The sequence below is a fragment of the Glycine soja genome, chromosome 4 (genome assembly GCF_004193775.1).
Source record: "Glycine soja cultivar W05 chromosome 4, ASM419377v2, whole genome shotgun sequence".
Lineage (NCBI taxonomy): Eukaryota > Viridiplantae > Streptophyta > Magnoliopsida > Fabales > Fabaceae > Glycine > Glycine soja.
The window spans coordinates 23,402,008-23,474,096 of NC_041005.1; the positions used below are offsets into that span (position 1 = coordinate 23,402,008).

Sequence of the window (72,089 nt, forward strand, 5' to 3'; positions counted from 1 at the left end):
TGAAAAACAAGTTGATATACCCCAATGTAATGATTATGAGCATGTTACACATGATACAATGCATGAAAAACAAAGATAACAGAAATTTAAAAACTGGGTTGTCTCCCAGGAAGCGCTTCTTTAACGTCATTAGCTTGACGCTTTTATCTCAATGGGTGATCAAATGTTGGTTCTTACCTCCAGAACCTCCTTACCCACTTCCATTACCTGTAAGCAAACATTTTGTTCTGGAGCAGGCTTGTCTTCGACAAATAAATCAAAATCAATTTTCAGATCTTCAAAGCCCATTTCCAACTTCTTTCTCCCCATATCAACTATGCAGCTTGCAGTTAACATGAATGGCCTTCCCAATATTACAGGAATGTCAGTATCTTCACAGATATCCATTACCACAAAGTCTGTGGGGAAGATAAATTGTTTCACTCTGACCAGCACATCTTCAATTATTCCATATGGTCTGGTAATGGAGCGGTCAGCAAGTTGTAAAGTCATCTTAGTGGGCATGATCTCCAACTCTCCCAACCTTCTGCACATGGAGAGTGACATTAAGTTAATACTGGCTCCTAGATCAATAAGAGCCTTTCCCACAATGACTTCTCCAATTGAACCAGGAATGGTTACACTCCCAGGGTCTTTATGTTTGGGTGGAAAGATCTTTTGAATCACAACACTACAATTTCCTTCCATAACAATGTTTTCCTGGTGAATATACTTATGTTTCCTTGTCAACATATCCTTCAAAAACTTGGAGTAGAGTGGCATCTGCTGTAAAGCTTCTCCGAAGGGCATGGTTATTTCCAGTTTCTTGAAAATATCTAAAAATCTTGCCAACTGACGGTCCTTCTCCTTCTTGGAAGGTACCGCAACATATGATACTTCCACACCTTTGTTCACAGCTTTTTCTCTCTTCTTTTCTCTAACTTGTTCACTTCTACTCCTCTCTTCATTCTTATTTTTTTTCATTTTCTTTTTCTTTTTCTACTTCTTCTTCTTTTTCTTGGTCATTAAATTTTTTTTCTTGACCATTATTTGTTTTTCTTTTTCGTGATTGCTTTCACCTTTCACATCATCTTTCTTATCATCAGTACCTTTCTTTTCAGCAGCTTTCTTCTTGGACACGACACTATCCTCATCCTCAGCCTCTACAAACCTCTTACTCCTTGTCATCATTGCTTTGCATTCCTCCTTTGGATTCTATTCTGTATTCGCCATAAAACTGTTGGATGACTTGTCAACTATCTGCTTGGCCAATTGTCCCACCTGGACCTCAAGGTTTTTCAGTGCTGACTCAGTGCTTTTATGATTTGACATTGTTGCCTGCATAAACTGAGTCAAAGTCTCCTCCAACTTGGTAGTCCTCTGAAAGATGTTAGGCCCTTGTTGGATTGGCCTGTTCAGAGGTCCACCCTGGTCTTTGTTGAATTGATTGCCAAGGTGTGACCTCCACTGTCCTTGTTGGTTATAAGAACCCTTCTGGAAGCCTGAGAATCCTCTTTGAGTATATCCTTGTCTTTGTTGATTTCCCATATAGTGAACTTCTTGAGTGTTTTCTTCAATGGGAATACATTGGCTTGTTTCATGAGCCTCACCACAGATGGTACAACCTGTAACTTGCAAAACAGAAGAATGTGTAGGTTGACCAATAGACAGTTTAGTTGGCAACTTACCGAGTGTTTCTGTTAAAATCTCAAGTTTCTTAGAAAGCAACTTATTTTGTGCCAATAAAGCGTCATGTGATGATAGTTCTAACAAGCTTTTCTTTGTGGGTTGATGAACTCTGTCGCGCAGAATGGCATGATCGCTGGCTGACATATTCTCAATTAGCTCAGTTGCCTCTTCAGGGGTCTTCAATTTTATTTTTCCCCTTGCTAAAGCATCTAACAATTTCTTGGTTTGTGGTCTCAGCCCATCTATAAACATATTTAATTGAATTGGCTCAAAAAACCCATGGGTGGGAGTCTTTCTCAATACACCTCTAAACTTCTCCAGCGCTTCACTCAAGGACTCATCAAGGAACTGATGAAATGAAGAGATTGCAGCTTTCCCTTCCATAGTCTTTGACTCTGGGAAATATTTCTTTAGAAACTTTTCAACAACTTATTCCCAGGTTTTTAGACTGTTACCCTTAAATGCGTGGAGCCACCTTTTGGCTTCTCCTTTCAAGGAAAATGAAAATAGACTGAGTCTAATGGCTTCATCTGGCACACCTACAATCTTTACAGTGTTACAAATTTCAATGAATGTTGCCAAATGTGCATAGGGGTCCTCATTTGGTAATCCATGGAATAAGTTCCCCTGTATTAAATGAATCAAAGAATGAGGGTAGTTTATGTTGTGAGCTTGCACTTCAGGATGTGCAATGCTGGTAAAGAATTGCGGCACTAAACTGCTTGAATAATCCTCAAGGGTAACCCTTTGCTGGTGCTCATCAGCCATGGAAACAGCTTCTGGTAAATAAACCACAGATTCCCTTGATAATGGTGAATCAGATGATGAAGAATCAGAAAAGTGAGTTTCTTCCTCATGAATAGCCGCTACTGTCCTGTCTTGCAGTAATTTTCATCTCCTCTCGGCTCTGTTCCTTCTCAACGTAGCTTCAATCTCCAAGTCCAGAGGAACTAAATTTCCTGTGGGAGATCATGCATATAAAACACTAACAACAACAGCGGTTATCCAGTTCAAGAGGAAGACAAAAATATAATCGAAAGTAAATATTCACAGTTTATCAAACAATAATGAATAAACACCTAGGACTGAACTATCTATCCAAATAGAAAGAAGTTCCCTGGAAACGGCACTGATCGAGGCCGTACCTGAATCAAATAAGCATTAAAATGCAGTATCTGTTGGACAAGTGGCCTCAGATATCTTAAGAAGGGGGGGTTAAATTAAGATATCACAAACTTTTCCTAACTAAAAAATTCTATTTTGATTTTAACCCGTAACCCTAGATTCCTTAACAATAAACTCTTAAGAAAATATGCAAGATAAACTTACTGAAAAGAAAGAATAAATAATAAGCAATTAAAGGAGTTTAAGGGAAGAGAGATTGCAAACTCAGATTTATACTGGTTCAGTCACACCCTTGTGCCTATGTCCAGTCCCTAAGCAACCTGCTTGAGAGTTCCAATATCTTGTAAAATACCTTCCTTTGTGTTCAGATTTCTTTACAACAAGAGACCCTCGGTCTCTTAATCCTTTTTCAGAATAAAGAAGAAGAGAAGAAGAAATCTCTCTTGAAAGAGATAGATTGAACAATTTGAGCACTCAAATAATTCCTTATTGAATCACAAGTGTTTTGGCCAAGGAACTTTGTAAGAGTATTAAACGATTTTGCTTTTTAAGAAGATAAAACCTTTTTGTTCTAAAAACTCTTAGCAAATTCGTGTCTCAAGTCACATATATATAGGCCTTTGATGGCCATTCAAGAACCAAATGAAAAGATGTGACTGTTGAGAATATTTTCTGAAAATCTCCTCTGGTAATCGATTACAGTATGTGTGTAATCGATTACAAGCTTTAAAATTTGAATTAAAATGTTCAATAACTGCTGGTAATCGATTACCATATATGTGTAATCAATTACACAGTGCAAATTTTGAATTCAAATTTTAATAGCTATTGTAAATCATTTTTTGCCACTGATAATCGATTACATCCTCTGGTATCGATTACCAGAGAATAAATCTCTTGAAAAAGACTTTTTAATTTAAATTTCTTGGCCAAACCTTTTGCTACTTCAATTAGGAATTCCCTTCCTATTTAATATACCCTTCTTAAGACTATAGAGACTGTCTTGATCATCCATCTTGAATATCTTTAATTTCTTTGTCTTGAATAAAGCTTTGAGAAGCATGTGATCCTTTGGCATCATCAAAACATTCAGCTTGATCCTTTGTCTACAATCTCCCCCTTTTTGATGATGACAATCCCTGAAATCAAGACAAGCTATATACAAGATGATAGCACGTTCACACAACCCTTACTCCCCCTATCTTTTGGCATGTATGCCTAACTTTAAGGATTGATTTTGAATGATAGATTTCTAATTGATTTTAATTGATTTCTAACCCAAGTTCTCTCCCCCTTTGGAAACATCAAAAAGAACTAAGCAAAACAATCAATATCTAAACAGAGCCAAACATTAAACCAAAATAAGTCCATACATTGTCATAACCAACCAAAGCAAAGTCGAGAAATATAATAGAAGTGCAAGATTACAATAACTAGAGCAACAAAAAGCCAAATACACGGCGATAAAACAAAGTACTAATAATACTTAATCATAATAAAAATATAAGCTAAGATGATGATGGAGGCGGTGGTGGTGGATCAAAGCAAGTACGGATGAAGGAGACATCTTCTTCAACCTTGGTGATCCTTGAATCCATGGCATCGAACTGCATGTCGACTTGCAATTCCATGGCATCAAATTGGTTACCAACAAAAGAAGAGAGGAATTATCTTCAACTGGTAGGTTGCCTTCATCTTCAGCGGGTTGAGCACCCTTTTTGACCCAAGAGCCATCATGCTCTTTGCGGTAACCAAAAGAGGCAATCACAGCAGCACCAATTAAAAAGGATCTCTTGATTGGAACATAAGGTTCAGAATGAAGAGGAATTTGAAAATGGCAAAGAAAAAGAGTGACAAGGTGCGGATATGGCAATGGAGCATTTAATCGCAATGCCTTATGCATGCGATATCTGACTAAGTGTGCCCAGTCAAGTTGACGCCCGGTATGAAAGGCCCACATGATAACAGGATCTTCCTCAGAAACCTGGGCAAGGTTGGAAGATCGTGGAAGCAAAATACGCACAATGAGATAATGAAGGATGCGGCTTTCAAAAGCCAATGAACCGGCAAGAAGGCATCTAGTCATATCCGCATGGTTGGTGTAAACCAACTGGCGGGCATCATATGCAGAGAAATCAAATTTCCAATCGTCATTCAGTGTACCTTCAAATGGTACACCGTCACTGGACAGTTGGGTTAAGTTATAGAAAAGGGTTTGGTCAATGACCATTTTTATCCCAAAAACCTCAGAAATCAAAGTGCTTTCCTGAATTTCAAGGTTACAATAAAAAGCTTTAACCAATTCAGAATAAACAGGCAATTGTAATGACATGAAAGGTATGAGACCTAAGTTCTAAAATGCTTGAATGCAATCAAAACTTTCAGCAGAAAAGAAATCCATATCTATGAACTTAGGGTCGATAATGGAACGAGATGAGAAAAGGTTTGAGTATCGTATCTGCTGTTCTTCGGAAGAAAACAGTGTGGAAGAGGATAAGGGGGGTGGAATTGGTGCTGTGGATGCGCTGGTGGCTCCGGAACGATGAGCTCTTGAAGCCGAAGCGAAGGTGGATGAACCCTTACGTTTCTTTGATGATTCTGCCATATGATGGAGTTTTTGCAGATTGCAATCGGTGAAATCAAAAGAAAAATGAAAAAAAAAGAAGAAGATTGCAAGTTACGGGAGTCGATTTGATGAAGAAATGAGTAAGGTAGGAAGGTTTGAAGGTTTGGGAATGGAGGGACGTCGCAAGGAGGAAGAGGCTGCGCAGGGGTTTTTGAAAAAATGTGGTATTTATAGACCAGGACGCATTGTAATCAATTACAAGTACTGGTAATCGATTACAGGTGGAGGCAGCCTACTGGTAATCGATTACATTAAGACTGTAATCGATTACAGGCCAACTGTTCTAGTGTAATCGATTACAGTATTCATGTAATCGATTACCAGAACAAAACAATAGCCTTTTCCCAAAAGAAAACTTATTTCTAAGTCTAAAAACTTATACTATCTTAAGAGTTAATTATACCAACAAGAAAAGTAAAATAAATTAAACAGAAACAAGCGTCATACTTAATCAAAACACAATCAATCAATCATAAACTTTACCTATCCAAATCACTAAGGTCTAAAAGGCCTAATTCTCTTCTTATTGAAAAGAATATATCCTTTGGGAGAGGTTTTGTAAAGATATCAGCAAGTTGATTCTTTGTATCAACAAACTCTAGCAAACAATCTCCCTTTAGAACATGGTCTCTTAGAAAATGGTGCCTAATTTCTATATGTTTCATTCTAGAATGTTGTACAGGGTTTTTGGATAGATTTATGGCACTAGTATTATCACACCTAATAGGTATGCGATCAAGAAGGATACCATAGTCAGATAATTGTTGCTTCATCCATAAAATTTGTGCACAACAACTGCCGGCAGAGATATATTCCGCTTCAGCAGTGGATAAAGCAACATTGTTTTGTTTCCTACTATGCCATGAGACAAGAGCAGATCCAATGAATTGATAAGTTCCACTTATGCTTTTTCTATCAGTTTTGGATCCAGCAAAGTCAGAATCAGAATATCCTATTAAGTTACATGTTGAGTTCTTAGGATACCATAATCCTAAATTGATTGTACCTAATAGATATCTCATGATTCTCTTTACTGCACTCAAATGTGATTGTTTGGGGTTGGATTGAAACCTAGCACACATGCATACACTAAACATAATATCAGGTCTACTAGCAGATAAATAGAGAAGAGATCCGATCATACCTCGATACTATTTCATGTCTATAGACTGACCAGATTCATCTTTATCTAAGTAACAGCTAGTGCTCATTGGTGTAGCCATGTGTTTTGCACTTTCCATCCCAAATCTTTTGATCAATTCCTTACAGTACTTGGCTTGGTTGATGAATATACCTCCTTGAGTTTGCTTGATTTGTAATCCCAGGAAGTAATTTAGTTCTCCCATCATTGACATTTCAAATTCACTTTGCATATCAAGGGGAAACTCCTTGCACAATGAATCATTAGTGGATCCAAAAATTATATCATCAACATATATTTGAACCAACAAAATATCATTATGCTTTCTCTTTATGAACAATGTGGTATCCACTTTTCCTCTAGAAAATTCTTTTTCTAGGAGAAAATTGCTTAAACGTTCATACCACGCCCTAGGGGCTTGTTTCAAACCATAAAGAGCCTTTTGCAATTTATAAACATGATTTGGTTTATCCGGGATTTCAAAACCTGGGGGTTGTTCAACATATACTTATTCTTGAATTAAGCCATTTAGAAAAGCACTTTTAACATCCATTTGATAGAGCTTAAAATCCATTATTGATGCATATGCTAAGAGCATTCTAATGGCTTCTAATCTTGCAACTGGAGCATATGTTTCTTCATAGTCTATTCCCTCTTCTTGATTATACCCTTTTGCTACTAACCTAGCCTTATTTCTAATAATTATGCCATGTTCATCTAATTTATTTCTAAAAACCCTGTGAATGTATGTTTACATGATTTTGATGATGTCAAAAGAAGAATCAAACAAGGCTCATTTTGCTTCAAGATTAATACAAGATTGTTTCAACAAACAAAGCCTTGATTCAAGATTTCTTCAAGATCAAGCCTTGCCTCACAATGAAAGGTTTCAAGTCATTCAAGGCACATGTAATCGATTACCAATACATGTAATCGATTACCAATGGTTTGAAAGTGTGTAATCGATTACACATCATATGTAATCGATTACCAAAAACTCTGAACGTTGGGAATTCAAATTTTAAATGAAGGTTCACAACTGTTCAAGAAAAACAACTGTGTAATCGATTACACTAATTCTGTAATCGATTACCAGAGAGGATTTTCAAGGAATATCGCCAACAGTCACATCTTCTCATTAGATTTGTGAATGGCCATCAAAGGCCTATAAATAGGTGACTTGGGCACGAATTTTATGCAGAGAGTTTTGCTTGGCAAAAATGTCTTATCCTCTCAAAAGACAATGAGAGAGATTCCAAAAGAACTTCATTGTCAAATGCTCTCTCAAAAGAAATCCTTGGCCAAACACTTGCAAAATCTATAAGGATTCCTACATGATCTTTATTGTAATATTCTTCTCTTGAAGAGAGAATTCTTCATCCATTCTTCTTATTCAATGAGATTGGTTAAGAGACTGTGAGTCTCTTGTTGTAAAGTATTCCTGAACACAAGGGATGGGTTGTCCCTGTGTGGTTCAGACTTTGTAATGGATTTTACAAAGATAGTGGAAATCTCAAGTGGGTTGCTTGAGTACTGGATGTAGGCACGGGTTGTGGCCGAACCAGTATAAAATTGTGTTTGCATTCTCTCTTCCCTTATCTCATTTATGTTATTGCAATCAATTTTGCCTTGCATATTTATAGAACATTATTAAATTGATTGTTGTTGCTTCTTCTGCATTCTAAGCCTATCCCTCTTAAGATTATTGAGGCCACAAGGTCCAACAAACCCATTTTGTTCCTATGACAAGATAATTTTCAGGTTTTTCTACTAGTTTCCACACATTGTTTCTTTCAAACTGATTTAGTTCTTCTTGCATAGCAATTATCCAATTATCATTTATTATGGCTTCATTTAAATTTTTAGGTTCAATTATAGACATAAAAGCCATGTTATTACAAAAATCTTTAAGAGAATGTCTAGTTGTTACCCCTTTTGAGATATCACCAATAATGTTGTCGAGGGGATGATCTCTTGAGACTTTCCATTCTCTTGGAAGTTCATTATTTGCTCTAACTCCATTATCTTGAGAATCCTCATTGCTTCCTTCATCTTTTTCTTTAGAGTCATTTCCATGAATATGTGTATCTTCTAAGGAATCTGAAATATCATCTAAAAAATCCTTCCTTGGAAGAATGGCATTAGACTCATCAATGGAAACATGTATAGACTCTTCAATTGTCATTGTTCTTTTATTATATATTCTATAAGTTTTACTATGCAGAGAATATCCAAGAAAAATACCTTCATCTGACTTAGCATCAAATTTTCCTAAGTTATCTTTTCCATTATTCAATACAAAACATTTACAACCAAAGATATGAAGATGTGAGATGTTTGGTTTTTTGCCATTGAACAATTCATATGGAGTTTTCTTTAAAATTGGTCTTATTAAAGCCCTATTTAAAATGTAGCATGCAGAGTTAACGGCTTCAGCCCAAAAGAATTTTGGAAGAGGAGTATCATTCAATAAAGTTCTAGCAATCTCTTCCAGAGATCTATTTTTCCTTTCAACAACACCATTTTGTTGAGGGGTTCTTGGTGCAAAAAAGTTATGCTCAATCCCATGCTTATCACAAAATAATTCAAATTCTTTATTTTCAAACTCACCCCCATGATCACTCCTAATAGATATAATCTTGAGATTTTTCTTATTTTGAATGATTTTTGCAAGTTTTCTAAATGCTTGAAATGCATCATTCTTATGAGTGATAAAAAGAGTTCATGTGTATCTAGAATAATCATCAACTATAACAAAAGCATAGTAACTTCCTCCAAAACTCATGATTCTGGAAGGACCAAACAAATCCATATGTAGATGAAACAATGTTTTTAGATTTGAAAGAAACTCTAGTTTGTTTTCCCTTTTGACATGCATCACATAGCCTATCTTTTTCAAATCTTAGTTTTGGCAAACCAACAACTAAATCTTTTGATATTAATCTATTTAAGTGTTCCATGTTTATATGTGCAATCCGTTTATGCCACAACCATGGATCATCATCTTTACTAAGAAAACATTGATTATTATCTAGTTTTTGACTTAAGTCTATCATGTAAACATTGTTGACTCTAAACCCTATATGCTTTATATTTGTATCATGTTCATGTTCAATGACACACTTTTTGAGAATCAAATGATACCAGATAGCCTTTGTCACATAATTGACTTACACTAAGCAGACTATGTTTAAGACCTTCAACAAGTAGAATATTTTCAATGGAGGTTGAAGAATTTGTACCTATTTTTCCAACTCCAAGAATTCTACCTTTGTTGTTGTCACCATAAGTTACATGTCCGCTTTTCTTGGGAGAGATATGTGTGAATTTTGATGCGTCTCCCGTCATATGTTTTGAGCATCCGCTATCTATGTACCACTTTTTCCTCAAGGGTTCCTACAAAATCAAGGTTGTGACTTAGGTACCCAAACTTTATTGGGTCCTATAGTGTTAGTATGAATAAAGGATCCTTTTGGGACCCAAATAATTTTAATATTGTTACAATTCCTTCTAAGATAGCATGTAGATGTGCCATGCCCTTTTCTTCCACAATAAAAACAAGTAATGAAAGGGGAATTATAATTTTGTGAAGAAGAAAAGAAATTTTTGTAAAATTTTTGTTGTTTTTCTGGTTTGTATCTAAGTCCTGCTTTATCAAAAATACATCTTTGATTTCCTAATATGACATCCAAGTTATTTTTGCCAATAGAAAATTTAGCAAGTGAATTTTTTAAATCTTTAATTTCTTTTACATACTTGCTACAACATTTACATGAATCAGATATAACTTTTTCATCAAGAATAGTAGAGACATGAATTTTATCATTTGATTTGGAATTTGAAACTTCAGTTTTAAGATGATCTAATTCTTTATTTAATTTTGAAATTTCATTTTCCAAATTTGAAATTGTTTTCTTAGAGGATGAAACTAACTTTGCAAGTTTAATTGATTCTTTATGCAAATCAGCAAATGCATCTTGTAATTCATCAAAAGAAATGGATAAGTTGTTATTTGAAGATGTTACCTCTTCATCGCTTTCATAACTTTTTGCCATTAGACATAGATTTATCTCTTCATTCTCTGAATCCTCAGATGATTCCATATCATTGTCATCCCACGTGATGTAGGCCTTCTTCATCTTCTTTTCACTGAAATTTTTCTTTTCATATTTCTCCATTCAATTCTTGAAGATTGGGCAATCAACTCTCAGATGTCCAGGTTGATTACATTCAAAGCATTTTAGAGTAGAGGATGAATCTTCTATCCTTCTTTTAGGTTTAAAATTTGGTCTCTTTTGATTTCCTCTGACTCTCAGGAACTTGTTGAACCTTTTTACAAAAATACTAATATCTTCATCATTATTCAAGTCAATTGAATCTTCTTTATCACTGTCTTCTTGGATTGCAGATGAGGCTTTAAGAGCGATTCCCTTCTTCTTCTTATCAGTTTCTTCATGTTGATTTAATCTCAATAATTCCATTTCATGCTCCTGCAATTTTCCAAATAATGTAGCAAGAGACATACTAGACAAATCTTGAGACATCTTAAAACTTTATTTACTAGATCTTCATTTGGAAAAGTTTTTCCTAGAGATGCAAGATGATTAACTATGTGTGTGAACCTCTTTTGCATGTCTTGTATACTTTCATTTACATTCATCCTAAACAGTTCATATTCACGAGTTAATGTGTTTATCCTAGATCTTTTAACATCTGTTGTGCCTTCATGTGTTACTTGTAGGGTATCCCGCATATCCTTAGCACTTTTACAATTTGAAACCCTAAAGTATTCATCTATTCCTAGGGCAGATGTAATAATATTTTTGGCCTTTAAATTATATTGTACTAATCTTCTTTCTTCCTCAGTCCAATCTGCTCTAGGTTTTTCTATTGTTGCACTTCCGGCCACTATAGAGGGAACATAAGGTCCTTGTTCTATGGCTTCCCAAATATTTAAATCTATTGCCTCTATAAAGATTTGCATGCGGGTTTTCCAATAGTGGTAACCCACTCCATTAAAGATGGGAGGTCTATTTATAGAATTTCCCTCGGGAAACAAGTAGTTTGATGAGGCCATAATTCTTGAAGCTTCTAAACTTTATACAAGAATGAAGCTCAGATACCACTTGTTGGACAAGTGGCCTCAGATATCTTAAGAAGGGAGGGGTTGAATTAAGATATCACAAACTTTTCCTAATTAAAAAATTCTATTTTGATTTTAACTCGTAACCCTAGATTCCTTAACAGTAAACTCTTAAGAAAATATGCAAGATAAACTTACTGAAAAGAAATAATAAATAATAAGCAATTAAATGAGTTTAAGGGAAGAGAGATTGCAAACTCAGATTTATACTGGTTCGGTCACACCCTTGTGCCTACGTCCAGTCCCCAAGCAACCTGCTTGAGAGTTCCACTATCTTGTAAAAGCCTATTACAAGATCTGAACCACACAAGGACAACCCTTCCTTTGTGTTCAGATTTCTTTACAACAAGAAACCCTCGGTCTCTTAATCCTTTTTCAGAATAAAGAAGAAGAGAAGAAGAAATCTCTCTTGAAAGAGATAGATTGAACAATTTGACCACTCAAATAATTCCTTATTGAATCGCAAGTGTTTTGGCCAAGGAACTTTGTAAGAGGATAAAACGATTTTGCTTTTTAAGAAGATAAGACCTTTTTGTTCTAAAAACTCTTAGCAAATTCGTGTCTCAAGTCACATATATATAGGCCTTTGATGGCCATTCAAGAACCAAATGAAAAGATGTGACTGTTGAGAATATTTTCTGAAAATCTCCTCTGGTAATCGATTACAGTATGTGTGTAATCGATTACAAGCTTTAAAATTTGAATTAAAACGTTCAATAACTGCTGGTAATCGATTACCATATATGTGTAATCGATTACACAGTGCAAATTTTGAATTCAAATTTTAATAGATGTTGTAAATCATTTTTGGCCACTAGTAATCGATTACATCCTATGGTAATCGATTACCAGAGAGTAAATCTCTTGAAAAAGACTTTTTAATTTAAATTTCTTGGCCAAACCTTTTGCTACTTCAATTAGGAATTCCCTTCCTAAGACTCTAGAGACTGTCTTAATCATCCATCTTGAATATCTTTAATTTCTTTGTCTTGAATAAAGCTTTGAGAAGCATGTGATCCTTTGGCATCATCAAAACATTCAGCTTGATCCTTTGTCTACAGTATCTAGGAAGTGATCCTAGGTCATCTCTCAGTGAGCAATGATAAACCAAACGTTCATAACATATGTTAATCAAACAGTAACGAAGTGGGGGGGTTGTTTTTGTAAATTAAACAGCAAGCAACTGGAATAAGAAAATAACAGAATTAAAACATGTTGTTTCCCCTTGATTCACAAGCAAGTCTCTTATCCTCGGTTACGAAAATTTATCCCTAATCAGTTCAACCACTTAATCCAACCCGAAATTAATTTACTAAGCAAAAATTAACATAAGGCTATCATTATGTGATTAAGCAACACATACACCAATTAATCCCTCTCACATGTTCATTAAGCATGAACGAAACTGATCATTAAGCATGAATGTAAATTAAGAACAGAGATAATTAATCAAGCATTAAGCATGCATGGATTAATAGCAACAAATACAGAGCAATTGGTGAAGGGGAAAAACTGAACAAAATTCAATAGTAATAACAAAACCTCAAAGAGAGTTGTGCTTGATCCTCAAGAGAAAACAACACTGGAAACTCAGCCTTCCATTAATCAGCAGAAAACGAAAACGAATTCAAGTGCAGAAGCAGAAAACGAATTTTCAAATTGAATCAGAAAACAAGATTTATTGCTACGTGAACAGTGGACATGAACAGTAACATGCAAAACCCTAAAATTCCCCCTATGTCAACAGTCTGATCTACTAAAACCCTGGTGTTATTATATAGGTCCTCAGCACCAAAGCTTACAAATAAATCTATTTTAAGTCCAGACCCAAAAACGAAATAAAACTGGGCCAAATAAAATAAAATTGGACAAAATAAAATAAAATTGTCTGCTCTCTTCAAGTCCAAGTCGGTTCAGCCCAATTCTGGATCCAAGCCTAATTGTTTATAATTTTCTTGAAATTAAATTAAAAACACAAAATTAGTCAAGTAGGCCCAAATGATAAAACTGCATAATTAATTTGACAATTAAGGATAATCAGTAATTAAAATGGTGACAAAAAGGTTAAGAAATAGGAGAAAATAATGACACATCAAGCGCCAAAAACTTGTTCGGACGCGGCAAGTGCACCAAATCGCGCAAGTAGTATAAAATGGTAAGATCTGAGTATTGAACTCTCGGGGAACTTGTGTTACTTGGTAAAGCTACTTCAGTGAATAGGTGTCTGGTATGAAAAGAGAAGTGTGGACTATGCACAAGTTTATAAACTAGCTATAAAAAGGAAAATCACGTGAGTAATGATGCGTAAAGAAAAGTAGAAAACACGTTAGTCTTCCTAATAGGTGCCTGGTGTTAAAAGGATATTCTCTACTTAACAATGCTCATGTGTTCTATGGTGTCTCCTGAAATGCTAAACCCCGATTCCTCATGATAGTCTAGCCTAATCCCGATCAAGCATCGTCCGCAGATTCCTCTTGTTAGACTAAACTTGACCAGAACCGCATTAAGACAAACATACAACAACTAGGTTATTATACCCTGATCCCTCGTGATAGTACAATAAACTAGCCCCGTCCTATCAAGTTTTAAGAATCAGACCAGTTTCCACAGTTGAATGATCCTAACAACACATGCATCTACGTGATCAAGGCAAAAGCATGCTAGAATGAAGTTCTGATAGCACAGTGAATACAAAAAACATCATTAAATAGGTATATAGATATTTACATCAAGTACCTACAAGGAAGAACCAACAGAGGATTTAGCCTTCCATAACTAGGAAGCTTCCTTTACAACAAAGAGAAGAGAAAGATGAAGGATTGAAGAAATACAAGTAGTGAGGATGTCTCCTCCACCTCTAGAACCTCACAATCACTCACAAACTCATCTCAAGCTCTCAAGACGACTTCCTCTTCAAACTCCGGTCTCTGCAGGTCTGCAAACAACAAAATCTCTCAACTCAATGGATTCAGACCCTTTTCTCTCTAGAATCTCTCACATGCAGAAGCTCCTCGAGAAAATGGCCAAAAATTCCCTTTCCAAAATCTGATTTTAGGCTTAAATAGGTGGCTTTGTTCGTGCTTGCACGCTTAACGCAACTCTTCACTGCTTAGCGCGCATTAGTGAATTTCAGCTTAGCGCGTGCTTTTCTCGCTCAGCGGATGGACTGAAGCAGTGCGCTTAGCGGGATGACCCTTCGCTCAGCGAACATGCACAACTCATCCTTCTTCCAGATTCTTTATCGTGCTTAGCCGAGGAGTGTTGCACTCAGCGAATGGCTCGCTAAGCCAACAGATTGGCTTAGCGAAAGGATGAAAATCAGCCCCTCACAAACTTGCCTAATTAACCTGAAATTGAGAGAAAATGATTATTAAACACCCAAAATGGAAGTACTAAGTATTTATTACCTATCTTTAACAAATAGTAATTACAACACTACAAAATAACCATAAATTGGAGGAGTTTGTTACAATTTATACAAGTTTTATACACAAAAGTTAGTCGTATTCATCGACTAACAGTTGTGCGCTAGGCGAGCAATACGAATTTTAGCTTAAAAACAAAGGCTCATACAGTTTCTTTGTACCCAAAAGCTTTTACTCTCTTATGCTTGTGCCTACCCTTGTGCTTTTGTGCATTTGTCTATGTGTGCTTTGAGTCTCTTCTCCTGCATTCTTGCTCTCATCTTACATCTTTCACCTCAATCAAAGTAAGCTTTTTATGTTATTTTGTTTTTCCTTCAAAAGCAGCTTAAACCTTAGGGTAGACGATATATTGCTTTTTAGTTTGCATTTTTGTTTAGCTTTAGTGTTTTCAGTTTTAGGGTTTAGTTAGGTCTTAGAGCCCAATAGGGGCAATGCATGTAAGAGGGGTGAAGACCCCTCATTTCTATTGGAAATCGCGATGAATGTGCTAAGCGCGCCAGCTGCCCTTAGCCAGTTCATCGCAACTGGCAATTTTTTAGATTTCCAGATGATCGCGCTAAGCTCGACCATGTCATGCTAAGCGCGTTCATCCTTCTAATGAGTTTCAATGATGAGTGTCATACCCTAATTTCGTCCGGGGACCTTTGCTTGATGACATGCGACCTTTCTTTGGTCCTTGTGAGGTGCTTGGCACCCATCATTAGGCAATTTGTGAAATTCCAGGACATGCCGGAAAACCAAAAAATATTGATGCACAATCCGTAAGTTTCCGTGACACACCGAAAATCAAATGGAAGCATCGTTGCATAATTAAGTGAGATTCCGTAACATTCCATAAGTCAAAAAGGGGATGATTATGTAATCCGCAAGGTTCCGTAACATTACGGAAAGAAAACAAGTATCGTTACGAGATTCATAAGTTTCCGTAACTTTACGAGAAAAGAATCACCAAAAAAGGTAAGGGGGTGAACTTATCAAGATAGGGGTGTAAATAGCAATTCAAATCTAGGCCTTTCCAGAACATTTTGGAAGTTGGGTTGCTTAAGGAGGAAGCAACTGGGCGGCAAGCTCCTCCACGTTTTTGAAAAATGGTTTTCGGGGCTTCCGCGGCTTCCGTAATACTTCCGTAAAATTTCCGAAAACCTTGGGTAAGCATATTCCACTTAACATTGGTAAAAGGGAAAAGAAAAAAGATGAAAATCAAATTCGAAAACAGTTCCGTAACTTTTCCGTAAAATACGAAAAGGGGGGTGAACTTAGTAATTCGGGTGCGCTTAGAAATCTTCTTCATTAAGTCTTTGGGCGGCAAGCACCTCCCTTTTTTTCTATAAATAGGGGAGGGGGGAGCTGTTTCAAAATGTTCAAGACCCCTTTGGCTATGCATTTCGGCTATTTTGGGCAAAAAACACGTTTTCGTGAAGAAAAATCAAGTCGAAGTACTTCCGTAACGCTTCCGTAAGCGATTCTGTGGAAATTCTTCATCGTTCTTCGTCGTTCTTCACCGTTCTTCATCCGTTCTTCGTTCGTTCTTCGTTCTTCAACGGGTAAGTTTTCGAATCCGAGACTTTCAATTCATTTCTTGTTTTGTGTACTTTCACTTTAATTTCGTTTACTTTCAGTTTTCTTTTCTTCCGTTTTTAACGTGCTTTAACCATTTATTTAAGCCGTTTTCTCGTCTAATAAATGATAAAATGAATTTCAACCGATCATTTGTGTTGTAATCTCATTTAATCACTTTTAAAACGAAATCTAACCGATCGTTCACGCTATAACATCGGTTAAACCAAAAAAAGTAAAATAATAATAAAATAATCAAAATATCTTGAAAAATAATAATAAAATAATCAAAATATCTTTGAATAAAATAATCAAAAAAAATCAATCGGACGTTTTTCATTGGAAGTTTCCTTGAATGAATTGATTAATAATCAAAGTGAAACTAAGACTAAAATCAACTCACAAATCAAGTTTTGTCCGAAAAATCACTAAAAACCGTTTTAAGGTCCAACACCTTAAACGGTCCTCTTTGCTTTTATCGGTTAACATGGACCGTTCAAAAGCATAAAATCAACATGTGACTTTACCGCTTTTGCAAGAACTATGTAGGTCTGATTTCCTCATCGCAATTGAGGATACGTAGGAGCAAAAGCCCCGCTTTTGTCGACCACCCCGAGAGATCGTTAATGGTCCAACACCTTAACGTTTCTCTCCTTTCAAAATCAAAAGATCATTTAATGGTCCAACACCTCAAATGACCTTTTTGTTCAAATCAAAATATATCTTGCAAAAAGATAAAAAACAACTTAACCAAACACTTTGTTCCGAAAGAACTACGTAGGTCTGATTTTCTCATCCCAATTGAGGAATACGTAGGAGCAAAGGGAAACACCCTTGTCGACCACAAAAAGAGAAAAAAATATAAAAAGGGTATAAAGGATACAAGGACATAAAAGGGAACGTAAAAATCAAAGTCATGTTTGCACATTCGATTAAAGGCTACCGTCCCTTGTGACGGACGTGTGGGGTGCTAATACCTTCCCCGCGCGTAAATACAACTCCCGAGCCTTTCACTTAAAAGTTCGTAGATCGCGTCTTTTCCGGTTTTTCCGACGTTTTCCTCAAATAAACGTTGGTGGCGACTCCGCGCGTATTCCTTTCGTGGAACACGCATCCCGCGAGTCACGCGTCGCCCTCCCGCCGAAGGGTAGGTTGCGACAATGAGCTCGCTAAGCGAGACTAGTGTTTCGAACACTAAGGATTTTTCAAAATTTTTTTGTTCAGCGCTAAGCCTGGATGTCAGGCTAAGCGCAATTACGTCTCTATTTTTCAATTTTTGGAATAAGGCTAAGCACAGCCTACTGCGCTAAGCCCATGTAATGTCTTAGTGAGGTTGAGCTAAGCGCACCCTGCTACACTAAGCTCAATTCCCCCACTGTTTTCAAAAATTGTGCATTTAGGCTAAGCCCAGCTTGTTGCGCTAAGCCTAATTTGCAGAAAAATATTTTTTGAGTACTCACGCTAAGCGTGTGGCTATCGCGCTTAGCCCACGAACAAATTTTCATAAGGCGCACTAAGCCAATCCTTCTGCGCTAAGCGCCTAGTCCTATTTTCAGTTTTATTTTTCTATTTTTGTTGAGAATTATCTTGTTTTAACCCTGATGTTTGATCTAATTCTTTTCAGATGGCTTCCCGCAAAAGAAAGGCACCTACCTCAGCATCCCAGGCCCGCTATGACCGCTCTAGATTCACATCTCAGGAGGCCTAGGATCGCAACTCTGATATAGTGATTGGCAGGAAGATCCTGCCTGAGAGAAATGTCATGATATATCATACAGAATTTGATGAATACAAGACTGAGCTAGAGAGAAGGAATTGGCACAAGGAGCTGACCAAATTCATGGATGAGAGCATCAATGTTGCCATTGTTAAGGAGTTCTATGCGAATTTGTATGATTCTGAGGATAAATCACCCAAGCAGCTGAGGGTGAGAGGCCACTTAATTAAGTTTGATGAAGACGCCCTCAACACCTTCCTGAAGATGCCTGTGATCATTGAGGAGGGAGGGAGCCTACCTGCCTACTCTAGATTCTATCGTCTGAGGCCAGATCCACAGGAACCAGGAGCCCGATTAGGCATCCCTAGGAGGGGATTTGAGCTAAATGCATATGGGCTGCCCTTGAAAATCCTAAGGAAGAATCTGACCACTCTCACTCAAACATGGAGAAAAAACTTGTTCGACGGCCAGCAAGTGCACCGAACTCTCGGGGAACTTGTTTTACTTGGTAAAGTTGCGGTTCAGTAAATAAGTGCCTTTGGATGAAAGTTTGGTGCATGGTATGGACAGGTATGTAAACTAAACTATTCAACAGTAAATCACGTGAGTAGTGGTGTGTGAAGACAGATAAAGAACGTGTTGGTCTTCCTACTGGATGACTGATGTTATTAAAGATGTTCTCTACCTAACAATGTTTTTGTGTTCTATGATGTCTCCTGGACTACTAAACCCCGATGTCTCGTGCATGTTTAGCCTAATCCTAGCCAAGCGTCATCCTCAGATCCCTCTTGTTGGACTAAACTTGACCAGAACTGCATTAAGACATATATACCAACAACCAGGTTACCGTACCCCGATCCCTCGTGACAATATGATAAACTAGCCCGGTCCTATCAAGTTCTAAGGATCAAACCATTTCCCAATGTTGAGTGACCCTAACTGAGCATGCATCTACCTGATCAAGGCAAAAGCATACTAACATGAAATACTGATAGTACAAAGAACACATAAAACATCATCAGATAGATATAGAAGTATTTACATCAAGTACCCCATAGGAAGACCAACTGAGGATTTAGCTCTCCATAGAAGGAAGGCTTCTTTTACAACAAAGAGAAGAGAAAGTGAAGGATTGAAGAATTACAGGTAGTGGGGATGTCTCCTCCACCTCTAGAAACCTCACAATCACTCAAAATCTCATCCAATGCTCTGCAAGATAGCTTCCTCTTCAAGCTCAGTTCTCTCCAGTCTCTCCACAGCCAGAAACTCTCAAAAAACTCAACCACCCCCTCTCAATTTTGAGATTCAACTTTTAAATAGGCAATTATGTTGGGAGGTGTGCACTTAGCGGGAGATAGGCTCGCTTTGCGCCAGTAATGCTCGCTCAGCTTGGATGTTCAAGCAGTGCACATAGAAAATTGATTCCCACTGAGCGCATCATTGACAACTCATCTGCTTCTAGAATCTTCTACACGCTTAGCCATGAACTGCTGCGCTCAGCGGATGGCTCGCTAAGCCAAAGAATTGGCTTAGCGGGCGGATCAAAATCAGCACTTCCACCAAACTTGCCTAATTAGCCTAAAATTGCAAAGGAATGATCACTAAATACACAGAATGGGATAATAAGTACTTATTACCTATATTTAACAAAAAGAAATTAAAACACTACAAAATGACCATAAATGGGAGGAGTTATATACAATTTACACAAGTTTCATACACAAAAGTTAGTTGTATTATTTGATTAACATGCGATCTTTCATTCTCCAACTTGGCCCCTACTTCTCACACTTCTGACATCACACTGGACAGGGCCAGGTTGATATACGACATCATCCAGAAGATGGACACGAACATAGGGTATATTATCTCAAGTAAGATTTCTATGATTGCACAGCATGACTCCTCGAGGCTAGGTTTCCCTACCCTCATCATTGCTTTATGCAAAGCCTGGGGAGTCACTTCTGATTCATTATCTTTTGAGAGTCTCAGTCCAGCCATTAATTTGTCTTATGTGAAGAAAAATTGTTGGAACCTTGATGACTTCTCGGTCACTTTTTGGGGATCCCGAAAGACCAAGGGCAAGAGGTATGAGGCTCCACCATCTTCTGCTCTCCCTACCCCAACTCCTTCTACTTCTACTACAGCTCCATCTATTCCAGCTTCATCTTTGCCAGCTTCAGCTTCAGCATCCACTTCTTTTGCCCGTTCCTACTCCAGTTTTTGCAGGATCTTCCTCTTTCAGCTTTGAAACTTTATTTGCTATGCTACAGAGCCTTCATAAACGCCATATCATCATCATGCAGTTCCTATAGAGCTCAAGCATGCATTCTATCATGAGCATGGAAGAGTTCATTAGCCAGTTGGCTTGGCTAGGAGTCTATCATTCTCCTTTGGGAGGGGATGAGGCCTCCGCAGCCCAGGAGCCTGTGCTAGAGGAGGACGAGCCCATCCCTCCTAAGCCATTTGTTTATGAGACTGATCCAGCTAGTGCTCTGGAGGAGGTAGCATCACCGAAGCTTGTTCCTCAGTCATCCCCATCACCAGCTCCAGTCCTTGAAGACCCAGAGCCATCTGCACCAGCATCGATACCTGATTAGCCCACTGTTTAGGATCCACGAGTTGCACCGGTGTTGGATCTTAATGAGAATGCAGAGGATCATTTGCAAGATGATTGATAGGATCTTTATTTTCTTGCATTTTGAACAGTTTTATGATTATTCTATTTTTAGTTCATTTTATGTCTATGTTTCAGTTTCTTTAAATTTCAGTTCAATTTTTAATTTCAGTTTATAGTTATACTTTGTTTGGTAGCTTGTATAAAAGCATGATTGAACAGTACATTGATTATATTTAGTGGTTTGATGTCTGATTTGAAATTCGGTGTTTGTGATTGGTGTGAATGAAGCAATTGTATGATTTGAGTGGATTGGAATGCGTAGATCATATGCCTTGAACAAGCATGCAGTCATTAGAAGAGAAAGAACATGTAATTAGGATTATGACTGAAAATGCTAGTCGATTTGTCAGATTGATTGTGAAGGAATGCGTTAACCATAATGACTTTTGCATTGGGTAATGACTTTTGCATGAATCTCTGAATTATGGAATAAATGCATGAATTTGAGGATGATGAAGGCCATGTTTGATTATAAATATCCACTTAGCCAAAAAGCTAACCATGTGAATGAATGATTTATCCCTTGCACCCAGTTTGAGCTGAATGAATGTTTGATTGATTGAACCTTGAGCCTGCATAGTTTATCTCCTGCTACCTTGTCTTAGGTTGTAGGAGAGCATCATTCATAGAAAGACTTCGTTCAAGGAAAATTTGTCCCAAATATGGGGGATTTATATGTCAAAACAAATTTGTCCCAAAATTAGGAGAGCTACTGGGTAAAAAGGAATGGAATGGTAAGAGCAGAGCAGCACACATAGTCATATGTATTAAAAAAAACTAAAAATTATAAAGTAAAAGTGTGTGTGTGCTAATAAAAAGAAAGCTAAGTTCCAAAGGGCAAGTAATAGGGTTGGGAATAAAAAGAAAAAGGTTGATCTATAGATGAATGTTCTCCTAGAATCTAAGTTTTTGCATCCTAGAAAAACCATGAATTAATTGCAGCCCAGCCTCATTACAAGCCTAAGAAAAGTCCTTCTGATTCAATTTGTGTTTATAACTGTATGGCATGAGATGAGTTGCAAAGGTTGAAATCCGTGTTAGTTGTTGATGATTAAATAAGCCTAAACACTTGTGCTTGAGTGAAACAATGATCGTGAGGCTTTGGTTAATGATCCTTTCTTGATATCTGCCATTGCTACTAGCTTATTTCAGTTATGAGTCCTAATAAAAATGTTCCTATCTTTGAAAAGCTGCATGTTTTGTGAAGGGCTGTTGATTGAAGCATTTTATGACATTCATTTCATGTGATTGAATTCTCTTGAGACAAACACAAGTTTTGAATAACCACTGTAGATATTGTCACTTGAGGACAAGTGAGTTGTTCTTTCTTTGCTTGAGGACAAGCAAAATTGTAAATTTGGGGGAGTTTGTTAGTCGTTTTATACGACTAACTTTTGTATAGAAAACTTTTTCAGAACATGTATAGTTTCCTCAATTTATAGTTCTTTTGTAGGAATTTGTAAATAAATCTTGATATGTTTAGATACCTGTCATTAGAGTATCTTTAATTGGAATTAATGATAAAAATTTGTACAATTTCAGGTCAAAAGAGGCTAAAGTCATGAAGTGCTAAAAGGAGCAGTCCCGCTAAGCAGAACTTGTGGGCTAAGCACGCATCTACCGCTAAGTGCAGCTACAACATGCTTAGCATGATGAGAGAATCTAGAAGAGCACAAGAATCAAGGTCGCGCACTAAGCACGAGATCAGCTCGCTAAGCGAGACGTTTGTCTCTTACCAGGCTCAACGCACGACTGGCGCCAAGCCAAAATCCACTAACTCGCGCTAAGCGCGACATCGTGATTTCAGAGCCTGTTTAAAGCATGATTTGTCAGAATTAGAAAAACACAACACTTTTACCAGAGCTGCATACTTTTGAACAGAATTTTGAGAGAGTGCTCTGGGGGCAGCAGAGAGGCAGCAGCTAAGCAAGGAAGCTAGGGTTCATCACTCTGAGAGATTAGAGAGTGTTTGGGTGATTGTGAGGTGCCAAGAAGAGGAGGAGGGATCCCCCTTCCTATGTAAGCAACAATTGCTTTGTACTTTCTGCCTCACTTGTATTAGGGTTCCTTGTATGGCTAGCTAAAAACCCTAGTTGGGGATTTCTAATGAACAGTTGATGTAATTACTTTTCATATCTAATTAATTGTGTTTTGTGTGTTCAATGCTTCTTTCAATGCTTAATTACTGCATGCTCTTGGTCTGATCACCCACATGTGTGTACTATTAGGTGACTTTAGCATTGGGAAATGTACTGTTGTCTTAGAACTTGATAGAAGCAGGGCTACATAACTGCATTACCAGGGATGGATTGCGGGGTTTTAGTTTTCTTATTATGTTGTGATGATAATGCTGTTTAAGTTAAACCTAGTCCAACAAGAGGGATCTAAGGACGAAGCATGGGTTAAATTAGTCTAAACTTACGAGGGATCGAGGTTTAGTACTTTAGGCTTCAGCATAGAACACAAGAACATGATCAACTAGAGAAATATCTTCATATGTTAAAAAGCAGTAAATGCAAGTAATTAAAAGTTGACAGCAATAGATAAAAAGCGTTGGGTCTTTCTAACAAACTAGTTGATGCATATGAAGATATTTCTCTAATTGATCTTGTTCTTCTGTTCTATGCTGAAGCCTAAAGTACTAAACCTCAATCCCTCATAAGTTTAGACTAATTTAACCCAAGCTTCATCCTCAGATCCCTCTTGTTGGACTAGGCTTAACTTAATCAGCATTATCATCACAGCATAATAAGAAAACTAAAACCCCGCAATCCATCCCTGGTAATGTAGTTATGTAGCCCTGCTTCTATCAAGTTCTAAGACAACAGTACATTTCCCAATGCTAAAGTCACCTAACAGTACACACAAGTGGGTGATTAGACCAAGAGCATGCAGTAATTAAGCATTGAAAGAAGCATTGAACACACAAAACACAATTAATTAGATATGAAAAGTAATTACATCAACTGTTCATTAGAAATCCCCAACTAGGGTTTTTAGCCAGCCATACAAGGAACCCTAATACAAGTGAGGCAGAAAGTACAAAGCAATTGTTGCTTACATAGGAAGAGGGATCCATCCTCCTCTTCTTGGCACCTCACAATCACCCAAACACTCTCTAATCTCTCATAGTGATGAACCTTAGCTTCCTTGCTTAGCTGCTACCTCTCTGTTTCCTCCAGAGCACTATTCTCGAAATTCTATGCAAAAGTATGCAGCTCTGGTAAAAGTGTTGTGTTTTTCTAATTCTGACAAATCAGGCTTTAAATAGGCTTTGAAATCGCGATGTTGCGCTTAGCGCCAGTAAGTGGATTTGGGCTTGGCGTGAGTCGTGCACTGAGCCTGGCAAGAGACGAACGTCTCGCTTAGGGAGCTGATCTCACGCTTAACATGCGGCCTTGATTCTTGTGCTCTTCCAAATTCTCTCATCACGCTAAGCGCGCTGTAGCTGCGCTTAGCGGTAGATGCACGCTTAGCTCACAGGTTCCGCTTAGCGCGACTGCTCCTTTTAGCACTTCAAGACTTTAGCCTCTTTTGACCTGAAATTGTACAGATTTTATCATTAATTCCAATTAAAGATACTCTAATGACAGGTGTCTAAACATATCAAGATTTATTTACAAATTCCTACAAAAGAACTATAAATTGAGGAAACTATACATGTTTTGAAAAAGTTTTCTATACAAAAGTGTCATACCCTAATTTCGTCCGGGGACCATTGTTTGATGGCATGCAACCTTTGCTTGACCGCTTCGAGGTACTTGGCACCCAATGTTGCACGATACGTGAAGTTCCATAACGTGCCAGAAGTCAAAAGAGAGCATTGTTGCACGATCCATGAAGTTCCATAACATGCCGGAAATCAAAAGGAAGCATTGTTACACAATCCGTGGGGTTCCGTAACATTTTGAAAGCCAAAAAAGGGATGATTATGTAATTTATAAGGTTCCGTAACATTACGGAAGGAAAACAAGTATCGTTACAGAATTCGTAAAGTTCCGTAACGTTACGGAAAAAGAATCAGCAAAAAAAGGCAGGGGGTGTATTTAGTAAATAGGGGGTGCAAATAGCAACCAGGCCCACTTGGGCCTTCCAGGAAGTTCCTTCAGAAGGCAGTGCCTTCTAGAGGAAGCAACCTAGCTCGCCTGGGCGAGCTGGGTGGCAAGCTTCTCTCTCTTTTCCCTATAAATAGCGAGAGGAGGGAAGAACAAAAACGTTGAACCCTCCTGGTATCTGTGGATCACTTGAAATTAGTGAAAAAAAATCGTTTCCGTGAAGAAAATCCAAGCCGAGGCGCTTCTGTAACACGTCCGAAACGTTTCCGTGGGGGATTTCGTGAAGATTTTCCACCGTCTTTCGTCGTTCTTCGTCGTTCTTCGGTGTTCAACCGGTAAGTTCCCGAAATCGAACTTTTCAATTCATTCTATGTACCCTTGGTGGTCCCCACTTGTTTCGCATACTTTTATTTTCATTTCATTTACTTTTTGTACCCCCTTTTGACGTGCTTTAGTCATTTATTTAAGTCATTTTCTAGCCTAATCAAAAAATAAAATAAATTTCCACCGATCATTTGAATTGTAACATCCGTTAATTTCTGTTAAAATGAAATCTGACCGTTCGGTCATGCCATAACCACGTTGGAAACCAAAAAAGAGGTAAAATAATAATATAATAATAAAAAATATCTTTTAGTAAAATAAAACAAAACAAAATCAATCGGACGTTTCTCTTTGGGATTTTTCTTTCTTAATTGAATCGACTAATAACTAAAGTGAAACTAAGGCTAAAATCAACTCACAAAGTCAAGCTTTGTCCGCAAAAATCACTGAAAAAACATTTTAAGGTCCAACGCCTTAAACAGTCCTCTTTTCTTTTTTATCGGTTAACATGGACCGTTCGAAAGTGTAAAATCAACACATCACTGCCTTTTGAAAGAACTACGTAGGTTTGATTTCCTCTTCGATGGAGGGTACGTAGGAGCAAGAGCCCCGCTTTTGTCAACCTCAAAAATAAAAAAGAAATAAAAGTTTAGATACATATTTTCACACAATTCTAATCTAAGGCTGTTGTCCTTTGGGACAAACGTGAGAGGTGCTAATACCTTCCTCAAACGTAAAGATAACTCTTGAATCTGGAATATTCTTCATGACCGGTTTTCTTTGGTTTTTCTAACGTTTTCCTTTCAATAAACGTTGGTGGTGACTCCACGCATTTTCCTCCTATGGAAGACGCACCCATGAGCCTCTCCTCGCTCACCCGCAAATGGGTAGGTTGTGACAAAAAGTTAGTCGTATAAGACGACTAACACAGACCATGAAACAAATTGTTCTGAATCAACTGAATTAATGAATGTGGATAGGTTATATTTTGTGCTTGAACCTCCGGCCACGCAATGCTAGTAAAGAACTGCGGCACAGATGTACTTGAGTAATCTTCTAGGGTCACTCGTCGAGGTTGCTCTTCAGCCATGACTTCGGCTTCAAATTCTGCTGTTTGAGATTCCCTGGATGTAGGTGAATTAAAAGATGATGACTTAGAAAAGTGAGCCTCTTCAAGGATTGATGTTACTGCTCTGTCGTGCAAAAGCTTTCTTTTTCTCTCTGCGTTGTTTCTTCTGAAGGTTGCTTCAATTTCTAAATCCAATGGGACCAATTCACCTGCAGAAGATCTACGTATGCAAACACTAACAAGAACAACAGTTAACCAATTCAAGAAGAAAATAAATTCTAAACTAAACAAATATTAACAAAAACACAAATTAATAAATCAAAGAATAATGAATTAATGCCTTCAAACTGAACTAAACTTTCCAAATGGAAAAAGTTCCCCGGCAACGGCGCCAAAATACTTGTTCGCGCTCTGGGATACTACTTGTTTGTGTGGATGCAAAATCTACCGGCAAGTGCACCGGGTTGTCAAGTAAATAATTAAAACGGTGAGAACCAGTATTGAACTCAGGGAACTTGTTCCTTTGGTAAAGGTTTGTTCAATAAGCAGGCATTTGCAAACAGAAATCATGATTGTGAATGAAAGTAAAAGTATGTTCTATTCTAATTACAAAGCAATAAACGTGATCAAGTAAGTGTGAAAACAGATATCTAAAGGCGTTGGGTCCTCTTACTGAGCAAATTGATGCAATTAAGGATGTTTCTCTAATTAAAGATGTTTCTGTGTTCTATGCTGAAGGCTCAAGTACTAAACATCGATGTCTCATGAGTTTAGCCTAATTCTAATTAAACTTCATTTGCAGATGTCTCTTGTTGAACTTAGCTTAATTAAACAGCTTTATGATCACAGCATAATAAAAACTAAATTACTGCACTCCGTGTCCAGGCATACGGTAACCTAATCCTGCTCTATCAAGTTCTAAAGAGACAATACATCTTTCAATGCTAAAGCCCCTAACAGTACATATATATGGGTGATCAAGCCACAAGCATGCAATAATAAAGTACTGATAGAAACAATAAACACATAAAACAACCTTAATTAGATAGGGAAAGAGTTTACATCAGTTACTCAGCAAGAATCCCCAACTAAGGATTTAGCCTTCCATAGCAAGGAACCTCCTTTTACAATGAAGAAGAGGAATTAAGAGAAATTGCTTGCTTACAAAGGAGTGGGGATGTCTCCTCCACCTCTAGGAATCTCACAATCACTCAAAAACTCAAAAATCTTCCAAAAAGATCAAAACTTGGCTTCTTTGCTCTGTTCTTTGCCACTGTGTATTTCACTCTTCAAGCTCTTACGGCTATCCAGCGCTCTCTCTCGCTTTTCTGCTATTTCAGGCTTAAAAAGGGCTCACTGACCTCGACATCGCGCTTAGCGCCATTCTCGTGCTTAGCGTGAGTAAGTGAATTTTCGCTCAGCACTAAACTCGCGCTCAGCTTGGAAGGTGACAAACGACTCGTTGAGTGAGCTGATGACGCGCTAAGCGCATGCCCGTGTGACAGATTCCCTTCCAGATTCCTCCTATTCGCTAAGCATGTTGATGCCTCGCTTAGCAGATGACACTCGCTAAGCGCATTGAGCTCACTTTGCGAGACATCAACTTTAACACTTCTTCAAAATAACTCCTTTTTGCCTGAAATTGAAGAGAAATTGACATTAATTCCATACACAAGGCTTCTACTTTACACAAATAAAAACAAAGCAAAATGTATTTACAATCCTACAAAAAGAACCATAAATTGGGGAAAATATATACATTTTGTAAAAGTTTTCTATACAAAAGTTAGTCGTATAAGATGACTAATATAGCTCAAACCTAATCTTTTGGTCTTCAATACCCATTTCTAACTTCTTCTTTCCCATGTCTACTACACAGCTTGCAGTGGCCATAAATGGACGTCCCAAAATTAAGGGAATATCTGTATCTTCCTCTATGTCCATTACCACAAAGTCAGCAGGAAAGATAAGGTTTTTGACTCGTACTAAAACATCCTCTATTACTCCATAAGGTCTGGTGATGGAGCGATCTACTACATGTAAAGTCATCCTAGTCGGCATTATCTCCAACTCTCCAAGCCTCCGGCACATGGAAAGCGGCATCAAATTAATATTGGCTCCCAAATCAATAAGAGCCTTGCCAACAGAAACATCACCTATAGAACAAGGTATAGTGACGCTGCCTGGATCCTTATGTTTTGGTGGAAGGATGCGTTGAATTACGGTACTGCAGTTCCCCTCCACAACTATGGATGTACTTGTTCTTCCGAGTTAGCATATCTTTCAGAAATTTAGCATAGAGTGACATCTGTTATAGAGCTTCTCCAAAGGGCATGGTAATTTCTAGCTTCTTAAAAATATCCAGAAATCTAGCTAGATGTCTTTCTTTGTCCTTCCTAGAAGGTACCAAGAGATATGGTACTTCTCTCCTTTCAGTTGGAGATGCTTCTTTCTTTTTCTCTCTAGCACACTCACTCTTGCTCTTTTTCTTCTCTTCTTTTCTTTCATTTTCATTTTCATTTTTCTCATTTTTTTTTCATTTTCTTTTTCTTTCTCTCTTTATTTTTCTTTTTCTTTCTTTTCCTTCTCACTTATTTCTTTTTCACTCACTATTATTGGTATCTCCTTCTGCTGATCATCTTCTACTTCCACTTCTTCCTCAGTCTCACTCAAAGGTTCCACCACTGGGTCAATTTCTGTTTCAGTCATCAGCTGTTGTTTTTCTTCACTTATCCTCTTCTCACCTTCAATCATGCTCATCATTTTGCTTCTAGTCATAACAGCCTTGCACTCCTCCTTTGGATTCTTCTCTGTGTTGGCTCCAAAGCTGCTTGACGGTCGGTCTGCCAGTTGTTTTGCCAATTGTCCCACCTGGACTTCTAGATTCTTGATGGCTGACTCTGTGCTCTTTTGATTGGACATGGATACTTGCATGAACTAAGCAAGAGTCTCTTCCAGCTTCGTCGTTCTATCATAGAGACTAGGCCCTTGTTGTTGTGGCCTATTAGATGCCCCACCTTGGTCTTTATTGAACTGATTACCAAGGTGAGTTCTCCATTGTCCTTGTTGCTGATTATATTGCTGGCCATGTTGAAATCCAGAATACCCACCTGCATTAATGTTTGGTCTTGGCTAGTTCCCCATGTAGTTCACTTGATGCGTTGTATCTTTTGTGGGAATGCAGTAGCCAGAATCATGTGCTCCAAAAGATTTGAGTTTTTACTAAAAAAATTGTCTAATCAAAATTAAAATTTATTTTATATCATTAATATATATTTAGTTGCATAACAAAAATTATATTAAATCAACATAACCAATATTATTTTCTCCACACAAAATTAGTGTTTAAAATTAATTTTTAAGCAAATAATTATTCAACTTTTCTTTATTATTTTCTCATTTAAATAAATTATTCATAATTTTCTTCTATGAGGAAAAAAATTAATTTTATTTGATAAAAACAAAAAATGGGTTTGTAAAATAATAAACAAATATATTGTCAAATTATACCAATAAGGTCTAACGCATTTAGTAGATGGCTAGGTTTCACTGGCATTCCTGTTTTGTATGGCAATTGTTGTATGACAATTTCATATGTTGCTGGTTAAATGTTGGCAATAAAAAAAATGGCTAGTTCCTTAAACATGTCCATAGAGATTTGATTTCCTATCCTTGCTTATGGAAAAGATTAGTTGAAAAAGATAAAATCCATCTTGATGATTTCTACGACTCAAGGGTGAGTCTTATTACTTTCAACTATGGAATATTTTACTGTCTGAAAAAAGAAAAAAATATTTTGATACATTAATAATAAGATCTATAATTTTTTTAGGGAATCTAACATTGATAACATAAAGGAAAACCTAATATAAAATAAAACAAAAAGTTAAAAGATACTCAATTGAATAAACAAAACTCAAAATATTAGTACAAATCTTAAATTAAAATCTAAAATTGATTTTTTAGGCAACCTAGCATTGATAATATAAAGAAAAAAAATTTAAAAGATACTAAATTGAATATTTTTTTAAAATATTAGTCCAAATATTAAAATAATTGACTATATTTTAATTTTAACCAACCTTTAATTATTGATTAACAATTTTAGCTATATTTTCCTCCTACAATTCTAATTCTCACATTTAGAAAATTTATCATTTTAATTTAATTCTTAATTTTATATACATTTTTTTACGTTTAAATTAATTAAATTATTTTTTTAAGATATCTTAAATAATGATATTAGATTTAGGATTCAATTAAACTAAAATAAAAATAATAAAATGTATACAAAATTATCTATTGAAATAAAATTGTGAATTTTATAAAATATGAGGATTAAAATAATAATAAAAATAAGAAAATCAGAATCACAAATCAATAATCAGAGGAGTATCGAAATTGTAAATTAACCCATAATGGTTGGCTTCACTTCATATTTATTTTTCAAATAGTAATAAATGTTCTTTTTAATGCTAATTAAATATGAAGAAAAGGAAAACTTGTAGCAAGGAAGGTTTAAAAAGGAGAATGTTTCACTTAATTGAATTGTTTGTATTTCCATTTTGGATTAAAATCCTGAAACTTTATTTAAATTTTTTATAAATTATTTTTCTCAAAATTGATTAACTAAAAAATGTATCATCCATTCATCCTTAAATTTTAAAATCTATATTAAATCCCTTATTTTAAAATTTTTGAAATTATTTTAAATAAAAATTAACAAATATCAAATTTATTAAGTGAAATAAAACAACTTAATTAATTAAAAATAGCGTTTAGATTCCATGAGTCAACAAAAACAAACTTACCATTTATTATTAGATTTAGATCACGGTGCAACTTTTGCAATCAAAAATATCAAAGCGTGCAACTTTCGATGGTGATTTCAATTTAATTAATTTTCTATACTTTTGAATAAAAGTGTCAGTGATAGAGACATTTGGACTCCTCTGAATTTCCAATTTTTGTAAGAGTGAAGTACACACTCGAGCAGAAACACCTTGACAGTTGACACCCTCCTTCCTCACGGTCACAGTTGTTGTTGTTGTCACCTTCCGCAACCGTGTTGGGTGAGCCCATCACCGCATCCACCACCACCACCACACCATGCCCATCCCCAACCACCAGCTCTACTCTCCTTTCCGTACAACCCTATCTTCCTCTTCCTCCTCCTCTTCCCATTCCTTCACCTCGAAGATCCTTCTCCTCCTGACCATCCTCCCGGTGTCTTTGGCAGCCATAGCGTTCATCCTCCAATGGCGCGGCGGCATCACCGATCCGGCCACCCTCTCGTCGCCGCGTGGGTCCCACCACTACTTCCCCGGCATGGAGCCCTCTCCCCTCTCCCACGTCTCCCATAATTCTCACTCCCATTCTGACTGCGTCAATCTTGGCCGCACTAATTCTCCTTCCTTCCCTTACTACCACAACTGGAAGCTTGACTTTGAGGCCTCTCTCACCCCTAAGGTCCCTTATTTGCTTCATTTCAAAGCTCCCCTTCATTCATTTTTTATTTTTTGAATTTGATTGGAATAAGAAGGTGTTCCTATTTTGTGACTATTTTTTTTTGCTTCTGTTCTGCCTGCTGTTTGAAGCAATTAGTAGGGATTTAAATTTTGCTTTTCTTTTCTTATTATTACAATTTTTTTTTTCGGGGGGTGGTGGGGGTGTTATATTTTGACTTTTTCCCCATACTATGGCAGCAATTTGAAGAAAAGGGTTTACTTTATGGTGGGGGATTTTGATTTTAGGTTTGATCCATGTTTGATGGATTTAGAGTAATTTGTGCAAGTTTTGGTGTATTGGGTTGATTTGGGAATTTTATTGGTAATTGATTATGTGAAGGCTTTTTCTAACGATATGTTTGTGTTATTGCTCCTATGTTTGAGTTAATCCTGACTGATGGGTTTGACTGCATTTGAGCAAATGTTGTTAATGCGATCTGTGTTTTGTTGCTTTCCTATGATCTGTTCTCGATGGGTAGTTTGTCATGTGAGTTGATGTAGACTTTTTCATTTCTTCAGTTCACTTTCCTTCATTCACTTCTTTTTTTTTTTTTTCCTTTTTTTTAATTCGATTAGAATTAGAGGATGTTCCTATTTTGTGATTTTTTTTTTGTTCTACCTTGATTGCAATTTGAAGCAATTTTCGTTAGAAATTTGTGTTTTTTTTGGGGGGAGGGAGGGAGTTGCCTTTTTTGACTTTTCCCCCTTACTATGGCAGCGATTTGAAGAAAAAGGGTTTTCTTCATGGTGAGCATTTTGATTTTGGGGTTGATCCATGTTGAGAGGGATTTTGAGTAAATTGTGCAAGTTCTAGTGTGTGAGGTTGTGTGATCTGTGTTTTGATGGGGCGTTTGAAACTGGGGTTGTTTTGGGAATTTTTGTTAGTAAGATGAAGGTTGTTTCTGAAGATATGCTTGTGTTAATGCTCTTATTTTCGAGCAGTTTTGTTAGCAGTAGTCCTTTATATCTTTACAGACCTTGTAGGAAAGTTGATTTGAGTTAATGCTAGCTAATGGGTTTGATTGCATTTGAGCAAACATTGTTAACAAGATCTGTGTTTTATTGCTTTTCTGTGATCTGTGCTGGGTGGATTGTTTGTGAATTGGGATGATGTAGAGATTTTTTCGTTAGTTACAATTTTTTAACTGAAAAATGAAGATTTATTTGAAAATATGATTGATTGTTAGTGTCGTTACCTTTTAGTTATCGACTGGTAGCATTGTTCTCATTCTTTATTTTAGAATTAGAACTCAATTTACTTCATCTTTCCAGATGTAATGGAAGTATCTGTGTTGCTATTGATTTCATCCTCATTTTCTTCTTGATGTGCAGATCTGTGTTACAACTAGTACATCAGCAGGGCTTGAGCAGATTCTACCTTGGATGTTTTATCATAAAGTCATTGGTGTGACAAATTTTTTTCTTTTTGTTGAGGGGAAGGCTGCTTCTCCTGAAGTATCAAATGTCCTAGAATCAATTCCTGTAAGTAGACAAAGACAGTATTCTATCCATTTCTGGAATCAGGATTTAATTCTTTTGATCTGTTTTTCCTTCCTCCTTTCTCTTACATAATAATACCATTCTAATTTGGTTTATGTTGTTTAAACCAGGGTGTTAAGGTTGTATATAGAACAAAACAGCTGGAAGAACAACAGGCTAAGAGGTTAATCAATTTTACCATTTTCTTACTGACTCTTACCCATTCAGTTGATTTTTTCAATTTACAATTGTAATAGAACAGTATTCTTCGGAGTTTCTCAATTTGCAAATTTGGAGGATGTTTTTAACCATAATAGTTTTACACTTCAGTATGCCCATAATGACTCTTGTAGGTATACAAGTTTGTTTTTCTAATTGTTTTTGGTCATCATCATTACTATAAAATTTTATTGGGATTATAAGGTTGACTTGGTGGTAAACAGAGAAGGGACGGGGGAGAAGTCATGGGTTCTAATCTCCCCACTAACAAAAACTAACAAACTAACAACTAACATTTGCCGATAAAAAACAAACTATAAAATCTTATTTATTTTCCTTGTCTGTGTTTTACTGTTAGTATTCTTGTAGAATATTTAAGTTCCCTGTTGTCTTCAGGATACTTATTCTAAATTCTAATATTTAAGAGATGGTTTGGTTTTTTTATACTAATTATTTATTTTGTGGGTTGCATCAGCCGTATTTGGAATGAGACATGGCTGGCAGGTTTCTTTTATAAACCCTGCAATTATGAACTTTTTGTGAAGCAATCTCTCAACATGGAGATGGCTATTGTTATGGCAAGGGTATGTCAAACTGTTTTGTCGCACAAATCCTTATTTTTCTCCAATTTTTTTTTAAATTATGGTTTGGTTTGGTCTGTAATTTGGCTCAATGTTCTACTTGATGAAATGAAATATCAGGATTCTGGCATGAACTGGATTCTTCATCTTGATACAGATGAATTAATGCACCCAGCTGGTGCTCGGGAATATTCTTTAAGGCAGTTGCTCCTTGATGTTCCAGGACATGTTGATATGGTCATATTTCCTAACTATGTGAGTAGAATCTGCAGATTCTTTTTAATTGTTTAGTATTGATGTATATTTCATGGTATTGGAAAAGATTTTGCTATATTGATAGCTTCAATTTTGTAACCTGTGCTGCTGTGTTTGTCTCTTTTAGGAGAGCAGTATCGAGCGAGATGATATCAAAGAACCTTTTAGTGAGGTAAGTCTTGGAAGCTGTACATTGTCATTCCAAAAAGTGTCTAACTTATTGCAGAGAACCTGAAATAAACAGCATGTCATGGATATAATTGTATTAAGCTCATCTATAATATATCTAAATCCGTTTGCAATGCTGGTAATTTTTAATTTTCCACAATTGAACATACAAGTTCATTAACTTAAAAAAATAAAAAGAACGTACTACTTCATTAACTTCAAAAAAAAAAAAAGAACATACAAGTTCATTAAGAGAAAATAATGGATTCTTTATATCAATAAATCTGACCTACGTTATCTATACATAGTTGACAATCACATTGTACTGACAATTACAAAACTGGTGTCACTGAATTTTTTGTTGGTGTATCTGAGTTTGTTGAATAACAGAAGGAATTATGACATTTGAAACACTTTTTATTTTAGTTTCTTGACTGTAAAATTTGAAATCTCTTTTATCTATATCATACTAACTTTATTGTTTAGTTGAGGTACAAGCCTAAGCCTTTTAGTTTTAGTTCAAAGTTTGAGATTATTAGGCAAACTGGTGCATCGGGTCACTGTACTTTAGAGGGGTTAAAAATTCTTGAAGGTTGCGATGTTGTGATGGAAAACATTTATTGCTGGGTTGAGTGTCATGTTGGAATTTTTTTCAGCTGACTTGGTGGGTAGGATAGGATAGAGAAATGCTTAGAAGTTTTTAATCACTGAAAATGTTAACAAAAAAGGCTTCGATGCAAGAAGTTAAAATGTTAACAAAACAAAAGTTGATGGTGCATTACCAGGCTCCAAGTCTGGGACATATTAGAAAAATTTAACTAAATAAACATGTCAAACCCAATTTTATTTACCTCAAAGTAAATACCGGATAAGTGATCAGCACATTGCAAAAGTAAACTTGGCTTTGGAATCTTGGAGGCTCACACATGATACACCTCTTAGGCAGTGAACTGAAGTTCCCTTACTCAGATTGTGTGATACGAAAGAGCATGGGTTTTCGTCTGCCTTTATAGACTGAGGCAGTATTTTTTATATGTTAGAATGAGCATTTCAGTGATCGCTATTTCATGGTTGCCTCGGTCAAACAAGGTTTGTATTTTGGGTTTGAAAATCTTGTGGGATATCTGATTATGATTCTAACCCTCATTTGCTTGAGGATATAATTTTGGTAGTCTCATGGCTCAAAAAAAGAAAAAACCCTTTAGTAGTCAAAGCAATACTATGATCAACTCTTTTGCCCCACCTACTATGGTTATGCACCACAATTAAAAGGATTAGATTTATGCAGCACAATTAAAAGGACTAGATTGGTTTCAACTAAATCTTCTAGTGATCGAGGCCGTATCCGAATCAAATAAACATTAAAAATGCAGTATCTAGGAAGTGATCCTAGATCGTTTCCCAAAGAACAATGGTCAACCAAACGTTCATAATAGGTAATAATAAAACAGTAACAAATTGAGGGGTTGTTTGTTTTTGTAATTTAAACAGCGAGAAAATTTTAATTAGAAAATAATAGAATTAAAACACGTTGTTTCCCCTTGATTCATAAGCAAGTCTCTTATCCTAGGTTACGAGAATTTATCCTTTATTAGTTCAACCACTTAATTCAACCCTAAATTAAATTACTATGCGAAATTTAACATAAGGCTGTCATTATATGATTAAACAACACATACACCAATTAATCATGAACGAAACTGATCATTAAGCATGAACATAAATTAAGCGTAGAGACAATTAATCAAGTACTAAGCATGCATGGATTAATTGCAACAAATACAGAGTAATTGGTGAAGAGGAAAAACTGATCACAATTCAATAGTAATAATAAAACCTCAAAGAGAGCTGTGTTTGATCCTCAAGAGAAAACAACGCTGGAGACTTAGTCTTCCATTAATCAGTAGAAAACGAAATTGCAGATTGAAGCAGAAAATGAAAATGCAGATTGAATAGTAAAAACTGGAATTGCAAAACCTAAAATTATTCTTTCTCCCAAAACGAAAAAGCCCTCAAAACTAGAACCTTGGTGCTGTTATATAGGTTCTCAGCCCCAAAGCTTACAAATCTGTTTTAAGTCCAAGCCCATAAATAAAATAAAATCTGGACAAGATAAGATAAGATTTGATAAAATAAAATCTAGATGAAACAAAATCTAGATAAGATAAGATTGGATGAAATAATATCTAGATGAGATAAAATCTGGATAAGATAAGATTTGATAAAATGGTGATAAAAAGAGTTAAGAAATAGGAGAAACTGATGACACATCATCTAGCATAAAAGTAATTCTAAATTATAAATTTGTAACCTCTTTATCTCCTGATCTGTCAAAGCAGGTATCGATGTTTAAAAAGAATTATGACCATCTTCCAAAGGATACATACTTTGGCATGTATAAAGATTCTGTACGTGGCAATCCAAACTACTTCCTGACTTACGGAAATGGAAAATCAGCTGCTCGGATACAAGATCATCTTCGGCCTAATGGTGCACATAGATGGCATAATTATATGAAAACCCCAAAGTATGATCCTTGAATTCACAAGACCTGTGTATCCCTTGACTTTTTTGTTATTACCCTGATGGTTCTGAATTCTGCTAGTGAAATCAAATTGGAAGAGGCTGCTGTTTTGCATTACACATATGCTAAATTCTCAGACTTAACTTCTAGACGTGACCGCTGTGGTTGCAAACCTACAAAAGAAGATGTCAAAAGATGCTTCATGTTGGAATTTGACAGAACTGTAAGTTTCCGGATTTTATTATTCTTTCTCTTGTCCTGTTCAGTATTCTGTTTTGATTGCATGTCAGAAAACAGGATTTCTTATGCCGGTATGTAGGAGTGTAAGTGAGTCAAGCTAAACACTTGAAATTGAGGTTTGACTTGCTTGAAATATATGATGCTTGGGGTTGACTCATTCGAGTTAGTTTATGGTTTGATTATTTTTTCTTTATCAAAATTCTGTAAAAAGTGTTTATTTATTAATTTAATATTTATTATTTAACATAATTTTGTACTAGGTGAAGTAAAAACAGAAATAAAATATAATTTTGTATTTATAATGATGATTTGAGATTAGAAATGAAATCTTTAATGAATGATAGAAATGGTCAATCTTTTGAAGAAAGTTTATGGTTGTGTATTTAGAATATGAATCTTGATGATTGAAATAATAAGATAAATGATATGGGTAGGATAGTAAGAAATACAATTGTAATCTTTCTAGTAAATATAATGAACAAAACTATAAATTTATAATAATCTAGGTATACATATAAGCTAATTACTAGTTATTAATATCCATTCTACAGTGCTTGAGCTGGGCTCATTTAAATAATTGAGCCCAACTTTAAGTTTGAACTTGTTTATTTGGCTAATCAAACGAGATTGATTGAGCACTTAACAAGCTGGAGTTCAATAGTTTGTTTGGCTCATTTATATCCCTACTGGTATTTGGTTATTTTACTAAAGCTTGAACTTAAGTTTGGCTGTTAGTGAATTTTGGTTGAGTATCTTTTCTCTAGTATGGAAGGTGTGACACTTGTGTAATGGGAAGGTCAATGCCTCGTGAGTTGTGACCTGGTGGTCACGGGTTCTAGTATTACAAATAGCCTTCCTGCATATGGGATAATGCTTCCTAGATCTGACCCTCATTAGATTCAACAATGGGGGGAGCCTCATGCGCCGAACTACCCTTTTTTCTATTTTCTGGTGTGGGAATGTTAACTTGTATGTAAGCACTCATTCATCCTAATACACTTGTCAATTTCAGGCATTTATCATTGCTTCAACTGCAACTGAAGAAGAAATGATGAAGTGGTATGTTTGACTTCAATTCTTCGTATTTATTTATGCTCCATCTCTCCCATATTTTAACCACTATGTTATTGATCTTCCAAAAACATATGGTCTTTGCTTGTTGATCCAGGTATAATGAACATGTTGTGTGGGGTGATAAAGACCTGAAGATGAAACTTTTGAGGAAGGGAGTATTGACTCGTATATATTCTCCCATGGTAAGTGATAAGCATTAGTGTTAGGGAAGAGAAAGAAGGTTAATGGTAGTAAACCTAAAATTTTATTGCAACACCCTAACCTAGTACCCCTACATATACTAATGATAAAGGTTAAATACTGCTACTGTTACTAAACCCAAGCTTGCTAATAATAAGACTGATAACCTAATAAACCCTAATAATAACAGTAAGCCTATTTCGCTTTTTATTCAAGTGAATCATAGATTTGGAAAGTAATAAGAAAATGGAATGGACAGAAAGAAGATACTCACACAATATGAAGAGAAAGTTGGCCAGTTGTACAAGTTGATTGTGGGAAAATCTTTGGCTACTAATTATTTCTAAAACCTGTTTTAATTTTCCCCCAATTGCCAAACACATTAGAATGTGTCACTTAAGATAGAGATATGACTTGTTAAGACTTAATATCTAGGGATAACTTTTACTTTTTAGATGGTATAAATAATGAATAGTTGCTTCTATCATTCTACTTTTTTCTATTTATCCTTTTGCACGTTTCTTTTTGGTCAACTTAATTTCTAAGTCCCTGAACTATTTGGAGATTTTTAAATAAGACCCTATACTCTGAATGTTTGTAATTAGATCCCTAAACTTTTAAATAATTTTTAATTTGTTCCGTGGCTACATTTTCGTTGGGGTTCCATTAATTTAATTGAAAATTTTCAAATGCTTCAACAACCATGTTGCTAGTTTAAGTTAGTGGGTCCCACAATCATTTAAAAAATAATAATTAGGTCCTCCGTCCTTATACTAATTGGAACTCTAACGAAAACGTGCTTACTGGTTAGGGACAGGCCGGCCCTGAAATTTTTGTGCGGTGGACGAACTGAGAAAATTATACTTTTGTAATCATTTGAATTTTATCCTTCTTGCATTTTTTTGACAAAATCATTAATAATGTGTTAATAATCAAGATTTTTAAATAATCATATTCAATAGAAATCAAAACAAGTTTATTTAGTCTACCTTGTGACATAGTTTCAAATAGGATTTTAACAATTTCAAGTTTGATAAATTAGCTTCTTTTAGTAGAAACAATAGTTAATATTATTTTTTAAGTTTTACATGCATTAGGAAAACAATTAAATGTTTTTGAATAACTCAATATCATAAACTTTGATTTTGATTCATTGTTGAAGTTTGAATCATAACCATTGCAATTCTTGGTTCAAGAACTTTGTTCATGTAATACTATGGTAACGCTAATAGCAATGAAAAGAAATAATATGTCATATTCTTCTCTTTTACATTCAACATTGTACTTAAATTGTCAATTCTTTAACTCAAAATTGTCAATAAATTTTGTTGGTAAGTGGAAACATTGCCATTAATTGACTAATTGCTAGCATTGTTTCCCTAAAAGAAACTTAATGAAACTTATTAATATAAATTATATACAAAAAATTGGTGTTCCTCTAAAAATGGAGCTTTGGGCGATTGTCCACCTAGACTGCCCTCAGGGCCACTACTAGTTAGGGACCCAATTAAAAATTATTGATAAGTTCAGGGATTTCATTACAAATTTTTAAAGAAGACACCTTTTTAAAAAATTTCAAATAGTTCAAGGATCTACAAAATAATTCAACTTTATTTTTTTTAATACTCCAATATGCACTGGTCTTCTTCAGGTCATAATTCAAAGTTTAAGGGAATCTGGAGTCTTTAGTTCTGTCATTGCATCTGCCCCATCACTTTCTAAAGAAAACTTTCTGCTGTCAATTGATAGTAGTAATTCTTCAAGAGTCTCTGCCTCTGTAACCCTCCCTTCTAGAAAGGTTGGAAGGACCAAAGAATCTCAAGCAGCTACACGGAAGGCTCTGTCTGTTGAATCTGCTGCATTTCACGAAGTGGCTGTACCACCACTGTCTCCCCCAGTAGTAGATGACAATGACCTCATTTCACATAATTGATCTTATCTCAGAGATTCCTTCCATCTCCTTTCATTTAAGTATCACTGTCGTCATGCGATATTATGCCGTATTGGAAGAATCTGCTGGTGAAGAAAGAGCATCTTAGCTGCTTTTTCTGATTATCTGAGCTCTGAATATATTTGGTGTTTGTTGCTGTCCAAATGCCAAGTATTGATTGTGGTCAGTGGCTGATGGCCATTGATGAAACAGTTAGATATCGTTAGTCATTTTTTTTGTATAGAAACCTCAGTGCCATTAATATGAATTCTTTTTTATGCCCCTTTTAAGTCCCTTCTGAAATTGTGACTAGGATAGTAGTATATTATTTCACTCGTCAATTATTCTTTGTATTATGCGTATACCTCTTATGCTACACAACGATTTCAAAGCAACTACCATGACATGCTATTAAGAATATTTATTTATTGATTCCTTATTGCTAGTTTTTTTATTGGCAAAAAACTTGTATTATAAATGAAGGTACCAGGGGTACCAATATACATCCATAGTATCATATATAAAAAAGAAACAAGGCACCTAGGTTACTCCATATTAAAACCCTCATGAAGGAATAAATATAGAATAAACCAGATATTAGTAATCATAAATGTAAGATCTGAACCATATTGGGGTTGATCCATACGCATAATTTTCATTATTCAGCATATATGATTTATTTGCGTATTTACTCCATAGTTAAGTTGATATTCGGTCAGTTTGAAAAAAGGATATAGCTGAGCCAAAGGGAAAGGCAAAAATTTGTGTTAATTTTTTGTTGAAAATGAAATCTTAGATTTTAGTTAAGAAATTAAGTGTCGAATAACTTATGTGCCAACAATTTTTTGTTACTTTGATAATCTTTGTACTAGAAAAAGATGCAATTCCCTATTAAGGTTAATAAAATATTTGTTTTGAATCGATTATATTATATTTTAAGGTGAAATAAATTAAATTTCAAAATTAGATTTTAAGTCAATTCAATCTAATTAATGATTTTTTTTCAAAAAAAAAGTTTCTAATTTTTTTAGACTTTTTATAAGCAATTTTTCTGCATAATGTTTTTACAAAATTAAATTAGATTAATTTTATTTTGAGTAGTAAATTAGTGGTTAAAATTATTATAATAATTTAATTCTTGAAGGTACAAAATATCCTTTTAATGCTTAGAATTATAAATATTAATCATTTTAAATTGTTATTTTGTAATTTTAAAGATTAAAGTAATCATTATTTAATAATATAATGAATTAAAATGTTCACCATTTGATATTTTTAAAAAATTGAAATAAAATCCCATAATTTTAAATTAAATTAATACATTTTTTTATATTTTCATACTTAATAAATTGATAAAATGTTAACGTCAACATGTAAAAAAGACTCAATTATTAATTTAGTTTTTAAATTATTTTAAATAATTTAAGGTTCTCAACTTCTTAAAATACAATCAATTTGATCCTCAATTTTTTAAAAATTTAAAATTAATTCTCAAATTATTTTAAATATGATTATTAAGTTGTTAATGCTTTTTCTACATGATTATTATGTTCTTAATGCTTTTTCTATATCTTCACATTTATTGTTGTCATGAGCCACAAATACCATATAGCGATGGCGACCTTGTTCTGCGGCTCCAATCCAATCTCTTATCCCTCCGCATTCGCTTCCTTGAGGGCCCCACCCTTCTTCTTCAACTCTCCGGGAACAGTGAGGCTGGGCGATGGCGGCTCGTACGGGCCCCAGCACCAGCTGCATCCTCTTTGCCATTGTGCTACCGTCCTTTCTCCTCCGCATCACCATTTTAGCTGCACTTCGAATGGGCGATAAGCTCGACCAAGACTGGCTTGAAGAGGTAAACTTCTATTCTGGTAAATTTTTCGCTGAAGACTTGTAAAGGAAGAAAATAAGAAAAATTGTTTTCCCGGATAGAGTAGTCTCCTAATTGGCCCAAAGGATGGATGAAAGTTTATGGGGAGTTGCTACGTGCACCCAGCATTATTGTTGGGGCACCCAGCAAACAGTGAAGTGGCAAAATTGCCCTTCAATAATTCTTCTTCCGGAAGAAGTATTTCCGGAAACTTTTCGGAAAAAGCTTTTCTGAAAAGTTTCCGGAAAAAAACATCTTCCGGAAGAAGAATTTGTGAATTCCGGAAGTACCCACAAACTACATCCGGAAGTTTCCGGAAGAACCTTCTTCCGGAAGTTTCCGGAAGAAGCTTCTTCCGAAAGTTAACTTTTTTTAAAAAAAAATTATTTGATAATATAATTTACTTTTAATGGATAAACTAAATTATAAAATAATTAATATTATTATACATAAATAATTAAATAATTAGTGAACGTATGTAACGAAATAAGAATTTTCATTTTATAATAATAAGTAAAAATAAAATAATATTTAATGCGTATGTAATGACGATTTTGCCCTTGTGTAATTTTCTTTAAATTAACGCGTACACGCTTCTTTCTACTGCGCTTTCGCTTTCTTCGCTTCTTTTTACTGCCTTTCGCTTTCTTCTGCTTTGTTTCTTCCGGTTGCTTGGTGTTCTTTCGGTGGTCCCTTTTGCAGTTTCCATTGCTGGTCCTGTGAAGTATTTAGAGATTCGGTGGTCCCGTGTTCGGTATTTGAAGTTTTGTTAGTGGGTGTTCTTCCTATTTTGTCGGAGGTACGCTTTTATGGGTATTTTTTTTCTTTTCCGGCTAGTTTTTAGAGAAGAAAAGCAGTAAAAAAATGTGTATCCGGAAGAAATTTTAGGCACTGAGGCCTTTTCCGGAAGAAGTGTTTCCGGAAAACACTTCCGGAAGGGGTAAATTCCGGAAGAAGGTCTTCCAGAAGTTACTGAGGCCTATTCCGGAAGAAGTGCTTCCGGAAGTGTTTTTCGGAAACACTTCTTCCGGAATAGGCCTCAGTAACTTCCGAAAGACCTTCTTCCGGAAGTTACTGAGGCCCATTCCGGAAGAAGTGCTTCCGGAAGTGTTTTCCGGAAACACTTCTTCCGGAGTAGGCCTCAGTAACTTCCGGAAGACCTTCTTCCGGAAGTTACTGAGGCCCATTCCGGAAAAAGTGTTTCCGGATGTGTTTTCCGGAAGCACTTCTTCCGGAATAGGCCTCAGTAACTTCCGGAATGTTAAATTATTAGCATTTTTTTTATTTTTGTTATATAATATATATATATATATATATATATATATATATATATATATATATATATATATATATTTCTGTTAGTTAATAATGGGTTAATGGATTATTTGTTTAATTAGGTATAATGGTATATATTGTGGACATTAAAATTTATAACAATAAAATTCATTTAATAATTTTTTTGTTTTATAATGTATATATATATATATATTTCTGTTTTATAATTTTTTTTATTTCTGTTTTATATATGTTGTGGATTATTGATTTAATTAGGTATAATGGTATAATATTAAATGATTTAGGTAACTTAAATGTATAATGGTACAAAAATGTTTTATTAGTTGTTTATTATAGTGATAAGTTTTGTTTAAGTAAATAATGTAGTTATAAATTTAGAATATATTTGTATTAGTTGTTAGTTAATAAGTAGTCAATTTATCAATGTGGTTATATGATAATTTTAATATAGTCGTGTATGATGCATATGTCCTATTAATATGTTTGTTATTTAAGGTGTAGTAAATTTTTGGATGTGGTTATATGATAATATGAATGTACTTGTGTATGATGCATATGTCCTTAAGATGGACGAAGATCAATGGAGGTATGACTTTGCGATGTCACAAGAAGTTCATATGGATTATGATTATGATAATCAAGAAGAATGTGGAGTGAATGAACCACATGTCGATTGTTCAAATGCTTTTAACACATCTCAGGTAATCATAGATAATTTGAGTCATTGGTTGAATTGATGGTTTGTATGAAAATTAATATGTTAGGGTTGCGTTGTAGGTATTCGCTACTCGAGATGATGTTTTGCAATGGGCTCGAACAGTTGCCCATGAAAATGGATTTGTTGCAGTGATTATGAGATCTGACACAGAGACCGGTAGCAGAGGAAGAAGTTCATTTGTGTTAATTGGGTGTGAAAGGAGTGGTACGTACAAGTGTAGAAATAAAGAATTCGTTAGAAAAGACACCGGGAGTAGGAAATGTGGTTGTCCCTTCAGGCTTCGTGGGAAACCAGTGCGTGGAGGGGAAGGTTGGATGGTGAAGTTGATCTGTGGGATTCATAATCATGAATTGGCGAAGTCCTTAGTTGGACATCCATACGCCGGGCGATTGACTAAGGAAGAAAAGAAAATTATTGTTGATACGACAAAGTCGATGGTGAAACCGAAAAACATCTTGCTAACGTTGAAGGAACACAATGCCGACAGTTACACCACGATAAAGCAAATTTACAATGCAAGAAGTGCATATCATTCTTCAATAAGAGGAGCTGATACCGAAATGCAGCATCTGATGAAGCTTCTCGAACGTGATCAATACATTCATTGGCATAGATTGAAGGATGAAGTTGTGGTGCGTGATCTGTTTTGGTGTCACCCAGATGCAGTAAAGTTATGCAATGCATGTCATCTGGTGTTTTTTATAGACAGTACCTACAAAACAAACAGGTACAAACTCCCACTACTTGACTTTGTTGGAGTGACACCAACGACGATGACATTCTCTGCTGGGTTTGCATATCTGAAGGCTGAGCGTGTTAATAATATTGTATGGGCTTTGGAACGATTTCGAGGCTTATTTTTAAGACACGATCGCCTCCTTCTTGTTATTGTCACTGACAGAGACCTAGCACTGATGAATGCAGTGAAAACTGTGTTTCCCGAGTCTACTAATTTGTTGTGCAGGTTTCATATCGATAAGAATGTGAAGGCGAAGTGCAAATCTTTAATCGGGGAAAAAAATGCGTGGGACTATGTAATGGATAGCTGGGGTACTTTGGTTGATTGTCCGTCCGAATACGAGTTCCATGAGTCACATCAGAAGTTTCAAGTTGCTTGTTCGCCTTGGCCGATGTTCGTTGACTATGTTAACGACACATGGATTATCCCTCACAAGGAAAAATTTATTACAGCATGGACGAATAAGGTCATGCACCTAGGCAACACAACAACAAACAGGTATTAACAACTGATTTTATTTGTTAGTAACGATTAATATTAAATGGTATTTAATTGTTGTATATTTTCATGTTTGTTGTGTATTTTAAATGTAGGGTTGAATCAGCTCATTGGGCTCTCAAAAGAGTACTACAAAATAGCGTTGGAGACCTATGTAGTGTTTGGGATGCCATGAACAACATGATCACGCTGCAACACGTCGAAATTAAAGCATCCTTTGAAACCAGTACGCATGTGGTTGGCCATGTATATAAAAAAACCTTATACAAGAGGCTTCTTGGGATGGTTTCGAGGGATGCTTTAAATCAGATTGCTTCTGAGATTGACCGTCTATGTTATCTTGGGAACAATCTCTCTTCTTGTGGTTGTGTGATGAGAAGCACGCACGGGCTTCCTTGTGCATGTGAGCTTTCTAGGTATACTGCTAGCAGCATCCCATTGGAGTCAGTCCATCTTTTTTGGAGGAGACTTTGTTTTTCAGACCAAGGGTTATGTGAGACGGAAGTCACCATCAAGGAAGAAATAGAGGTCATATCTAAAAGGTTTGATGAACTTGATGTGGCTGACAAAGTAAATCTGAAGAGTAAACTTCGAGAAATCGCATATCCTGATCATAACTCTATGTGCCCTCCTCCGTCAAAGGTGAACACTAAAGGTGCACCGAAGAAACCGATGAAAAGAAGTCAAACATCCACAAAGCGTGATCCGTCTTACTGGGAGTATGTTGATGCTTTTCATTCTGTTCAAAGCAGCAACTCTCCAGTGAAACGAAGTGCATCATGTTCTCAACCGCGTCAGCCAACAAGGATCATCCCGATGTTGGATCAATTTGCGTCATTCTTTCAAGGTTTCATTCGTGACGTTGTGGATGTGAAAGCGGACGGTAACTGTGGATATCGGTCCATTGGCGCTTTATTAGGTATGGGGGAAGATTCGTGGCCGTTAGTGCGTAACAAATTGCTTAAAGAACTTGGCAGGTGGTCGCATGAGTACATGAACCTCTTCGGTGGCACAGAGAGATTTGAACAATTAAAGTTGTCCCTACTTGTTGATGGCTTTTCAAAGGTATGTTTTTAGGTTAATTTTTTTTAATAACAATGTTTAAATTACTTACATGTGTATGTTTGGTTCATTCAGGTTAGTGTGGACAAGTGGATGGATATAACAGACATGGGATATGTGATTGCTTCACGGTATAACGTAATCCTTGTATCGTTGTCCCAACAACAAAGCATGACATTTTTCCCTCTTAGAAGTCAACCACCACCTGACTCTTCTGGCCACCGCATCATATGTGTCGGTCACGTGTTTGGAAATCATTTTGTTCAGGTACATTGAATATAGTTAGTGTAACAATTATGCAATGACTTCGCTGGTTCGTTTGGCACGGTCAGCGCATGATATAATGTTTGTTCATGTACAACAGGTTTATTTGAAAGACCATTGTCCGTTGCCGCCTCCAGCGCTGTTGTGGTCAACCAATTGTTATTCTCAGGCAAAGCAATGGGCAATTCCATATATTAGTAGAATGCAGCAATACACAAGCTTGATGTCATTCAAAACACACTATGTAGACCTAAATGAAGACTAAACATGCATTGTTTATTTAATTGTATTCATTATGCGATATAATTTGTTGTAACCCGTTACTAACCAATTAATATTATCAACTACTCGTTTGGTTAAGCAAGGAAATTGTTGGTCCAACAAAAATCATTTACGCGTGCAGCATACATCATTGTCATAATTGACAACACATAATGACATGCATGCGTATTACAGTTTGAGCGTGACAACACATTGGCTGACTTCAGTACACATTTTGAAACTAGCAGTCGCTCGACAACACATTGGTTGACTTGACTACACATTAGCGACAACACATTGGCTGACTTGACAACACATTTACGCGTGTCTATTTTTTTGTAAACAAAGTTAAACAAAGGCTCGGTCACAACCATCTATATATATGGCAGACTAGGCTACTAAATCACACATTATCTTGCTTTCAAATAATCTCCCAACTGATACACAAACTATGGCATTTCTAGGAGAAACTAGCAGTCAGACGATTGTCAACTCAAGGTTGGCTTTCATTTATCCAAATGGATCGATTATTCACAATGATACTGGGGTTTACTTCCAAACTTCAACTCCGGTGCCCATTCGAGTACCAAATAGGTGTGATTTTGCAAGCCTAAAAACCAGAATACACAATACCCTTCAGCTATCCGACAAACAATTTTTGGATGAAATTCACTACCGGAAGCCATTCATCGATACAGGTAACCAAATTCGCTTTGAGTGTATCAAATTGATAAATGATGACGATGTCAACACAATGTTAATGTGTAATGATCAATTTTCTTGTGTTGGTCCGATTGAGTTATTATGCACCGTTGGAAGAACACCAGATGGAATAATAAACTTACTTGAACGCACTATGCCTCGTATTCATGACGCGATCCTGTATTACAACGGCAAATGGAACATGCCACCGCAGAACAAATTTGTTGGATGCGTGTTCACAGGAAAAAATCCTAAGAAATTTCAAATTCCTTCAACATGTACCATCGATGAACTGAAGAATTTAATCAAGCAAGTTGAACCTAAAGGGATTCCCCCTCTTGGAATTCACGAATCACAAACGGTAAGACGATTGTTTTTCCGCCAACCAGCTCGGTTTGAGTATTCAGATACGGTTATAAAATATGAAATAAATGAGCTGATCACCAACGAAGAACTGCTGAAGGTGTTAGTACAATCTAACTACTGGAAAAAATATGGACCAATAGAAATTTTAACTGTCTTTACTAAATATGTTGAAGACGAGGTCAGTGGGACGTCGCTAAACAACTGAATGTGATGTTTAATTTTTTGTTTTTTCGTTGATGTAACCTTTATATGTTTACGGCGTGTTTAATTCCCATAATAAAGTTGAATGCGTTGTTTCAGTGGTCCAAAAAATTAATTGTTAAAAGGGTTCATTTCGTATTTTTTTGGATTTTGAGGCTTTGTTTTGACGTGTTAGTTGACGGAACCGGGGAACGGGACTATTTTTTTTGGGCTCTTTGACGTCCAAACATGAGAAATGGCCGCCCTCAATTGTCTCAGGGCACTGGCACACCCACGCAAAAAAATCCCAAACATGGGTACTTGAACATGGAAAAAGGGTTCATTTCGTATTTTTTTGGATTTTGAGGCTTTGTTTTGACGTGTTAGTTGACGGAACCGGGGAACGGGACTATTTTTTTTGGGTTCTTTGACGTCCAAACATGAGAAATGGCCGCCCTCCATTGTCTCAGGGCACTGGCACACCCACGCAAAAAAATTCCAAACATGGGTACTTGAACATGGAAAAAGGCTTCATTTCCTATTTTTTTGGATTTTGATGCTTTGTTTTGACGTGTTAGTTGACGGAACCGGGGAACGGGACTATTTTTTTTGGGTTCTTTGACGTCCAAACATGAGAAATGGCCGCCCTCCATTGTCTCAGGGCACTGGCACACCCATCCAAAAAATCCCAAACATGGGTACTTGAACATGGAAAAAGGGTTCATTTCCTATTTTTTTGGATTTTGATGCTTTGTTTTGACGTGATAGTTGACGGAACCGGGGAACGAGACTATTTTTTTTGGGTTCTTTGACGTCCAAACATAAGAAATGGCTGCCCTCCATTGTCTCAGGACACTGGCACACCCACGCAAAAAAATCCCAAACATGGGTACTTGAACATGGAAAAAGGGTTCATTTCCTATTTTTTTGGATTTTGATGCTTTGTTTTGACGTGTTAATTGACAGAACCGGGGAACGGGACTATTTTTTTTGGGTTCTTTGACGTCCAAACATGAGAAATGGCCGCCCTCCATTGTCTCAGGGCACTGGCACACCCACGCAAAAAAATCCCAAACATGGGTACTTGAACATGGAAAAAGGGTTCATTTCGTATTTTTTTAGATTTTGAGGCTTTGTTTTGACGTGTTAGTTGACGGAACCGGGGAACGGGACTATTGTTTTTGGGTTTTTTGACGTCCAAACATGAGAAATAGCCGCCCTCCATTGTCTCAAGGCACTGGCACACCCACGCAAAAAAATCCCAAACATGGGTACTTGAACATTGAAAAAAGGTTCATTTCGTATTTTTTTGGATTTTGAGGCTTTGTTTTGACGTGTTAGTTGACCGAACCGGGGAACGGGACTATTTGTTTTGGGTTTTTTGACGTCCAAACATGAGAAATGGCCGCCCTCCATTGTCTCAGGGCACTGGCACACCCACGCAAAAAAAATCCCAAACATGGGTACTTGAACATGGAAAAAGGGTTCATTTCCTATTTTTTTGGATTTTGATGCTTTGTTTTGACGTGTTAGTTGACGGAACCGGGGAACGGGACTATTTTCTTTGGGTTCTTTGACGTCCAAACATGAGAAATGGCCGCCCTCCATTGTCTCAGAGCACTGGCACACCCACGCAAAAAAATCCCAAACATGGGTACTTGAACATGGAAAAAGGGTTCATTTCCTATTTTTTTTGGATTTTGATGCTTTGTTTTGACGTGTTAGTTGACGGAACCGGGGAACGGGACTATTTTTTTTGGGTTCTTTGACGTCCAAACATGAGAAATGGCCGCCCTCCATTGTCTCAGGGCACTGGCACACCCACGCAAAAAAATCCCAAACATGGGTACTTGAACATGGAAAAAGGGTTCATTTCCTATTTTTTGGGATTTTGAGGCTTTGTTTTGACGTGTTAGTTGACGGAACTGGGGAACGGGACTATTTTTTTTTGGATTCTTTGACGTCCAAACATGAGAAATGGCCGCCTTCCATTGTCTTAGGGCACTGGCACACCCACGCAAAAAAATCCCAAACATGGGTACTTGAACATGGAAAAATGGTTCATTTATGTAATTCTTACAAACAAAACTCATGATTCTAAAAACTTATGTTTTTTATGTAATTCTTACAAACATGGAAAAATGGTTCATTTATGTAATTCTTACAAACATGGGTACTTGAACATGGAAAACGGGTTCACTTATGAATTATTAATCATTTTAAAAACTTTTATTTTTTTATGTAATTCTTACAAACAAAACTCATGATTCTAGGTTCCCTTTTTTTAAAAATAAATTTAAAACAACCGTAAAATTCGCTTAAGGACCACAAACAATCGGAATAACAAACTATATTATAAAATAATAAACTGTGCAAAACACGTCAACTATATTAAACAAAAATTGTAATAATTACAAATATTCATGTCAACTACAACACAACAAAATAAATACAATGATCAATGGTCCGTGCGGCGTCTCTGACGAGCCTTGACCGTCCCATCAGCACTGGGTTCCCCTCTCGCGATCGTCAGGCAGTCCTGCATAATGTCATATAACTCTGTGCCTGCAATGACTATCCTAAGGTTGAGCACACGCTCCAACCTCTGTGCAATCGCCTCATATCCCTCGTAATCATCCTGTCAAAGTCAGTAAAAACATTTATTATGAAATTCAAAATAAACAACAACTCATAAAACATTAAACGCGCAAATAATCTTACCACATATGGAGGGGGGTCAAATGCCACTGGAACCTGGGGGCTGGGCGGCTGTATGTAGTCCTCAGGGTCTGCAGCTGGTGCATCCCTCTGCTGGTCAGCTGCCTGGGTCGGTGTCATGAAAGGGTGAGATATGCGGAAAAACCACTCAATGTAATCCGCAGATACCTGCCCAGGCACTAGACAAGGCTGACCCGCAGGTAGTAAGTGATCCGCAAACTCCATCAACCTGTCATCTATCTGATCGTGTGACAATCGTGCACTAACAGGTGGCGGAGGGATGCTCTGGATGTAACCGAACTGGCGCACCACCCTCTCCGGTCGAACTGTGACGATCATAGGACCCCATCTGAGCTGACCCTGGAACGATGAAATCTCCTGAAACGCCCTAACACCCCGATGCTCTGTGTACGGCAACCAGGACACATCTGTGACGGTCAAACCATCACAACGTGCCCTGTAGGGTGCTCCTGTGATGCCCTTCATCTGCGCCTTCGACGTCAACCACCGGGAAGCACGTGGGGACGTCTCCTGGTATGTATCGTCAGTCACGCACTGATGCACACTAGGGAAGTGCTCATAGATCCATCACTACACAATAATTGAGGTTAACATAACATAAAAACATGTTTAAATCATAATCGAACCTAACATATTAATAAACACAAAATTTACCTGAAGTAGCGTCAAGTACCCCGCAAGCTGTCGGGTGGTGGTCCTACAAGCCTCATCTAACTGGTCATACATATGAACCAGCGCGGCAACCCCCCAAGCGTAACCACCACTATGAGCGAGGTCCCGGAAAGCGTCAAGGTGGACCACATGCACGTATGTTGCACTCTTATTAGCAAAAATAGTGCAACCGACAAGGTGCAGTAGATAAGCGCGAGCTGCGACAATCCACCGCCGGGCCTGACATCTGGTCTCATAAATGTCACGAACCCATCCTAATCGTACATATGCTCCACGTGTGAGTGCTGTCTCAGCTCTGGCCTCCTCCGCAGACACTTCCAGCAACTCCGTGAGCATGAATCTGACCTCCTCCGTAGAAAGAGCGTGGAAACTGTGCAAGGCGCCAGTGATGGGCAAATGTAGAATGGACGACACATCATCCAATGTGATCGTCAGCTCTCCTACAGGAAGGTGGAAGGTGCTAGTCTCACTGTGCCACCTCTCCACAAATGCGGATATAAGTCCAGGATCGCCAGTAATAACTGAACAATCTATCAATGGACTTAATCCTGTGGCAGCCACCAGGCCTTCAATCTCAGGCACTGGCCTCCCAATCAGTGTCACCTTCCTCCCATGTGACACTAACTTCAAATCAGGACGTTCCTGATTTGAAGTACAAATTATACAATTATTAAAAAAAATTAATCATAAACAAATAAATAAACAATGACAAATAATTAACAAATTAAAATACCTGTCCACTCCACACGGCATGTGCAACATGCTCGGCAAATGATGTGAGCACTGACAGGTCACGTGGACCACCAGGGAATCCCTCTGCAGCATCATCACCATCTGACCCCTCACCACTATCAGCACCCTGTGCGTCCGCACGCATCTCAGGTGCCTCCGTAGGCTGCTCAGGGACATCATCAGTCATGTCAGCGACGTCCTCAGCCATATCACGTCCCTCCGTAGTCATCTGATGAACGCGTAGCCTACGGGCTGAGGCAGTAGGCCTACGCCTCTCGGGAACATCGCCAGCATCCTCGTCAGCAGCTCTATCTCTGCCTACAACTCTACCTATGGCACGACCTAAACCTCGTGTTCTGGCCATGATCTGTAAATCATGTCGAACACGTATTTTTTTCGGTCAAAATATACACAATTTTCTTTATAAAAAATCAACTTTATTTATAAACAAATAAGACTAACTTAAATCAAATTATTTTCACACATACACGACCTAATTTTAAAAAAAAATTAAACAACTTCATTTATATAAAAAAAACAACTAATGTAAAAAAAAAATTATTAATAAACATGCACAACTTAATTTTTTTAAAAAAAATTAAAAAACTTCATTTATAAAAAAAAAACACAACTAATATAAAAATAATTCATTACTAAACATCCACAACTTAATTTTAAAAAAAAATTAAACAACTTCATTTATAAAAAAAAACACAACTAATGTAAAAAAAATTAATTAGTAAACATCCAACTCTTAATTTTAAAAAAAATAAGAAACTTCATTTCTAAAAAAAAAAACACAACTAAATTACTTAGTAAACATCCACAAGTTAATTTTTTTTTTTAAAAAAATAAACAACTTCATTTATAAAAACAAAACACAACTAATATAAAAATAATTCATTACTAAACATCCACAACTTAATTTTAAAAAAAAATTAAACAACTAATGTAAAAAAAATTATTTAGTAAACATCCACAATTTTTTTAGTAAATAAAATACTTCATTTATAATAAAATAAACTAATTAATTATAAAAAATTAGTATTTTTATAAAACTTCCAAAACACACAACTTTAATTATAAAAATAGACAACTTCATTTTTAAAGAAAAAACACTAATTTAAAAAAAAAACAATAAACAAAAACAAACACAACTACTTTTATAAAAAAAAAATTAATTTACAAATTAATATTTAGTAAAAATACACAATTTAAATTATAAAAAAAATATCACATCAAAAACCCAAACTTCTTTTTTCATAAAATCTAAAAAACAAAATAACCAAAATAAATAAAATAATTCATTTAAAAAAAACAAAAAAATTTCTGTTTAAAAAATTTTTTAAAAAAAAAACACAAAAAAAAAACAAAAAAACCACTTCCGGAAGAAGTGGTTCTTCCGGAAACATTCCGGAAGAAGGGGTTCTTCCGGAAAGGTCTTCCGGAAATTTGAAAGTTCTTCCGGAAGTGCGCGTCTTCCGGAATTCTTCCGGATGAACCACTTCTTCCGGAAAGTTCCCGGAAGAGGTTTTCCGGGAGTCTTCCGGAAGAAGTGTTCTTCCGGAAGACGTTTGGTTACTTCCGGAAGAACACTTCTTCCGGATACTTTCCGGAAAAGGTTCTTCCGGAACTTCCGTAAGAACCCCTAACGGGTCTTCCCGAAGACTCCGTCGTCAGCCATTTCCCCATTTTTTCCGGCGTCTCCTGCTCTCGTCTTCTACCCTACGGTTCCGCTAACCTAAGGTTCTTCTAACCTACCCTAAATGCTACAACTACAGTGCATAATAAAAGCAAAGGGAAGATTAGGGACACCTACCTCGAACGGAAATGGCGTCCAACCGAAAGAAGCAGCACCTGGGCTCGCGGTGAAGGAGAAGGCTCGCGGAAGAGGTAAGCAAAGGAAGAAAAGCAGAAGCAAGAAGAAGTGGCTGAGTGATTCCGGGAGAGGAGAAGAAAACTATTTAAATATTTTAAACTTTTTTAATGAAGGGTAAAATGGTAGTTTCAATAAATTGCTGGGTGCACCAGCAATATTGCTGGGTGCACCTAGCATATCCCAAGTTTATGGGATACTAGAAGCCGAAGGTCTTTTTGTGACTAAAATTAATTTTAGTCACAAAATGTGGGCCTTTTGTGACTAAAATTAACTTTTTTTTTGGATAATTCGGTCTTTTGGTAATGTGGGCTTTTTGTGTTGTTATTAGACACCTATAGCATGTCTTTCACCTGTTTGATGAAACTCCCCATCTTGGTTTTACACAATTGTTCTCACTCTCTGAAGAAATGCTAGCAACATATTTTTGATGAAACTCCCCATCTTGGTTTTACACAATTGTTCTCACTCTCTGAAGAAATGCTAGCAACATATTTTTTACACTATGTTATTTGGTAAAATTTGTTGAGATTTGGGTTATTTTGTGATTTTTGATAAATTTTAGTCAATAGTAAAATTTAGTTATAAAGAGGTTAGATAGTGTGTTCTAGTATCCTTCTTATAATAGCAAGGGTATGGTAACGAGTATTCTAAGAGAATGAATTTGTGCTGCACTATAGAACTTTTTGGTGGAATTCGAAAAGTTTGGTTGTTTGTTTTTTGTGTGTTGATTCAGCTTCTGTTAGTGTCTTAGTATATTAATTGTTTATTGATGGCCTGACACTCAAGTGAGAGAAATTCTTAGAGGGGCACAAATAAACGGTTGACAAATGTAAAGTCATTCCTTAAAGATCAATGTGCATTGCTAAAATGGCCTATACAACCTTACTCATCTCAACTTGATATGAATTCCCGTCTAAGAAATATTCCGGGTTGTAGACATGTTATAAATTTAGCATGAAATCTTTGCCTTGCACCTTGCACCTTTAAAAAAATTTTGAGTCCAGACTTGAGAAGGTTGTTGATATTTTTTCATCATAACATGGATCTCTCTGGCTACAGGCATGATGAGCCCCACTAATGGAAGCTTGCTTGTGGAGCTTCTATGGAGGCTAGATCTTTGAGCTTCAATGAGGTCCTTCAATAGTGATTTTTCACCATGGAGATGCAGCGGAAGACAAAGGAGAAGAGGAGAGGGGAGACACCATCCACTAGGGAATAAGCCATGGAAGAAGGAGCTTCACCACCAAGAATGTGCCTTGGATAAGAAGCTTGAAGAGGATGCGTTAATAGAGGAAAAGAAAGAGAGAGAAAGAGAGAGGGAGGAGCACGAAATTGAAGGAGGAAAAGGGGGGGAGAAGTTGAACTTTGAGTTGTGTCTCACAAGACTCTCTCATTCATCAAAGTTACAACAAGTGTTACACATGCTTCTATTTATAAACTAGGTAGCTTCCTTGAGAAGCTTTCTCGAGAAAACTTCCTTGAGAAGCTTCTTTGAGAAAACTTTCTTGAGAAGCTAGAGCTTAGCTACACACACCCATCTAATAACTAAGCTCACCTCCTTGAGAAGATTCCTAAAGAAGTTAGAGCTTAGCTACACACACCTTTCTAATAGCTAAGCTCACCTCCTTAGCGACATGCATAAAAAATATGTGAAACACTTGTTCCTTTACACGCTAATTTTAAGTTTTTAACCAATCATGTATATGGAATTGAAGACTCGCGACATGCATAAAAGATATGTGAAACACTTGTTCTTTTTAATAGTATTTGTCAGTTATCTGCTGCTTTTGATAAATAGTATGTGGAACTAGAGATAATTACGAGAAAATTGATTTTAGGTTAAAAAAGGGTTATGACCCCTGATATAGCAAGAAATGAAAGCTTTAATGGAGCTTGAAAAATATGATGATGATGATAGTGATGATGGAGACACTGAAGAGGACAATATGGAAACTAATGTGCAAGAAGAACCTACCCTTACACAAGCTCACAGCAGACCCAAAAGGGAACCTTAAAGTTTCATCTTGTCTATAAACCTATTGAAAAAGATGATGGAACTCACAAACCGGGGGGGGGGGGGGAATTGGTTTTCAAAACAAAACATACTTTTAAAACCAAAGTAAAAAAAAAACTTCTTTTGCGCGGATCGTATCACAAAACTTTGATAAACCAATACTTAATTAATTGTAGACAAAGAATCAAGCTGAATGTTTTGATGATGCCAAAGGATCACATGCTTCTCAAAGCTTTATTCAAGACAAAGAAATTAAAGATATTCACGATGGATGATCAAGACAGTCTCTAGAGTCTTAGGAAGAGTATATTAAATAGGAAGGGAATTCCTAATTGAAGTAGCAAAAGGTTTGGCCAAGAAATTTAAGTTAAAAAGTCTTTTTCAAGAGATTTACTCTCTGATAATCGATTACCAGTGACCAAAAATGATTTACAACAACTATTAAAATTTGAATTCAAAATTTGCATTGTGTAATCGATTACACATATATGGTAATCGATTACCAGCAGTTATTGAACGTTTTAATTCAAATTTTAAAGCTTGTAATCGATTACACACGTACTGTAATCGATTACCAGAGGAGATTTTCAGAAAATATTCTTAACAGTCACATCTTTTCATTTGGTTCTTAAATGGCTATCAAAGGCCTATATATATGTGACTTGAGACATTTATTTGCTAAGAGTTTTCAGAACAAAAAGATCTTATCTTCTTAAAAAGAAAAATCGTTTTATCCTCTTACAAATTCCTTGGCCAAAACACTTGTGATTCAATAAGAAATTATTTGAGTGCTCAAATTGTTCAATCTATCTCTTTCAAGAGAGATTTCTTCTTCTCTTCTTCTTTATTCTGAAAAAGGATTAAGAGACCGAGGGTCTCTTGTTGTAAAGAAATCTGAACACAAAGGAAGGGTTGTCCTTGTGTGGTTCAGATGTTGTAATAGGATTTTACAAGATAGTGGAACTCTCAAGCAGGTTGCTTGGGGACTGGACATAGGCACAAGGGTGTGACCGAACCAGTATAAATTTGAGTTTGCAATCTCTCTTCCCTTAAACTCCTTTAATTGCTTATTATTTATTCTTTCTTTTCAGTAAGTTTATCTTGCATATTTTCTTAAGAGTTTACTGTTAAGGAATCTAGGGTTACGGGTTAAAATCAAAATAGAATTTTTTAATTAGGAAAAGTTTGTGATATCTTAATTCAACCCCCCCTTCTTAAGATATCTGAGGCCACTTGTCCAACATTAATCACCCTTTACACAAGATCCTTTGTTAAAGTTCTTTCTTTCAAAAATATATTTTCTTTAACCTTTAGTAAATTAATTAAGACCAGAATGAGAAAGAAAGATAAAATCATGAGAAGAAGTACACCACGTTTTATACTGGATCACTCTATCTCTAGAGAAACTAATCCAGTTATCTAATCCAAACCCGAATTAGATTTTCACTACGCATATAGAATACTTACAAGCAATCACAAACAATCTTAGTTCCTACTCCCAAAAAAGAGACTAAGGTACCCTACCCTTAGCCCAAACTAGAAAAGCCTATTCTAGCATGCCTTCAGGGATTCATGCACAAACAAGTGTCGAGAAGTATCATCATTATATATCTTCCTAATGATGCAATGCTAATGCAGTATATTCTCCCCTTTTGCACAATGCAATATGCCAGGGCTAGTTGATCGAGGCCGTACCCGAATCAAATAAACATTAAAAATGCAGTATCTAGGAGGTGATCCTAGGTCGTCTCCCAACGAGCAATGGTCAACCAAACGTTCATAATAGATAGTAATAAAATAGTAACGAATTGGGGAGGGGGGTTGTTTGTTTTTGTAAATTAAACAACAAGCAAATTTGAATTAGAAAATAACAGAATTAAAACATGTTGTTTCCCCTTGATTCACAAGCAAGTCTCTTATCATAGGTTACGAGAATTTATCCTTAATCAGTTCAACCACTTAATCCAACCCTAAATTAAATTACTAAGTGAAAATTAACATAAGGTTGTCATTATGTGATTAAGCAACACATACACCAATTAATCATGAACGAAAATGATCATTAAGCATGAACGTAAATTAAGCACAAAGACAATTAATCAAGCACTAAGCATGCATGGATTAATAGCAACAAATACAGAGTAATTGGTAAAGAGGAAAAACTGATCAGAATTCAATAGTAATAATAAAACCTTAAAGAGAGTTGTGCTTGATCCTCAAGAGAAAACAACGCTGGAGACTTAGCCTTCCATTAATTAGTAGAAAATGAAATTGTAGATTGAAGCAGAAACGGAATTGCAGAAAACAAATTTTATTCTACGTGAACAATGTGCATTAATAGTAAAAACTTGAATTTTAAAATCCTAGAATTATTCTCCTCTCCAAAAAACTTCTCTAAACTAAAACCTTGGTGTTGTTATATAGGTCCTCAGCCCCAAAGCTTACAAATCTATTTTAGGTCCAAGCCCATAAACGAAATAAAATAAAATCTGGACAAGATAAGATAAGATTGGATGAAATAAAATCTAGACGAAATAAAATCTAGATGGAATAAAATCTGGATAAAATAAAATCTAGATGGAATAAAATCTGGATAAGATAAGATTTGATAAAATAAAGTTGTTTGCTCTCTTCAAGTCCAAGCCCAATTCCATTCAAGCCCAATTGCTTATAATTCTCCTGAAATTAAATTAAAAACAAAAAATTAGTCAAGTAGGCTCAAATGATAAAACTGCATAATTAATTTGACAATTAAGGCTAATCAGTAATTAAAATGGTGACAAAAAGGGTTAAGAAATAGGAGAAAATAATGACACATCAAATCCCCTCACACTTAGCCTTTTGCACTCCTCGGCAAAATCAAAAAGCAAAGCAAGGAACAAATCCATAGACATTAAAGAGAAACAAACAAACACAAAAAAAATTACATATTTCTCTATGAATCTCAAGGAATGAAAGGAATGGGCAACATTCAACACGTAGAGAGTTAAAGAATCAAGACAGTCATGAAAATCATCCAAGCATCTCAAACATGGCAAGATAGTCAATCAGCTCAAGAATGAAAAGTGATAAAGTCTCATAAGATATGCACTCTATCTCTTAAGTGTCTAGGCTACTGTTTACTCTCAAAGCACCCACGAAAACGAACACCAAATAGACTTGGCAAGACTCTAAAATTGACAACCACACCACAAACACATGCATATGAGGATCAAAAGGTCTTTTAAGGTTGTAATGGGGCCAAGGGCAAGGTAGAGGAAAGTATGGGATAAGTAGCTAAAACCCCAAAAGAATAGAGGAGCAATGGGGAATAAGTGAGAAGTAAGAAAAAGTAGTAAACCCCAAAACAAAAATTAAAAATTAAGCATAAAAAGTAAACCCAAAACAAAGTCAACCAAGCCCTCAAACCAATCCAAGTCTTCAAACAAAGACCTCATTTATTCAACTTCATTCTTTTTCTGTTTATTTTTTTTTCATTTTTTTTGAACGTGAACAGTAGCAATTGAAAGCATTTGAAAAATAAAGCAACAATTAGGCAATATATGTATATACATCAAGCATGGCCAAAATACATCATCAAGCATGGCCAACAAAAACATATCATCCAATTATACATACCCCCCACACTTATTCCCAAAACAATTCCAAAGCTCCAGAATTCCTTAAGGGTAGGGTGAGATCATGATTTTTCACTTAAGGCTTGTAATGAGCTTAAAAACAAAGAAAGGGGAACATAGGCTCAAATGGGCTATCAAAGGAATTAATTTAAGGTAGGCTCATTTGGCTAGAGGCTTATAAGAACAAAATGCCTAAATCATCTCCCAACATGCATGTGAAGCACGAAGTATCAACAAGAGTCAAGTCAAGGCTATTGTGCAAGCAATCAATGGGGAAAACACACTGAATAAAATAGATGATGTTGACTCAAATTCTCACCAAGGGTAAATCTATCACTTTCAATTCGAACTTTCAAAACTAACTTGACATGTAGAGAAAAACAAGGATTTCAATTAACAAAATGCCAAGAAACTCCTATTTCAAAAACAATTACCCATTACCTGTACATAACCCAAAATTCAAAGAGAAACATGCAATGTTGTACACAAAACATAAAACCAAAATAACAAAATTAACTTAGATAACCTAACAAAATGAAACTAGAAAACCCCAAATAAAGAACAATCTCCCCCCCATACTTAAACAACACATTGTCCTCAATGTAGCACAATCATAAGATCAAGAGCAATCAAAACAATCAATAAATTTGGACAAGTGCAATAAAAGTAAAGAAGGAGATAGAAAAAGAAAACTCCCCAAGTCATCGCGGAAGAGAAGTAGGGTGAAGTAAGGAGGTCTCCTCCACCACTACATCCACTAAGGAGGGATTTGTGAGGAATAGTTTCAGCCATGTCCATTGACCTTGAAGCTCTTATCTGTGGATTCACTTTTGATCTCAATTGTACCATAAGGAAAAACATTAGTCACCACAAAAGGACCAATCCACTTTGACCTCAACTTATCACTCATGAGTCCGAGCCTAGAGTTATACAATAAAATTTTCTGTCCAACCACAAAGTCCTTCTTAGCTATCAAGCTGTCATGGAACTTCTTGGTCTTCTCCTTGTAGAATTTGGAATTCTCATAGGCTTCTAAATGGATCTCATCTAGCTCACTTAGTTTCAACTTCCTTTCCTTTCCAGCCTGATGAATAGAGAAGTTGCAGGTCTTTACAGCCCAGTAGGCCTTGTGCTCTATCTGTACAGGAAGAAGACATGCCTTGCCAAAGACAACTCGATAAGGAGACATTCCTATGGGTGCTTTGTAGGCAGTCCTATGCGTCCAAAGAGTATCATCCAGCCTGGTGCTCCAATCCTTTCTATTCGGTTGCACAATCTTCTCTAAGATCCTTTTTATCCCCCTATTTGAAATCTCAGCCGGCCCATTAGTTTGGGGGTGGTAAGGTGTGGAAATTTTGTGCACGATCCCATACTTTTTGAGCAAGGCATACATGGATCTGTTACAAAAATGGGTGCCTTGATCACTAACGATGGCTCCAGGGACTCCAAACCTGCAAAACAAATTAGATCTAACATAAATCCACAACAACCTTAGCATCGTTAGTTTTGGTGGGTTTGGCTTCTACTGTTAGACAAATGGCCTCAGTTATCTTAAGAAGGGGGGGTTGAATTAAGATAACAAGAACTATTCCCCAATTAAAATTTTACTCTCTCTTTTTAGATTAACAATGCACCCTTAACATGAATTACTCAAAAGACAATTCAAAATAAACTTCTTTCAAGCCAAAGATAAATTGCAATAAATAAAAGAAGTTTAAGGGAAGAGAGAAATGCAAACTTGATTTATACTGGTTCGACCACTTCCCGTGCCTACGTCCAGTCCTCAAGCAACCCACTTGAGATTTTCCACTCTCTTTGTAAAACTCCTTTTACAAAGTCTGAACCACACAGGGACAACCCTTCCCTTGTGTTCAGGAATCCTTTACAACAAGAGACCCTCAGTCTCTTAATCCCTTTTCAGAAGTAAGAAGAAGAGAAGAAGAAATCTCTCTTGAAAGAGATAGATTGTACAATGAAGATCAATCACAATTCCTTATTGAGTATGCAAGTGTTTGACCAAGGAATCTTTGAGAGGATAAGACATTTCAATTCAGAAAAACTCTCTTAATCTTTTGAGAGGATAAAACTTTTTGGGCAATGAAAACTCTCTCACAATTCGTGTTTCCAAGTCACATATAAATAGACCTTTGATGACCATTCATAAACCATTTGAATAGATGTGACTCTTAGAAGTTATTTTCAGAAAATCTCTTCTGGTAATCGATTACAGGATTTGGGTAATCGATTACAGGTTTTAAAATTTGAATAAAAACGTTTATTAACTGCTGGTAATCGATTACCAATATTGTGTAATCGATTAGACAGCCTAAAATTTGAATTCAAATATTTAGTAGTTGTTGTAATCGACTACACAACCAAATAATTCACAATATTAGCAAACTAGGGAGTGGGGAAGGAATCAGACATACTATACAGAATGTACAAATGGTCATCCGAAAAATCATCCTGAATGGGTGAGTCCTCAGACACAAGCTCAATCCTACTCAGATGGTCAGCCACGAGGTTATGTGAACCGCTCCGATCACGGATCTCCAAATCAAACTCTTGGAGCCAAAGCATCCACCTGATCAACCTAGGCCTTGATTCAGCCTTCTTCAACAGGTACTTTAGAGCTGCATGGTCAATATAAACAATAACACGAGTACCAAGTAAATATGAACAAAATTTCTCAAGAGCAAAAACTATCGCTAATAGCTCCTTCTATGTGGTAGTGTAATTTTCTTGAGCAGCATCCAAAGTTCTGGAAGCGTAGTAGATTACCCGAGGTAGCTTATCAATCTGTTGAGCAAGGACAGCCCCCAATGCGTAATTGGATGCATCGCACATTAGCTCAAATGGGGCTGTCTAATCAGGTGCCTGAATGATAGGGGTGGTAGTCACCGTACGCTTGAGGCAATCAAAAGCCTCTTTGCACCGGTCATCAAAATCAAACTCCACCTCCTTTTGCAGTAGATTGGATAGTGGAAGGGCCACTTTGCTAAAATCCTTGATAAAGTGCCTATAAAATCCTGCATGACCAAGAAAAGAATGAACCTCTCGCACGCAAGAGGGGTAAGGCAATTGTGAAATAACATCTATTTTTGCAGGGTCTACCTCTATGCCCCTACTGGAAATGATATGCCCTAAAACAATACCTTGTTCTACCATGAAGTGACATTTTTAAAAATTCAGCACAAGGTTAGTTTCAATGCATCTACTAAGAACTCTATACAGACTATCCAAACATGTATCAAAAGAGGATCCATAAATAGTAAAATCATCCATAAACACCTCTATGCAACTCTCTAAAAAGTCACTGAAAATGCTAAGCATACACCGTTGGAAGGTACCAGGGGCGTTGCATAGGCCAAAGGGCATCCTCCTATAGGCAAAAGTGCCAAAGGGACATGTGAATATGGTCTTTTCTTGATCCTCAGGAGCAATATGAATTTGTAAATAACTAGAAAAACCATCAAGAAAATAGTAATGAACTTATCTGCCAAGCGCTCAAGCATTTGATCAATGAATGGCAAGGGAAAATGATCTTTTCTGGTTACCTGGTTCAGCCTCCTATAATCAATGCAGACTCGCCAGCTGTTCTGCACTCTTGTGGGGATAAGCTTATCCCTTTCATTCTTAATTACTGTGAGGCCTATCTTCTGAGGAACCACTTTGACTGGACTCACCCACTGGCTATCAGAAATGGGGTAGATGATTCCAGCTTGTAAGAGCTTGGTCCCCTCCTTTTTCACCACATCTAGAATGACGGGTTGAGTCGCTGTTGTGGCTGCCTCACTGACTTAGCTCCATCCTCTAAAAGTATCCTATGCATGCAGGTAGATGGGCTAATACCTGGAATGTCTGTTAAAGTCCATCCAATGGCTTTCTTGTGCTTCTTGAGAACTAGCAACAACTTTTCCTCTTGCTCAGCAGCAAGGGAGGCAGAGATGATCACTGGAAATTTTTCCTTGTCCTCCAAGTAAGCATATTTGAGGTTTGCTGGTAAGGGCTTCAACTCTAGTGTGGGTGGTGGCTGAACAGTGGGAGGAACCAGGGTAGGAGAAGAAGAAGGTTCCCCAGCCTGTACCTCATAAAGCAAGTCAGAAGTATATGTACTTCCTATAACATTGTTAGTTCATTCTGACTCTAAAAAATCAACATCAGGAGGTACAACACCCAGAAAATCAGAACCAGACTCAAATTCAATTCACTCTTAGCATAAAAATCAGATACAAGATCAAATTCAAACTTAGATTCAGATTCAATGCATAAGGAGTGACAAGTATGCAGATCAGATAAAAATGGATGTTTCCTACCATGAAGAACATAATAAAAATCAAACATATAATCATCAACAATCTGATCAATTATTGATCGAGGTCGTACCCGAATCAAATAATAAACATTAAAAATGCAGTATCTAGGAAGTGATCCTATGTCGTCTCCCAACAAGCAATGGTCAACCAAACGTTCATAACAGATAGTAGGAAAATAGTAACGAATTGGGGGGGGGGGGTTGTTTGCTTTTGTAAATTATATAGCGAATAGATGTGAATTAGAAAATATCAGAATTAAAACGCATTGCTTCCCCTTGATTCACAAGCAAGTCTCTTATCCTAGGTTACGAGAGTTTATTCTTTATCACTTCAACCACGTAATCCAACCCTAAATTAAATTACTAAGCGAAATTTAACATAAGACATTCATTATGTGATTAAGCAACACATACACCAATTAATCATGAATGATCATTAAGCATGAACGTAAATTAAGCGTAGAGACAATTAATCAAGCACTAAGCATGCAAGAATTAATAGCAACAAATACAGAGTAATTGGTGAAGAGGAAAAATTGATCATAATTTAATAGTAATAATAGAACCGCAAAGAGAGCTGTGCTTGATCCTCAAGAGAAAACAATGCTGGAGACTTAGCCTTCCATTAATCAATAGAGAATGAAATTTTATTGCTAAAACGAAAAGTAAAAACTGGAATTGCAAAACAAAAAAGTGTCTAAAAGAAGAAGAGAAGCCTAAAACTAAAAACGAAAGAGAAGGGGGAGAAGAGAGAGAGAAGATAAAATTTTGTAGAATAAAATAGGCTACCCTCTTCAAGTCCAAGCCCAATGCTTCAGTAATTCCTGAAATTAGATTAAAAACATCAAATTAGCTGAATGAGCCCAAATAATAAAACTGCCTAATTAATTTGACAATTAAGACTAGTCAGTAATTAAAATGGTGCAAAAAGGGTTAAGAAATAGGAGAAAATAATGGCACATCAATTATCTCAGCACGAAAAACAGAATGATCCTCAGATCGATTTTTTATGGCATCATGAATGTTGAAATGAACAACAATATCACCAAATTCCATAGACAATGTGCCAACATAAACATCTATCTTGGTTCGAGCTGTTTTAATAAATGACTCTGTCTGAATGGCAAAGGGGTGCGGAATGACCAAATTTTGTCTCCGCATGTCATCGGGCCCGCCGCCTCTGGATGATAAAAGGGTGCAGAATGACCATAATTTGTCTCTGCGCGCCATCGGAGACGACTGTGTCTGAATGGCAAAGGGGTGCGGAATGACCAAATTTTGTCTCCGCATGTCATCGGGCCCGCCGCCTCTGGATGACAAAAGGGTGCAGAATGACCATAATTTGTCTCTGCGCGCCATCGTACACGACTGTGTCTGAATGGCAAAGGGGTGTGGAATGACCAAATTTTGTCTCCGCATGTCATCGGGCCCGCCGCCTCTGGATGACAAAAGGGTGCATAATGACCATAATTTGTCTCTGCGCGCCATCGGGCACGACTGTGTCTGAATGGCAAAGGGGTGCGGAATGACCAAATTTTGTCTCCGCATGTCATCGGGCCCGCCGCCTCTGGATGACAAAAGGGTGCAGAATGACCATAATTTGTCTCTGCACGCCATCGGACACGACTGTGTCTGAATGGCAAAGGGGTGCGGAATGACCAAATTTTGTCTCCGCATGTCACATGACCTCAGGGTCAGTATGACAGAAATTGTGGGGCGACCGACAAAAGCAAGGCTCTTGCTCCTATGTATCCTCCAATGAGGAACTCATACCTACGTAGTTCTAGATAACTTGTGAGACTTGAAAAAGTCTCTACCGGGAAATGCTGACACCTCCGGAATGGGCGCAAATGACCACATTGGCCTCTGCTCATCAATCACACTTGGGGTCACTGAATGACGAGGTGCGGATAACCGTAAGGTGTCTCCGCGGGTTACCAGATCTTGGGTCATGGTAACAAAAAGCGGCGTGGTCGACAAAAGCAAGGCTTTTGCTCCTACGTATCCTCCAATGAGGAACTCAGACCTACGTAGTTCTGGATAACTTGTGAGACTTGAAAAAGTCTCGGTGTTTTCTCCACTAAAATGCAAACATGCTTTAGCAAAGAGACAAATATTCCAACTGATTAGAGCAACATATGCTTTTTTTGAGTGAAAAACAATGCGTTTACTGGGGAAGGAGAGTATGTTGATGAAATCCCTCATAACCATAAATGAGATTTTGGATGTTAGCATTTCGTTTATAAATGACCATTTAGAGGAAACACTGGGTTCGACAAAAATAGAAGAAATCCACTCAAAGTGTATAAATCTCGCACAGGTAAGTGTTTTATCCTAATTCCGAACCATAGATATGTCATGACTTGACTTTGCGAATTATTTCCTATCAAATAAAAAATTACATGCGTGATCATGAATCAATAGGACTTCCCTTGGGAATGGGTTCTTTTGGTGGGTTTTTCGGCTTTTGTGTGTTTTTGGCCTTTTCCTTTTTGGTTTTGCGCGAGGCGAACAAGTCACCGACGCACAGGATTTTGGTTGGTAATCAAAGGGAGAAGACCACTTTTAGGTCATGGTTTCCTTTTCTTTCTTTTGTTCATTTGGTGACAATTCTGTATTGTTCAGATATTGTCTGGTCCAAAGACCTCTCTGCACATTTCTTCTGGTTTCTTTGACCAGAAGCTTTCTTCTTTTTTACTTTCTCCCATTCTTTGGTTGGGAATTTTCTTTCTTTTCTTTTTTCTTTTTCCCACTCTTTGATTGGGAATTTTCTTTCTTTTCTTTTTTCTTTCTCTTTGATTGGAAATTTCCTTTCCTTCTTTTTTGCTTCCGAGGGTAAGGATTGACATTCTCACCCTGGGTCAAGGTTTATGGTGAGTCAGGATTTTGGCTCAAAGCTTCTAGAATGGCTAGACATAATACATGTCAGGATTTGGTTTGGTTCAAGGATAAAAGGGATGCCCCACATTATTTCTATGACACAAATGCAAAGATGATGATTTGGAAATTTTATGCAAAACTGGTCGTGCATGCACCTATGCGGACACTCAAGTGTCAAAGTTTTATGGTCATGTGATGCTAGGGCTCAGGATTCATTTCCTCTATTTTAAATCAACCTAATGTTTCCAAAATATGTTCTTTTATCCATTTGTGCATTCATCCGAGTCCATTTTGGGCGTCCGGGAAAATTTTCACAGCATTCTCCCCTTAGGCGTATACACATTTTTTCAAAAACTAGTTATGATCAATGAATTTTTCCAAAGAAAAGTTGGAAGTCATCTCTTTTCAAAAGCATGTCGGTTTTTCAGCTAAACAACTTATTTTTCTTTTCTTTCCTCTCTTTTTTTCTTACTTGCTCTCTTCTTTTCCCTTTTTTTTTTGATTTTTATTTTTTATTTTTTTGTTTGTTTTATTATATATATTTTTGGACGATGTTCCTAAACGAAGAACTCTACACGGTTCCAGAATTTCAAACATCATTGATAGTAATGATATATAAACATTAACGCAACAATTCAAACAAAAATGTATGCGCTGTACAAATGACAATCGAAACAACAAAAACAAACATTAGTCTCTCAAGTCAAAACAATAACATAACATAAAAATGATAAACGAAATATGAAAGAAAACATGAATCTGGGGATCTCCCAGTCATGTAGCTCCACTCCCTCCCAAGAAGTCAAGCAAATCGGCCATCTCCTCGTCCTTGTGGGCCTCCTCTCCATCGCCGGGAGCCTCTGGGGGCACCTCTCCTGCTTGGGCCTCGGGCCAATCCCCGGGCCATGCGACCTCTGCCCTGAACTGGTCTGGAGTAGGGCATGAAAAAGAAGCGAAGCCCTGGCTCTGCATGCTGAGGCTCATCTGGTACAGACAATCATGGGTCTGTACATGTGCCCGGTGGTTGGCCGCCTGCTGGCGAACCAAATGCCGTAAATATTGCTCCATGTCAAATGACCCAGCCTGGCCAGCCTGATGAGGTGGTGGGGGCGCGCCTGCGGCCTGTGGAGCATCACCCTGCGCCTGTCTCTGGCTACAGTACTTCTCAATAAAAGCCCGGGTGATGGGCGGCCGAATTACCTTGGTAGGTGCAACGGGGACTCCGAACGACTGGCAGAGTCCTGTGATCAGTGCGGGAAATCCCAGGGCCCTGTTGGACTTATCTGGGTCCAAAGGGTGCTTGGTAGGCGCCATACCTGCAAAAATATAGATGGCATCAGCGATTAACTGAGCCACATGGATGCTCATCCGCGTCATGATGGCGTACACCAGCTGACACTTCGGCATGGGGAGGTCGGAATTATGATCGGTGGGCAGGATGTTGCTGAGCAGCAGAGTCATCCATATCTGAGTCAGGGTGGTCATGTTGGTGCGCATAATTCGCACCCGTCTTCCAGCAGCAGTCCGGGAAAAATCCTGCCCCGGTATGCATAGCAACTGGGCGATGGCCTCCTCATCGAACCTATCAGACCGGTTCCTCCTCTGGCCATACTCGCACTCCTGGCCCTCTTCCAACACCAACGGATATCCCAGGAGCTGGCCGATAGCGTCGGCATCAAACGGGATCCACTAACCCATTACCCAGGACCTCATGTCACGCACGCCCTCCTCTGTTGGCCAAGCATTGGCATAAAACTCAAGGACTATTTCTGGATCGAACTTGGCCATGGGGGTAACCAGTGATGTCCACCACCGGCGCCCTATCTCCTCCTGGAAATCAGTATACTCGTCGTTCCTGAGCTGGACGCGTCGCTCCCGGAGAAACGACCATCCCTTGATGGCCTCGAAGCGCTGCTGGTGTACAGCGCTCCTAAAGCGGTGACTGTCATACTCAGGAGCGGAACTAGTCCCTTCGGCCGCCTTATCCTTCCTGGACCTCTTTGAGGCAAGCTTCCTTGGGGCCATTTCCTGCGAAGGCAAACATTTGGAAAGTTAGTTTTACCAAGAAATGCTACTCAAAAATGGCATACAACCTCCTCCAATAAACACAAACATCAATGTAAATTTAGAGCAAACTTATGCACATACTTCTTTACGAACGTTCACTTGCATAAGACATTCTTATAACTAAGAAAAAATGCACCCATGTACAATCAAGGCACCTTCGTTACCTAGATTATTTATATGTACTTCCAAGGTGTATTTGCTACCTACATCACATGCACTTCCTTGGCTAAATTTACATACATGCATACTCAAAGCATTTGGGGTACCAAAAATTGCACATGTGCACATTCCGGTATTTCTAATACTTATGCATATACAAACTTTGTGATGAATCTTGGCTATCTACACAATAAGGTGCTACATTTCATGCTTTATTCAAGTGTTTTCGCTACCTAAAGCCGCATGCAAATTCAAGTATATTTTCTTTTGCTGACTAAAATTGTATTCAAATTAAAAGGTATTTTTGTAAGGTATTTTCTTTACATAACATGCAACACATATGTATATATATTTTTTTGTGAGACATTTTGACTACCAAAAATTACATGTACATACATCCTAGTATTTTGCTACCACACCCAAAGTGTAAATTGCCAAAGGTATTTTGCTACCTATTCTAAACCTACACAGTTATGATGAGCAAAATTCCTAAACATCTAGGCATAGGGAAATTATTGTAGCGTGGCCCATAGCTGATTGCTGGCCAAAAAGGGTAACTTTACCCAATATGCACCTCCTCTTGTGTTCTTTTGCATAAAAAATTTGGTTCCTAGGCCTAGGATATATGTGGGGCAATTACTCTAGCTCTTTCGAAACTGAATGCATATCCCAAAAAATAGTGCAAACCAAATTGCCCCATGGGTTGTTTCCTTACAAAAATCACGCGCAAATGCGATTGAGGCATTTCACCGAACACTTGGTGGGCGCGCATTTAGGCATCAATAGCAAGAGAACGGGGACAATGTGGCAGGCCCCATTACTTCAAAATGCATTATAGGCCTAGGGCCATCTCATACAAACCCCCAATTCAAACCAATCAAGCAAGAAAACAAACCAAAATTGCCCCACATATTTGAGCACATTCCCACAATTTAGAGCACCAAAAGGAGATCAAAATACACCAATGAAAAGCTAGAAAGCTTAGGGATGGAATACTTACTTGTTGGTGATGAACAAAAGCGCAAAATGGAATCAAAAAATGCGAAAAACGATGACCCTAGGGCTGCAAACTCGTAAATCACGTGGGTATGGCTTTTGAAAGGGGGGAAAAGAAGTTTTTGAATGCAAAAACGTCCCCCTTTTCGTCACTTTTATATTTTGGTGCAGGGGTGGCTCGCCCAGGCGAGCTAACCTGCACTTTTTTTGTTTTTTTTGAGAGGAACATTAACCATGTCCCCTCCTTCCTTATGGGTTAGCGTTTTGCCTAACTTGAACATACTTAAGTTAGAATTAGGTGTTGGTTACTTATTTTTAAAACAAACAAATAGTAAAAGAAAACTGCGAATACAAAGGATACGGGGCTGCCTTGCAGCGACGTTCTCTGCTTGTTTAGCGCAGAGAAAGGGCAACGATCAGTCGGTCGTGACCCCATCCCCACTTGCATCCGTTCCTAAGTACCTGCAAGTAATAAACAACCAGGTTTGGCCAATCTTGACCGCGTCGTTGTCTTACCTTGATTGGTTTCTGCTGTCCATGTTTTGTCCCCACCCCAGAAGGTAGCTCAAGATGATCCTGCCCCTGTTTTACCACAACAATATGCATGCGTATGCGTATGCATGAATGTTTTCAAACGCAGCAAATTTTAGCAAAAATTGGTTTAGGTTTAATTTTAATTAAGCGCTTGGGGCATCCCATGAACTGAGCGGAAGGGCTCAGGTGATCACAAATCAACGCAAGGTTTGAAACCAACGTGAGGACTAAAGCCTCGAATCCACGTTCATTTCTTTGAAAGATTGTAACGAGAGATACAACAGACGGGAAATCCCTGGGGGAAATCCAGAAAACGCATAAAGATAAAGAACATGCAGCGACATCCTTAATTGCCCCAGATTCTAAGCATAATATCGCTTGACGACATCAGAATTCATGGGTGAAGGTAACTCTTCGCCATCCATGTTGGTAAGCACCAGGGCTCCTCCGGAAAAAGCCCTCTTCACAACAAAAGGCCCTTCGTAGTTCGGGGCCCATTTCCCTCGATTGTCCTTGACAGCATGGGACATTTTCTTTAGGACAAGGTCTCCCTCATGGAACTTGCGCAAGCATAATTTCTTGTCGAATGCACTCTTCATTCTTTGCTGGTACAAACGCCCATGACTCATGGCCGTTAAGCGCTTACCCTCAATGAGGTTGAGCTGGTCATAGCGCGTTTGAACCCACTCTGATTCCTTTAATCCAGATTCTGCCAAGATCCTTAATGACGGGACTTCTACCTCAAACGGTAACACAACCTCCATCCCATATACCAATGAGAACGGCGTTGCCCCAGTTGACGTCCGCACTGAAGTTCAGTAACCGTGTAACGCGAATGGGAG

The 72,089-nt window shown here is 37.1% G+C and overlaps 2 protein-coding genes across 3 annotated transcripts; one reads left to right on the plus strand and one right to left on the minus strand.

Annotated features, from left to right (window-relative positions):
- Positions 1-28,333: 28,333 nt before the first annotated feature.
- LOC114410679 lies at positions 28,334-29,452 on the minus strand. The gene is made up of 2 exons (XM_028374624.1): positions 29,141-29,452; positions 28,334-28,666 (listed from the first exon to the last, which is right to left on the minus strand). The coding sequence occupies exons 1-2, from the start codon at positions 29,450-29,452 to the stop codon at positions 28,334-28,336; spliced, it is 645 nt and encodes a 214-aa protein (XP_028230425.1).
- A 2,012-nt stretch (positions 29,453-31,464) lies between these two features.
- On the plus strand, positions 31,465-41,126 carry LOC114409534 (glycosyltransferase-like KOBITO 1). Of its 2 annotated transcripts, none has more exons than XM_028373024.1 (11): positions 31,465-31,999; positions 33,370-33,519; positions 33,648-33,700; positions 34,211-34,319; positions 34,437-34,571; positions 34,699-34,743; positions 37,079-37,266; positions 37,345-37,486; positions 38,516-38,562; positions 38,672-38,759; positions 40,507-40,632. In XM_028373024.1, exons 1-11 carry the CDS (start codon positions 31,640-31,642, stop codon positions 40,507-40,509), a joined length of 1,320 nt encoding a protein of 439 aa, XP_028228825.1. In that variant the 5' UTR covers positions 31,465-31,639; the 3' UTR covers positions 40,510-40,632. The 2 variants fall into 2 exon arrangements, with proteins under 2 accessions (XP_028228825.1, XP_028228824.1); XM_028373023.1 differs by having other exon boundaries at positions 31,466-31,999; positions 40,409-41,126.
- The last annotated feature ends 30,963 nt before the right edge of the window (positions 41,127-72,089 follow it).

What these genes read in the sequence shown, in the direction of transcription:
- LOC114410679 (XM_028374624.1), bottom strand. Translation starts at nt 29,452, where the DNA reads ATGTCCAATCAAAAGAGCACAGAGTCAGCCATCAAGAATCTAGAAGTC. An exon ending in AGAAGGAGATACCAATAATA is followed by an intron (nt 28,667 to 29,140) that starts GTGAGTGAAAAA and finishes TCTGTTGGCAAG; the next exon opens with GCTCTTATTGATTTGGGAGC.
- LOC114409534 (XM_028373023.1), top strand. Translation starts at nt 31,640, where the DNA reads ATGCCCATCCCCAACCACCAGCTCTACTCTCCTTTCCGTACAACCCTA. An exon ending in TGGTCATATTTCCTAACTAT is followed by an intron (nt 34,572 to 34,698) that starts GTGAGTAGAATC and finishes TGTCTCTTTTAG; the next exon opens with GAGAGCAGTATCGAGCGAGA. An exon ending in TGTTGGAATTTGACAGAACT is followed by an intron (nt 37,487 to 38,515) that starts GTAAGTTTCCGG and finishes TGTCAATTTCAG; the next exon opens with GCATTTATCATTGCTTCAAC.